The sequence below is a fragment of the Notothenia coriiceps genome, unplaced genomic scaffold (genome assembly GCF_000735185.1).
Source record: "Notothenia coriiceps isolate Sejong01 unplaced genomic scaffold, NC01 NC01_scaffold00012941, whole genome shotgun sequence".
NCBI lineage: Eukaryota > Metazoa > Chordata > Actinopteri > Perciformes > Nototheniidae > Notothenia > Notothenia coriiceps.
In genome coordinates this window covers 299,157-360,528 of record NW_011345642.1, presented here as the reverse complement: position 1 = coordinate 360,528, position 61,372 = coordinate 299,157, and the positions used below count along the sequence as shown (strand labels likewise).

General features: G+C 42.4%; 4 protein-coding genes and 1 long non-coding RNA gene across 8 annotated transcripts in view; 3 read left to right on the top strand and 2 right to left on the bottom strand.

The window, feature by feature from the left end:
• The first annotated feature begins 685 nt into the window (after positions 1-685).
• sun1b (Sad1 and UNC84 domain containing 1b) lies at positions 686-10,186 on the top strand. Its single transcript, XM_010773780.1, has 15 exons — positions 686-869; positions 1,004-1,135; positions 1,244-1,337; positions 2,009-2,067; positions 2,594-2,796; positions 3,078-3,353; positions 3,455-3,547; positions 4,184-4,278; positions 4,388-4,532; positions 4,662-5,000; positions 5,121-5,205; positions 7,297-7,412; positions 7,878-8,045; positions 8,124-8,216; positions 8,304-10,186. The coding sequence occupies exons 1-15, from the start codon at positions 743-745 to the stop codon at positions 8,418-8,420; spliced, it is 2,142 nt and encodes a 713-aa protein (XP_010772082.1). The 5' UTR covers positions 686-742; the 3' UTR covers positions 8,421-10,186.
• Positions 10,187-11,263: 1,077 nt separating this feature from the next.
• Positions 11,264-24,037, top strand: iqck (IQ motif containing K). The gene is made up of 9 exons (XM_010773778.1): positions 11,264-11,350; positions 11,870-11,994; positions 12,086-12,236; positions 12,572-12,669; positions 13,007-13,059; positions 13,179-13,256; positions 13,517-13,601; positions 18,477-18,588; positions 22,143-24,037. Exons 1-9 carry the CDS (start codon positions 11,299-11,301, stop codon positions 22,391-22,393), a joined length of 1,005 nt encoding a protein of 334 aa, XP_010772080.1. The 5' UTR covers positions 11,264-11,298; the 3' UTR covers positions 22,394-24,037.
• A 530-nt stretch (positions 24,038-24,567) lies between these two features.
• gprc5ba (G protein-coupled receptor, class C, group 5, member Ba) lies at positions 24,568-38,592 on the bottom strand. Of its 3 annotated transcripts, none has more exons than XM_010773775.1 (4): positions 37,787-38,592; positions 29,537-30,568; positions 29,159-29,304; positions 24,568-27,929 (listed from the first exon to the last, which is right to left on the bottom strand). In XM_010773775.1, exons 2-4 carry the CDS (start codon positions 30,564-30,566, stop codon positions 27,885-27,887), a joined length of 1,221 nt encoding a protein of 406 aa, XP_010772077.1. In that variant the 5' UTR covers positions 30,567-30,568; positions 37,787-38,592; the 3' UTR covers positions 24,568-27,884. The 3 variants fall into 3 exon arrangements, with proteins under 3 accessions (XP_010772077.1, XP_010772079.1, XP_010772078.1); XM_010773777.1 differs by having other exon boundaries at positions 29,183-29,304; positions 37,787-38,591; XM_010773776.1 differs by lacking the exon at positions 37,787-38,592 and adding an exon at positions 33,434-33,839.
• A 13,475-nt stretch (positions 38,593-52,067) lies between these two features.
• Positions 52,068-57,891, bottom strand: proza (protein Z, vitamin K-dependent plasma glycoprotein a). Of its 2 annotated transcripts, none has more exons than XM_010773773.1 (9): positions 57,770-57,891; positions 56,590-56,727; positions 55,153-55,310; positions 54,471-54,495; positions 54,268-54,381; positions 54,042-54,173; positions 53,481-53,596; positions 53,169-53,286; positions 52,068-53,061 (listed from the first exon to the last, which is right to left on the bottom strand). In XM_010773773.1, the coding sequence occupies exons 2-9, from the start codon at positions 56,666-56,668 to the stop codon at positions 52,526-52,528; spliced, it is 1,278 nt and encodes a 425-aa protein (XP_010772075.1). In that variant the 5' UTR covers positions 56,669-56,727; positions 57,770-57,891; the 3' UTR covers positions 52,068-52,525. The 2 variants fall into 2 exon arrangements, with proteins under 2 accessions (XP_010772075.1, XP_010772076.1); XM_010773774.1 differs by lacking the exon at positions 57,770-57,891 and adding an exon at positions 57,670-57,763.
• Positions 57,892-61,325: 3,434 nt separating this feature from the next.
• Positions 61,326-61,372, top strand: part of LOC104947703 (uncharacterized) — a 19,570-nt gene continuing 19,523 nt past the window's right edge. Inside the window, exon 1 of the long non-coding RNA XR_798591.1 lies at positions 61,326-61,372. This exon is cut by the window's right edge and continues 127 nt beyond it. This is a non-coding gene — a long non-coding RNA (uncharacterized lncRNA).

Below are 61,372 nucleotides of genomic sequence, written 5' to 3'. Positions count from 1 at the left end.
CACACACCCACACACACACACACACACACACACACACACACACACACACACACGCGCACACACACGACCTCTTTCTCTCTATACTTGGAACGTTTGTGTGGTAGCTTTGAGTGACTTAGTTAATGATATGCGTGACCTGTGTTAGGACCACCAGGCAGAGGTTGTGTGAACTGCTTTAACAAGTCAGCAGCCTGTTGACCGTTATAACCAGCAGATACTTTCCTTTCAATGAAGTTAGTCCTTCAAACCTGTTTTTTAAGAGTCCAATTTAACATCAAAACGTACCTTCATAAATGATGATACACTTTGGACTAGCAGCTTGCTTGTCTTCAAACTAGTTTGTTTTTATCTTACACAAATAGTATAATAACAGATGTTTAACATAAGTGAATGAAGAGGTCAAGGGGTGGACGTTTCCCTAAATTGAGAAATAATCAAACAAATGTAAAAAAACAAACTTCCATTAAGGAAACACAGCTGAGGAATGATCACGGGCATGTTCTCATACATCTAGCTGTCCATGTTGTCATCACATATAGTATATTGCATATTGTTCATCATGCCTGCACGTGGCCCGCTTGAACGTTCTTTTTATTTCAAACCTAAATCAATACATTTGAATGTCTGTTCCTTCGCCTAATTACGAATTGCATAACTTTGTTTTTACTTGTAATCCATCTTAATGCCATCCATTCACACATCCTTTGTTTTTTGTGTGTTTTCTGTTTGCCTGCCATCCATCATGTCGGCGTACACAGGCGATGACTGTAAAGGGAAGCAGCATTCAGAGACACACACCGTCCTCCTCACACAGTCCTCCAGGCCTCGACGCCTGGTGGGGGCGCTGTGGAGCGTCCTAGCTTATGCAGGTTAACCAGCAATTTACTTGCGTTGATAACATCCTGTGTATATACTGTTAGAAGAATGTGTTTAGTACTCATATGTTTTGTAGATGTGAACACGCTGTAATTGATCAACTGAACTCTTTCCCCTTGTCTTCTAGGTCACTGTCTCCTGCAGCCAGGCTACTGTGTGGCGGGAGCCGGCAAAGCGTTGGGGTCAGGGGTCGGGACAGTGGTTCGGACAGTGGTGCAGAGGCTGCTCTCCGTCTTCTGGATGCTCCTGGCTGCTCCAGGTCAGTGGAGTCATCTTGTTACGATGATGTGTCGTCTCTGCTTCTTCCTTTAACAGCTTCTGATCTCATTCTCTGTGTGTGTGTCTTATATTTATTCCATCGTCCCAGTGAAGGCAGGCAGAGGACTCTTGTGGTTTCTTGCAACAGGATGGTACCAGCTGGTGTCTCTTGTGTCTCTTCTCAATGTCTTCTTTCTGACACGGTAAGCCCTATTTTTCTGAACCTTCCGGTGTTGCAATGCACAAAAGGGAAAACAATGAACAGCTTATATATTAACTGTTGTCAAAACGTTTAAAGAAAATATATTTTTGTAAAAACAATTTATAAAATAAAAATGTAAAATTCATCTTCAATGTAAAAACTCATCTCTTTCGAATCCACTTCGAGCAATAAAATGACTATCAAAGAACTTATATACTAATAAAGGGCGTGCTTATCTAAAGCCAGTTGAGTAGCACTTGAGTGTTTTGTCTCTATGAAACCTGATGTACTTATGATTCTGTTTTTCTTCAAGTTTGTATTTTGTTGGTCGAATGCACTTATTGTAAGTCGCTTTGGATAAAAGCGTCAGCTAAATGTAATGTAATGTCAAATGCATGGCTCGTAGTGATGAAATTCAATCTGCAGCCCCGAAAGGCTAAACAGAACTCGCCTTCCCCTATTACTATTACAAAAAACGTCAACACTAACTTTTTAGCTCCAAACAGACGCAGTAAACAACTTGCTGATGAATATAGGACAGCATTAAGTGGCTAAAGAGAGGACATATTGGACTTGCGTTCACTCCAAGTGAATACTATCTTTGCTCCACAACTGCTAGATGAATCAACAGCATGTACTTGTTTATCTGACCAGTGTATCTCTGTGTTTCAGATGCCTTCCTAAACTCTGGAGGCTCCTGCTTTTCCTTTTGCCCCTTTTGCTCCTCCTTGGTGAGTTGATCAGAAATGCTCTTTTCCTTTATCACATGGGTAACCTATTTACTGAGCAGGCACGAAAGAAAATCCGTCTGTACCGAGGCACTAGATGTCCTCACAAGCACACATCCCCAGAGTACGATGCAAATCTAGAACCAGATTCAGGTCAGCCTTGCTGGGCTTCTTGTGAGTTACTTCACTCAGTTTCCTTTTTCCACTTACCTTGAGAGCTACTCCTTTTGGTTGACGTACTTTCCTCTCGTTTCTGAGATATTATGTTTTATTTTAATATTAAATATGGATGCGCTTGTTCCAACACTTTATTGCATCTAGTGTCTATGACGTTTAGGTTAATGGAAAGATGCCAACGTTTAAATAAAATGTAAATATAGTTTGAATAACAGTGTGTGCCGCTGTTATATTGGACAGAATGTAAAATACATTTCTGAAGGGACCAAGTGTCACCACACACCAGATTGAGATTACAATGAGTGGCCAAAGAGTGTGCTAACAATCTTTACTTCCTGTTGTCTATATGCAGCGTTTTGGTTTTGGGGTCCGTCCGCTGCTGCCATACTTGCCTACCTCCCAGCCATAAACCTAACAGAGTGGCGTCCGGCGTCTCCCATCACCCTCCTGTCTAACTTGGTGCCAGCTGTAGCTCCGGCCCCTGCCTCTGTCCCCGTCCTTCCATCAGGGGCTCCAGTGGTGCAGACCCCCGCCACCCCGCTCTCACAGGCACCGGTAAGATGAAACCACGAGCAGCGCTAAAACACTGTTGGTAGCCACTGAGTAATATGAGTGTGTGTATGAACTATTACATTAAGTATGTTGCAGTTAAAGCACTTTCTAACAGACATTTGAAACGCCCAAAGTGCTTTGCCCTGTACTTCAGTGCACACAGACACAGTTTATAAATAAGATAAGTAATGCTTTTGTGCTTCTGGTCATATGCAGGGCCGTCTTAGAGCCACCACACATTGTGACCTTTTTTCTGTATTTCTTCCAAATCTTCTCCTCCTCAGCCACTCCTCCCCCCTGTGGCAGTCTCTAGCATTGACTTGGAGCGCCTGGAACGTGTGGAGGGCAAATTAACCCTGCTGTGGGATCGAGTCCAGCAGGGTGAACATAAGCAGGATCAGAGTCACAGGGACGTGTTGGCTCTCTACAGCTCCCTGAAAGAGCATCTCCACACTGAGACAGACAGAGAGGCCCTGGGACTGTGGGTGTCCTCCCTGCTGGAGAACAGACTGGGCGTGTTGCGGGGAGAGCTGGAGCAGGAGAGTACACACAGAGCCCAGGTGAAGAGATTAGGATAAGTCCTGAGCTACAAGAGCAATGTTTGGCTCTAAAAGCTCACTTGTATCTCACTTTTCTTTCTCTTGATCCCTTCTCCATGCAGAGTGCTGAGCAGCAGAAGAAGCACCAAGAGGGGCAGGCAACACGGCTGGCTGACTTAGAGTTGTGGCTCACTGCTCTGGCTGCCAAGACTGGGGTGCGTTTAGCGGAAACACTGCTCTTCTACTGAAAACCTCTTAACTATGTGTCTGCAAGATAGCTTATTTATAACACGATCATTCAAACTGAATACAAACCTTTTATATACATCTTCAAATAAACAGTAAAGGCAAGCAAGAAACATCTTATTAACCATGATTAAATTAAATAATCCACATTTCATTAAAGAGTAGAGGTCTAATTGTAAACGGTAACAAAGAATACACTGCAGGCAGTCATACAAAGCCTGAAGTCTAAATATTAACGTTCAAGGTTTTTATTTGTCATACGAACATAGCTACAGTGTTGTTATGACGATGACAATCTTAGGTCACAGGCTCCTCCAACAGTGCAACCCAATAACACAGATAAACAGAAAAATATAATGCAAGTGAATACAAAAAGAAAAATAGTTTACAAAGTGAAATAGTGCAATAAGAGTCTATATGCAAGTTATTGGACAAACACAACTATTATTAAAGCATAAGCTAAGATATGGTTGTTTTAGGTCTGTTTACAAAGGAACAGTGTCGTGGTATTGAAAACATAATGTTCTTCCTAGAGAATTCAAACTGCCATTGTAGTCTATGTTTTTTCGGCTTTCTTCAGTTTCTCTTCTTGATATTTATCGTAGGAGGTGCAACAGCGGCAGCAGCAGTATGAGCACGAGAAGCAGGAAAAGGAGGAGGAGGACGTTGTCCCTTCAGCAGCAGACACGGTTCCTGTCAGGTACAGACACCAGAAGAAATGCATTTCTTATTATGCGCTATTCACATTTTGTGAGCAAATTCTTCAAGATTATGGCAGCTCACATGTAGATGCTGTGTCTTCCTCTTAGTGTGGGAGTGAAGCAGGAGGAACATGATGCTCTGCTAGCGGAGGTGAAGAGACTTGAGCTGGAGCTGGGCAAAATCAGAAAGGATCTGCAGGGCGTTGTGGGATGCAAGGGCAAGTGTGAGCAGCTGGAAACACTGCAAGAGACGGTACGCAACACAACTATTAACACCTGTTTGGGCTATATTCCGCCCTCACTGTGATGCAGTTTCCTGAATATTTAGTTCCTGGCATCCATTTGTTTTAATTATTGGTTCTCTGTGTATCTTTTCCCCCAGATATCAGCCCAGGTGTCCTCCCAGGTGTCCTCCCAGGTATCCTCCCAGGTGCGTAAGGAGCTGCAGGCTCTGTTCTTCGGCAGTGGCGGGTCAGGAGCGGAGCAGGGAGAGGTGCCTGAGTCCCTGATCCTCTGGTTGTCTCAGCGCTACGTCAGCACCCCCGACCTGCAGGTCTCCCTCTCCTCACTGGAGCACAGCATCCTGAAAGACGTGTCCCTGCAGCTGGAGCTAAGCCGGGCTCAAACCCTAGGTGAGGCTGAGTTCCAAGCCAAGACCATCGTTCAGACCGTGAGCGGGAGCGTCCAGCACACTGCTGCTGCTGAGGGACTGACGAAAGAGGTAATGAACATAAACTGGAAACATCTTTATTGCAGGGGAAGCTCTTTAAAAAATGTTATTGGCCATGTGTTTGAGGCTCTTCTTTAATTTGTAAGTCTTGTGTTGTTGTCTACTCTCAAGCAAGTGGCGCTGATTGTCCAAAACGCTTTGAGGCTCTACTCCCAGGACCGAACCGGCCAGGTGGACTATGCCCTGGAGTCTGGAGGTAAGAAGCAAGACTGACTTCACTATCAGCCTGTCTGTCAAAGTCAAGTTAGGCTGCATCCACAAAATGGTTCTTGTACAGGGGTGTGTGTGGGTGTCAATAAATGGCTCATTTGTGTGATGTCATGTTTTCAACTTTGATCCCCAATGTAGGACAAGTATATATTTTTTCTAAACTGAACTGCGCTAATGCATGTCTCTTACATAATGAGGGTGCATGGATTAGTCAGGCTGGAGGACCACAGAGTATTAACAGCAAAAGCTCTGACTCTATTGTCAGGTGTGTTACTGAGCAGTCTGTTGACCTACATGAGAGGCACAGTAAGTATTCAGATATACTCCATATAATCACAACCACCTGTTGCATTTCCGGTCTGTCTCTACGATAGTGCAACTTGGGCTTGGGATTCAAAACCACTATATGTTAGCAGACTTAGGTTGGCCTCTCACGATAAATAATCGCCATAAGCCAGGGCTCGACAGTAACGGTTGCCAGGTTGCCATTGGCAACCATTCAGAAAAAATGTCAACCACTTCTTGGCCTTTGGTTGCCATCAGTGGCAACCACTTTTTAACATGAAGAAATAAGGACAGCAAACAGCTAAATGTGTTCCCCAAAATAGATAAACGTTAATTATTTGTTGTATTAAGAGTGATATTTAATTATTGTTGTGACCAGTCGGAACCTGATACTTAAGTTGCACGTGCATTGGTGTGATTAATGATCCAGAAAGCGATGCACGTTTACTCGCGTGCGCTGTGCGCCGTGCGTTTGTTTTACAAAACATGGCGAAGCAAATTAACTTGTTTGACTGTGGGGTAAAAAGTTCGGCCAACCCATCAACATCTCAAACTAATGTTCAAAGTGATTCAACTGATAAAGCGCAAGGTGTACCCGAACGAAAAGCAAAGAGGACATGTGTAAAGTCTTAGGAGGCGAAATATATGTACATTCTGCTATCTTGTGCATTCACTTCCGGTAAAAGTTCCTTCAAAATAAGAGTCCCGATCTTATTACTACCAAAATAAAAGTGCAAAACGAAACTTTACCATAGGAAAATATTGGCATACAAATATAATCACTTCTATAAAAAGGTAACACATTTTAAATATAGTTAGACATATTAAAGGTAATTTACAGCATTAATAATTAATATCTAATTCTTGTCTGTGAATGGTTTTCATTTATTTAAGATTAGAAATGTATTAGTCTGGCCAATCCAAGACTTCAATGCTGAAGGGCTAATGGATCTATGGTGGGGGTCAGCACAAAGGTCAAGAGAACCCACATTTGAAAGGGAGACAACGGATGACGAAACTAGTGACTTGCTCAATTCCTTTGTGAGGGATCTGTGAAGAACATGACAACAGCTGCACTACTGGTATTTTGTATACCAGCAATTGAGGGTGGACAAGTTTACTACCACTTTAGTTTCAAATAATTGTGTTAATTACTTATTGTAAAGCATTTGAACATTCTTTTGTCACATTTTCATTATTAAGTTAATTAAGTTTATTAAGTAACTGTATAGTATCTTAATTATTTAAAATATAAGGTGACTAAAAATGGCAACTGTATTTTCAGTTTTGGCAACCAAAAGCTGATGCCTGGTTGCCAGCCTGGCAACCACTTTTAAAAGTTAGCGTTGAGCCCTGCATAAGCAATATTGTTTTCGTTTTGAGACCATTTTTTGAAAGTGACATATTGATAATATAACAGCACGCTGATATTGTACACACTTTGAAAGGGCAATGAGTATTCTAAAAAGGAGCTCTTTATTTCAGGCAGGGCAACGTGATGTTTGGGCGTATGCTTTCCCGTTAAGCTACTAACAGTTAGTTTGTTGTATGAGTCTCTCTCCTTTATGAGAAGTAAAAGCCAGGGGTTGAAGCCCATAATAAAGGAGAACTGTGCAGTCATGTAAGGACATGTTGACAGATGGCTTTAAGGATAAAGATGCTGGCGCAGTTGGAACCATACACCCAAGCGGAGTGTGCAGTATGATGGACTATCAACTTCCACTATGTATAACTACACAATAAAGTTCTACATTCAAATTGACACTTCCTCCCGTCTCCTGTGTGTTTTCAGGTGGCAGCATCCTCAGCACTCGCTGCTCTGAGACGTATGAGACCAAGACGGCCCTCATGAGTCTTTTCGGCCTGCCTCTCTGGTACTTCTCCCAGTCTCCACGGGTCGTCATCCAGGTGAGTGCCACCAGGACTCCATGGGAGTAATGTTTATTTCACTAATGCAGTTTTTCACTGTTTTCTTAAAACAATGGCAAGGTGCTCATGTGAACTTTGAAAGCTTTCCTTAAAGCCTTTTATGCTGTCATTTCTCCTTCCTGCTTTTAGCAAGGAAAGAGTTTTGCTTTGACTTACACAGACTGCTTAAGCACCATATTGGCTTTTGTCTCACATAAGATACACTCAAAGCACACAGTAGGGGTATTCTAATGGCCACTCTTTAGAGAGAAAGAATAATTGCAGCGAGCAAAACCCTTTTACAAGTTCCTATCATTTAATCCTGTAATGAAATGTTTGCGATCATAGAGAGGTTCCTCTTTGGTTGATGAATAAATTGCTTAGTAGAAACACTCATTCACAAGTCCTTGTTGCCGTTATGATGAAACCTATTTCAGCATTTCTACTCTCACTTCCTCTCCTCAGCCCGATGTGTACCCCGGTAACTGCTGGGCGTTCAAAGGCTCTCAGGGTTATCTGGTGATCCGGCTGTCCCTCAGGATCCTGCCCACATCCTTCTGTGTGGAGCACATCCCTAAGGCCCTGTCTCCAACTGGAAACATCACCAGCGCGCCACGCAACTTCACTGTCTTTGTAAGAAACATAACATAAAGCCTTACAACTAGACACGCCGATACATTCCTATTTTGACTGATGTCTGTTTGTCTACAGGGTCTTGATGATGAGTACCAGGAAGAAGGGAAGCTGCTGGGGCAATACGTGTATGAGGAAGATGGAGAGTCACTGCAAACCTTTCCTGTTATGGTAACTTAAGACACGCCTCCTATTATTAATCAAAAATGAAATCATTGTCTGCCAGGATGTTCTGAATATCCCCCCCCTCTCTTTCAGGAGCAGAATGACGGGGCCTTTCAGATCATAGAGGTGCGCGTGCTGTCTAACTGGGGTCACCCAGAATACACCTGCATGTACCGCTTCAGAGTACATGGAGAACCTCGGCCTCAGTGATCCAGCCACTACCATCCACACTCATAAATGACATATCACAATATCTGTACATAGCTCTCGCCAACTTCTTTTTAAACAAAGGGGACGGGACTCGGCAGAACTCTGTGGACGTTTTTATATGAAAGACATGAAGACAATGAAGTTGTGGATTGTAAGGAATGTTTCCTGGCTGAATCGTGAACATGTGTTTTACAATACTAAAGAATGGCAGGATAGCCTGTATGTGGACCGAGTGATTTCAGAAGAAGAAGAGAAACTCAGAAAAAGCTAAAACTCCTAGTCCTCTTTTCGTCAAAATGCCTCTTGCACTGAATCAGCCCGTTAGGGGCGACCGGCTCCACGGAGCGGACACATCCATCCCTCTCTTGGCACCTTCCACTCCTACAGGGAGTTGGACGCTTAGAATGGGGTTTATGGAATTATAGACACATGTCCACCATTTCCTCGTCGGCCGCATCTCAGACTGATTTTGGTTTCTGTACTTAATCATCTATATTTAACTCTGATTTCCTGTCACTCTACTATTTTCAGGATCAAAGCCACTTTTGCCTGTGACACTGTGCAGGCATGTCACTCCTTTTGTTGCTGTCAAGTCTCTGAAATGACTTTACCTGAGCTGTTTGGGCAACCTTCAAAACTGCACACCACTCACAGTGGATATATAAAGTTCACTACATTCAAGGCCCCATGCATCCACCTAACCTTTTTTCTTTGGGAACTGAACATGTTGCCTATGGACAGGCTCTGAATGTCTCCTCAAGTGAATGCTTGATGCAAATCATCCTTTAACTTCACACCAACAGAAGCAATCAACACTGACCTGAGCTTTGAGCTGTTTTAGGAGGATCCTCACTTTGTAATTTAGACAAGATATGTGTATGGTTATGGATGGACTCCAGGATGAACCCTTGCATGATGTGACTCTTCCCAAACCATTCTCCTAACTTGTAAAGTAAATGCATCCTGGATTTACATGAGGTATGAAGGCGTTGGGTCCTGTGCCTGGATCTCAAAATACTAATGACAGATGTCGAAAGCTAACTAAAGACTGTAATTTAGCTTTAAACATCTTGCTGTCGAACGCTAAATGATTGAATTACTCCTGTAGACAAGAGTGTGATTTTTCTTTCCTGATTCTCTAAAGAGGTGACTGTGTCTCCCTCTAGCTCAGTTTTAAACGTCCTCCTCACATGGGCTCCTCTATTCTGAAACCCTGAAGGAATGTATTCTGTATATTTTACTGTTGATAGTCGGTCCTTTATAATATCTGCTTTTATCAGTGTTGCTTTATAAAAAAATCATCCTTTCATAATTATTACAATTATTATGTATTACTACCATGATTTCTACTGTTACTCATCGTGTTGTTTTCCTTTATTTTGTTTAGTTTTTTGGGGGGGGGTTGGATGTCGAAGGATGCACTGCCATGACTTGTGAGAGAAATGCTTGTGGCACAGGTCTTCAGAATTTGTTTTTTTAAATTGAGGGTGTATGTATTCATTAATTTTGGTTCCAAACATGGGGAAGTATAAATTGTTATGTATAAAAAAATGTTATGTTCACAATATTATTTATTAACAAGTCAATTAGTGAAGGCAAGATGTGACTTACTGCGATGTATATTTTGTCAAAAGCTGTTCAGTGCATTTTGGAAGCATCTTGGGACTTTTTTTTTTTTTTTTTTAAAGATAAATGGCTATTTTTGTTCAGTCATGAGATGACTTAACTGCTTTGGAATGTATTCCAATAAAGATTTTAATTTTGAAGAACTTCTCTGAGTAATATAATAATGACTAAAGAAAGACTAATATTGCTATGCTCTTTCAGCAAAGGATATGTCTTGCATTTTGATCATCGTGAAATACGTGTTTTGCATTGCAATATTATTTTTTTTGGTCAATGATTTGTTTAAAGCTGATAGTTAAAGATGTGACATCATTTAGGACTGAACTTTTGCTACAATAGCACAAAATGATGGCCCATCAGTAATATAATATGGCTAAACTAAAAGAAACAACTAAATACAAAATGACAAAGTGGTATGAAACAAAAATCCCTTATAAAATAACAATTACAGTTTTAACTATTAGCTTATGGTGTTTGATGAGTTGCGCTGTGAAGCCAAAGATCTACTAATTTAAAATGGTTAAATACTTGATTAAAAACTGGCTTCTCGATTATTTTAAATGAATGTGTAATCTAGTAATTCAAGGAGTGTTTCCATGTTTCTTACAGGCACAAGAGGGTTAATAACTATAAATGTATGGTTAAGCAATATCACTCACACATAACAGAGAGAATTTACACAAAACGCTGACATCAGACAATTAACTAGTGAAGGATACAGGTAATTAAAAACTAATTTATTATTAGTAGTTTATATTAAACCAAATGTAAAAATAATTATTTTGTTTCTTCGTAAGGTAAAGCCTTTTGTCAATCAATTTCTATATGTATGCTGCCCTCTAGCGGCGAACACCGGAACAATGTATTTAAAATACACACATTGTTTTCCATGAATTGCTCCGTTCCGGTACATTTTAATCTACAGTTTACAACTACGTCAGCCTAATGTATTACACATTGTGCACGAGAAGTGTCAATATCCCGTAGGTATTGAAAACACTAGTTCATTTAGAGACTAAAGGTTGACGCATTTGAATCAATGTTCGGTGAGACATCGTGTGTTTATACCAGGAACTGTTTACAGGTATTGCTTTAGTTATTACTATGTTTGTTTACAGCTTTGAGCACCTGTTTGTTGAACATTATCTTCCAGCCCTACTGCTCTTATTTTATGAACGGAAGTCATCAGCATGACGACTTCCTTAGCAACCTAGCGTGTCCATAGCAACAGTTGGAGCTAACAGGCGGAATAATGGCAGATGTTATCTGTTCCAAAAAATCACTTTGGCAACAAGTTTGTGAAGGTAAGCCAACCGTGTTTTATTTGTTCAAACCTCCTGTCGTGTTCTGGTCAAATCTAACCGATTTACTCCTTTCATCAATCAACTATTGTGTTTTATATGTTGTTGCTTCAAGACCTCATGATATTCTCCACAGCAGGCATTTGAACATATTTGCTGATCACCACATGTCTTTTTTAGTGTTTTAGTCAACTCTGTGACACCTTCGATGTTCCTAGTCATAGGAAATGATTGGACATATCCCTAGATTATTTTTCATCCATCAGACAGATACACACCAACAAATCGACAACCATGTTCATTTTGCAACACATTTTAAGTGTTTATTCTTTGTATATTTACTGCAGTTATTCATGTAAACCAGTAGTCTGAGACATTGTTCACAGCTTAAAAGGGTGTTCGAAAAAAAATTAGGTGCTAGATTGAACCAGGAACACCGGAGTAAGGGGGGAGAATCAAAGCTTTTTTTTTTTTTTTAAGTAAATGGTGTCAAATGATGGCATATGTTTTGTGTTTTTGTAGAGTTTGAAGCGGAGCATCCCAGTCCTCCCAGTGCTTTGTGGACAGAAAGCAGTTCAGGGACAAACCTCTCCCAGTACAGCGCCAGTAAACCCTCCCCGGTCTTCTGTGGACTCCCCGCAGCCAAGGTCAGCTCACCCTTTAGTTTCTTCATCTCTGTGGCTGACTAGTTTCCATCCTGTCACACTGGCATCCTCTGAACTGAATTGTTTTCAATAGGTGTGTGTGGACGATGACCCTCTCAGAGACTTTGACTCTCTGCTTTGCCACCCTGCTCTTCCTGGCTACTCTGTGTTAGGAAAACCTTGTCTTTCAAAAATGAAGCGTCCCCCTGCAGCTGAAGCTATGATGCCTCCACAACTACATAAAAGTAAGATGATGATCATATTAAACTTGTTTTGTTAAGCATTTTTCAAAACAGTTACAAAGATATACATACAAGAAGAAAAAACACCCCAATAAAACCGTAAGGTAAAAGGAGGTAAAGGAGAAGTTATGAAAGAGGGATTAAAACCAGACTGCACAGGGAGAAAAACACTGTGCAACAGACATTTAATTTTGTGTGTGTGTGTGTGTGTGTGTGTGTGTGTGTGTGTGTGTGTGTGTGTGTGTGTGTGTGTGTGTGTGTGTGTGTGTGTGTGTGTGTGTGTGTGTGTGTGTGTGTGTGTGTGTGTGTGTGTGTGTGTGTGTGTGTGTGTGTGTCAGGTCCTGTCTCTCATTTTTTGGAGCAGAGAGTGTTTCCGGTGTTATTGCCTGGACTGGAAGCTTTGCTGACAGAAGCACGGAAGCGTGGCTGCCTGGAGGTCTGTATTTATTTTTGATAAATGTTTTACCACAAATTAGTCTAATTAAAACTTGGGTAACAAATTATGAATATGTTTGATTGCATTGTCTCTTAGAATAGATATGGTAAAATGGACATCATTTCCTCAAGCACTAAGTGCAGTTTTTAAGAACCTGTACTTTATTTGGCTGTTTTAAATGTTCTGCTAGTTTATTCTTGGCAATGTTGCAGTTTTTACTTCACCACATTTATTTCACAGCTGTAGTTGGTATTTTATTTGCTAATTAAAAACAAAGTAGTCCTAAATACTACTTCTGCATGGTGCATGGCATCTATCACTTTCTTTTGTGTTGCAGAGGGAAAGAACAGCATTTAACCCGTGTGACTTCCTGACTGAGTGGCTCTACAAGTAAGAGACAACATACACACACCCTCAATGTTTATATTATTTTCACTCATGTATTTCATCATTTTGATTGGGTTTCATGTTTGTTTTGTGGTCCTTTGCCTCTCCTCCTTTATCCTCAGTCAAAACCCCCGCAGGCGAGAACAGGTTCCAGTGAACTTCCATGACATCCCCTTTGTGAAGGACTGGATTCAAAAAAAGTGAGTGTCTTCCAAACCACACGCACACATACACTACAGTTGTAACCTCCAAATGTATTGTTTTTTCAAGAAATTATAGACATTATTCTTTGGCCTTTTTTTTTTGTTCCATTGTTACCGGTTTGATACATGGCTAAAGTATAAAGCAAACAATAATTTCAAGATAAATAATTATGTGAACACTAAGGTAAGACAAACATGCTCATTCAACGATGATACATACTATATGTTCTAATGATTTTCAATTGTTTTATCATCAGTCCCAGGCCTCCTGTCCCTCTGTTTCTCCTGCTGAGCGAGGATCAGGCTGCTCTGCTCATCCAGGCTTTCTGGAGGGGATACAAGGTACACTATAAAATAACTTGATATAGCAATGCACTCAAAAGCCTGGGAAAAATATCCTATAACTTGACATATTTATACTCAACCTCAGTAGTTCCTGTTTTCAGTTACCAAATCTAATTAATAAAAAAAACTTTTAAAAACAAAGGACATTTTAATTTAGAAGTAGAAAGCTTGAAGCCTGCAATAACTCCATACACCACAGCAAGTCTGCTGCTTGCAAGTGTGTGGGTCTGATCTCCTGACAAACAATAGGCACTATACTGCATGTGCATTGGCCAACAGTGCGTTCTTGTTGTATAATCCCATCCTGCTGAAAGGCTCCGCTTGCACAGGGACTGCAATTTCATTCAGCAGCTTGATTATGTCATCAGCTATGCTGGGATTTATTTCCTTCCTGTGTGGGTGTCATGATCTGAGTACTCAGTGCTGTGATATAAATAGACACAAACAGAAACTAAACAAACAGCAGCAGTTTCTTCATACTCGTACACAAATAAACCAAGTATTGTGTGCTGTAGGGATGAAAGCAGGGGTCATGTTTCTCTATATGAAGCTTATTTTTCATGTTCTACCCTTCGTGCTTGTTGGAGGATTGAACTTTAGCGTTTCTGCACAAACCATTGAGAGGAAAAGATGCCAGCTGTGCTGTCACATATTATTACATTCTGTTTGAGTGATCTGAACAGTTTTGCATGGTGTGTTTGAGGGTATGCGCACGAAAGATGTAGTGTTTGTGCATGCGTCCATGTTTGGGTACTTGCACACCAGTAGGGGGCAACACTTCCTCTTCTGTTTCTGTAACAGAAAAAAAGCTAAATAAATCGTACTGGTCTCCGCTCACATTAGGTGGCAGCAGTGCGCCGGCCCCCTTTCCCTGCTCACTGTGTTTACCCTAAACCAAAGAGAGGTTCAGTGGGGCCGCTGATAACACTGCAGCTCAGCACCCCAAGGGATTTAGAGGGAGAGAGACAGCCAGGAGGAGAGAAAAGTGAGAGAATGGGAGGATATATCCAAAAGGATGAAGCTCAGGCTATATTAGGAACATTTTCAGATGGACAACAAAAGAGAGAAGAGAGGCAAGATGATGTTTCAGAGTGGCTTCGGATTAGGAATGGGTTATGGATGAGGGAAATGCAGCTTTAGCTAAATCTGTGGCGGCTAAAAGTAGGCAGAGAGATGGAGCCTCTGGGAAGCGCAGGGAGGCTGTGAACGCAGCACATTCAGGGTCTGAAATGAGGGTTTGCTCCTTCAGATCATGACTTATTCAAAGTACACAGGGTGGAGATATTTTGGGTAGGCACTGGGGCGAAGTCCTGACAAGCGTTTTAGTGTTACATTGCTGCTGTTACCTTGGCTTGAGAAAACAGCCGTTTACAGCTCAGTGGGCAGCAGAGCAGAGGACATCAGCACAAAAAGTCATCTGTGAAACACCGGTGTAAAAGTTATTAGTTCCTTTTTTTTCGAACACCTTTTGTGTGTGTCTGCTAGTGTGAGAATGTGTACTGTATGTGTATTGCAAATAGCGTGTGATATCATTTATTATCCAAACCTAATCCGTCTAAACAATTCTGATCATATCAAAATATTGTCTCACAGATTGGATTTGAAGTGATCATAATCTCTCCTACTTTGTAAGGTCTTGAGATATTTTGAGGTTTTAATAGGAGTGTAATAGGACTATGAGATTTTGAACACTAAAAAACATGACTCAATCATTCATAAGTTTTCTGTGTGTTTTTTAAATATTACACAAAATATTGTAACATAAAGATATTTAATGTTATGATTAGCACATCTCTACTTCCATTAAAATACCCTTCTCCACCCCATCCCCTCCACACACCCTCTTATTTCCCCCCACTCTTACACTCTCTGCCGTTATATAACCTGCCTGACGCAAGGCTGACTGCAGAGGGTGTGTGTGCGTGTGAATCCATGGGAGTGTGCGTGTGTATTCATGGGAAGAGCAGCGATAGAGATAGTGTACACACACACACACACACACACACACACACACACACACACACACACACACACACACACAGCACTAAATCACGTGTCTGACCTAGACAATATGACTGTCTCTTGTTTCTCCCATGTACATCTATGAAGAGCTGCTGGATCTAAACATATTACATAATCTTCTTCACACCGTGTGCATTAGCTCAACACTAATCCATTCATCCTTGCCTGCTACTGCACACATATGCACACACACTCAAAACACACACACACACACACACACACACACACACACACACACACACACACACACACACACACACACACACAAACACACACACGGACAAACACACAAAGCCAGAACTAGGTCTTCGATTCCAGCTGAATGATCCCAGAGCAGTGATGAATGGTTTGAATTGAGGTCCAGTGTTAAGTCAGTGCTTGGCCACGTGCAGTGACACAGAAAAGATGTCATTCTAGTAGCTGGTTGTTCTGTTTGTCCTTACCTCCCCCTCCTGCAGAAGGGCTGTAGGGGCCCGCTGCCCCTGAATATGATGGACTGGTCATAACACGAAAGGCCAATTCCTATTCCTGTAATATCCACTATCATCCGTAATACATAACGTTGTTTAGGTCTTGTTCTTACAAACGGTTGATTTACAGTGCAACCACTTCCTTTGCCTGAATCATGAATCATTCCTCCGCTGGGTAAACCTTGATGGAAGCCTCATCGTCAAACAAAAAAGATGATGGATCGGTGGGTGGATGGGGGGGGGGTGAGGTGTAGATGTAGATGGCTGTGGTGGCTGTGTCCGTCTTTATGCAGCCTGTCAGTGTGTCTGGTGATGTGACTGCAGCCAGTTCCTCTGAACAGAAGCCATTGTGCTGCTGCAGAGTGTGAGACTGGGAGAGGAGCTCGCTCTCACAGGCACATTTGCACAAAAAGGGAATGCAGCTTGAAAGGCTGTGCAGCGGTATTGAAGTGTGTGAGAAAAAGGGCATAGGGTGCACCGTTTGTGACACTGCATGGTTCAACGCAGTTTTATGGTTATGTGTTGAGCGTGGGCTGCTGGCTTTGGGAGATAGGAGAAGATGGAGTCCCTATTTTTAGCGTTTTTTGCTTTTGTGTCCTCAACACGTGTGTTTTTGTGTGGTTATGCAGGCAGGCTTGCAATGCTTTACAATTTGTTCAAATCACTCTGATCCCAAACCATACAAGCATCAGTGTTGTGTGCAGCGATGTTGATCATCATAGCAACACGATACTGTATTATGGTAGATTAATGAATGCTTCAAACCAGGAAGAATACATTAGAAAATAAATACATTTGGTGTAATCAGCTGTACTGATGCATGCGTAGGCTTCAAACGCTCAAGCACTCAGTTTTTTGTCTCGTGCCATCACAAGGAAACTGGCAAACTTGTGTAGAAAGCATGTATTTGAAAAGTCAGCGTTCTAAGAACGTTGACTTTTTAAATGTTGTCTTTGTTTGTGTGGCACATTGCAAATCTTTATGTCCTGGGGACTCTCGCTGTGAAAATGTTCCATTGTTCAGTAGCTGACAGCAACAGAAGAAGAAATGGAGGTACATGGTTTCTGCAGGGCACAGAGGAAGACTGACAGAGTAGAAATGGCCACACAGAAACAAACACGACAGACTCCAACCCCCACCCGTCCTGACCCTCACCCTTCATTTCCATGTCTATGGTTCGCTCCCATCAGCAGAGGGGCTGCTGCGGCACTGTGACACCCGGTGAATGAACTGTTGGAGCCCACTCGTCTTACCCATTCCTGAACCCATCGACAGGCTTATATAACAGGCCCACTTTCATACTCACTGCTAATAGCATCAACATTGTGGCCATTCAAGCAGCAAAATGGAAAGATAGGAGTAATTGAGAAAACAAGATGGGAGAGAAAAACAGAGGGGAGAGGAGAGAGATATAACTGAAATGTGCTGGAGAATCAGAGGAAAATAAGGTGTTGGTTTGAGAGAGAGTGTCACGTTGAGTATATGGAGACGAAGAAGTCCACCTGGGTACTGAAGAGGAGAGGGAAGAAGCAGAGTTACTGGGAGGAATGGTTGTAAGTAGAGGAGATAAAGAAAGGAAAGCAAACTCTTCTGGGAAATCTAACGCAGTAAGTCTGTTTAAGCCAGCAGTGTCCAAACAAACACAATAACTACAGGGGTTTACCCAAAGCATGGGAGCTCCCATTGGAGAATTCGGATTAAAACATTTTACAAATAGAATTATGAAAAGCAGGCAAACAAAAGTATAAATACAAAAGATTAAAAACCACAAGATAAAAAGACAATTATACATATTGTAGAAAACAAGACATAAGTCTGTATAAAAGCTTCTTTAAAAAGATGATTTTTGAAAAGGAATTTAAAGTTGCTTCTGATTCTGTTTCCTGATATAAGCTGACAACTGAAATGATGGCTGAGCATATCATGTTTACGTTTTTTACCCCTACTATTTTTTGTGAACAGTAGGATCTGAAGTTAGGGTTAGTTAGGGTCTGCTGCACAGATGTGACCTGAAAATAGCAAAGTACATAGTAGTGCCGTCCCAATATCAGATTTACAACACAAATATATAATTATATCTTTTACATTCACCCTTCACTTTGCTTTGTGTGAACTGAAAGAAACCAACATGATTTAAGAGTTGCTCGTTTGTGTTGTAGTTGTCATTACCATGTGTATTTTTGAACATGATGGAGGGTGGAGGTTGTGGTGTCCACATTCACAGTAAATGAGCCACATTAACTTCCATACAGGAACAGAAGGATTTATCAACTAACTAACTCTTCGAATGGAAAACACTGTCAGCTTACTGACACTGATTAGCCTAATTAACTTATTGGCAAAGTTTGCTTATGTCAATTTGTTGTTTTGTTTGTTATAGATTAGGTCACGCCCAGATGTGCAGGAGCTGCGCCAGTGGCAGAAAGAACTGAGAGAGAACCGTGACATCGCCAAAACTGTCGCGCAGTTCTGGGCCCAACGAGAGAGCCGAGGTAAGAGCGAACACACACACACAAACTCACACTCACACGGTATCACTGAATGCCAGGCTCTCAGGCAACACAATACTATTGATCTTTTATTTTCTCATGGTGCCAAAGGGCTGGTGATAGGCAGGCAGGATGCCAGAACACGTCAGAATCCACACAGACAGGCTTTAAAGCCATGGATATTACCCCATACAGCACTATACACACTATACACAGTATACACACTATACACACTATACACAAACACATATATCAGCTGGTGCACAGTACAGTCTCAAGCACTCACACGTATAAACTGCAGATACAGTATTCATCCACACGAGAATTTGGAGTTAAAGCAGAGCGATAAGGAGAGCATGACACAGAGAGAGAGAATGAGGGCAGAGAATAAGAAGGAGACGGGGAGAGTGAGTCGCAGAAAGACTGAGAAGATTGAAAGTGAAGTAGAGAAAAGCAAATGTCTGCAGGGCGCAGGGTGTGTGTGAGTGATGGAGAGATAGAGGATACAGTACATTTGAAGAATTAGAGGAGATACAGACAGAGCAAAGAGGGATAAAGATGAAGACAGAGGTGTGTGTGTGTGTGTGTGTGTGTGTGTGTGTGTGTGTGTGTGTGTGTGTGTGTGTGTGTGTGCTGTATGCACACATGAAGGACAAAGCAGAGCAGCTGAGAATGCAGGCCCATGTCCAGTTTGAGGAGTGATTTATCTTTAACCTTGAATACACACACACACACACACACACACACACACACACACACACACACACACACACACACACACACACACACACACACACACACACACACACACACACACACACACACACACACACACACACACACCCACTTTGGTACTCTGTGCACATGATTGCCATCAGAAAGTCCTCCTCCTGATTCTTGAGGTTAACAGATACTGTTTTGATGCTGATTTTAGCTCGAAGGATGGCATTGTGGGTCAAACACTTGGAAATATCTCAACAACTATTGGATGGATTGTGATTAAATGTTTTGCCTCAAGCGCCACAATGAGGTTTGATTTATGACTAACACCTGCAAAAGGAATGACATTTCCCTCAGTTGTGGTTTGTGCTAATTAGCAAATGGTCGCGTTATACCTCTTAAACATGAATATACTGTATAAGCATATAATGCTAGCTTTAGCATTGCTAACATGTTTTCCACACATGTCATCTATTGTAACAATGTAACGCCATGTGTTCTAAAAGTGCATGAAAACTAGTTAGCAAGTGGACTTCTCCAGCCGAGCAATTACACTATGAGAGGGAGCAGAGTGACTCAAACAGCAAAGTTGTGGGCCATACAAACCAACACACATATTGAAAAACAACAAACTTCATGTAGAGTTGTAAACTTGTTTTATCTTACCTTTGTTACATGACATAGAAACTTAATTAATTTCCGATAGGTAAGTTATGTTCCAAACATACTTGTTTAAACCCAAACCCTGATCTTTTTGTTTATCTGATCAAGTAGTATTGCTGCCAAAACTCTGCACTGCACTGCAACGCTCGAGAATGGGAATGCACAAAAAATAACAATATAAGGTAATAGTTGTAAGATATCACACGACCAGTTGTATGAGGAATTGTAATGTAAACCGAGTGGGACTGTACTCTGGTGTTAATACTTTGAGAGTTTGCCACTACCAGAAACAACGTTCACACTAAAGTTGTTATATGACTCCAAAAATATTTATTAAGGGTGCTTCAAATGAATGTGCGTACAGTATAGACGATGATGAACAGACACTCCAACCTGCACACTAACGCCATGTGTCGCTATCAGCACCTCTGTTTTTGTCACCCACAAACAATGACACCACCATAAACACAGGTTTCTTCCACGCTGACACATTCCTCACAACAAAGGCTATCTCTGCTCTGCCGCGCTGTGCTGCTGCCGCTTACTGAGCTATGTCCTGCTGCACCACTACTGCTGACCTTACATTTTTGCAGGGGGCCTGGGGATGTTTGTGTTTGTAAGAGAATGTATGAGTTGAAAAGAGAGTCTGCCCAGACCGTCGTGAACAGAACTGATCCCTTCAACAGAATCTGAAATGGATGAGAGAAAGAAATAGAAATGTGTGAGCTAGCGGAGGAGTTTGGTGCTGAAGTTGCAGTTGGTTTGCTGGTTTCGCCTGCTGTTGTTTGTAATGATGCAAGCACTACCCCTCAGCACTGACAGATGATATGACCCATGAGTGGGACGGAGGCTGTGGTACATGGGGGGTGAGTGAGTGAGAGAATTATTTAGGGGAGCCCCCCCTACTGTATAGATGCTCTTTAAGTCGATATAGCTACAACAGCTGCACTCGTCTCATTTGACCCGAGGAGACCAGCAAGCGATACCTCTTCTGTCATTTCACATTTCACAGCCTGTAATCAGAATTAGTCAGAGACGGAGAGGAAAACAAAAGGGGGGAAAGAGCAAAGTAACCCAGAGAGCAGACACATGGTGAGACCTCAAGGTCGGAGGTCACGGCTCATTGGGCAGGTGCAGCTCTCAACATCTCATGAATCAATGAATGACTGTCCTTGACTTGAAGCCTGACGTACCATCAGTCCAAGCTAACATAATTGTTAGCTAGCAGAGTATTTAGCCAGCCTCTGAAATCCCCTTTTTACCTCTTGGTAAAAGTAATAATTTAAAGGTCCCCTATTAAAGTATTTTTCATCAATATATTAGAAGTCTCAGATATATACAACACATGTCTCTGAAGTGTTTTGCTCAAAATACCAAACAGATCATTGTAGCATCCCATAATCCCCTCTGTTTCAGCCCTGTTTCAAAAGTGCTGATTCTGGGTCTGTTACTTGAAAATAAGGTGCCACTCCCCACGCCCCTCTGAGAGATATTTGGTTTAACAAAACACAATGGTGCTCTAGGAGGACATTCCGGTGATATGGCGGGGGGGTGTTACCTTGTTGGTGATTGGCTAATGGTTACATAAGACAAAAAACCTTTATGACATCATAAAGTGGCTAAAATCTGATCAGCTCATTTCCAGACAGGTTTTTATATAAATGGATCAGGACAAAAAGTGAGAGAATCTTTTTCCCTGAAACTTTCAGAATCTCTTTACACAGTGGGGACACATGTTTATGTATTCAAGACATGAAAAAATGGATTTTGTATAATAGGTGACCTTTAATGTTAATAATAATAAAATTACAGTTATATTAATGTTCCAATTACATTTTACTAATATGTGTTATGCCTTCACACACCAGAGTATTGTACTTAATAAAGAAAAGAGGCTTACAGTAGAATTAGATTTCTAAAAATAGTGGTGTTAACAATTCATGATGCTATTAAGCCGTGGCCATTAGCGCGACCAGTTGGGAACTTGGAGAGACTCGCATGCACTCTTCTTATGGGCTGCACACTCACAACGTCAATGTAAACAAAGCACAAGAACTCAAAATACCCCACACACAGGTAGCCATTGCTCCACTGTGTCTTTACATTGCAAATATGATGTTTGTCTGAGTTATGTTTATGGAACCTTTAAGGATGCATTTCTTCTTTGTCTCCAGTTGGCTCTGCAATGACAAATCTTCCGGGAAGACCCCAGCCCGGCGACTCAGATGTGTCCATCCAGGTGGTTTCCCCCACCCCGCAGAGCACCGTGGTCCACACCCCCACCCCCCAGATGACCCCTGACGGTATCGAGTGGCTGACCCCCAGCCTGCGCGGTGCGGAGAAGATGGCCTCCTCAACAGTGACCGATTTCCTGGCTGTATCCATGCATGGTGAAAAATCCCTGACTGCACCTCCCTTTAACTAGAAACATGAACAACGTGGACTGGTGGCATTGTTAACTGAAATGATTAGCTCCGTGAACAAGGCTTTCCTGGTGATTAAAAGCTATAAACCTCTGTTAGGCTGACGTCAAACCGAGCAAAGTGATCATTGAAACAAGCCATTAAAAAACGACTGTAACCAATTGGACACGCTGTGCAGGGATTTATGGTCAGAGGTAGCCTATGTATCTAATTAGTTGATTGCTTTCATTGCCTTTTCGATGGATCACTTCCACTCACAAGTTGTTTTAACAGATTAACCACATGTAGTACGGTTCACATATTAGGCTATTACGGTCGGGAGAGAAGTCTCTCGTAACAGACTTCATATTGTGTCACCTCTAGCTGATAGCTCACTGGAAGATAATCACATTTATTTCCTTGACTTGTCATTTCCTTTTTCATTTGCAATAAATATAACTGCACAAAAGAAGTTATAGCGTTTCCATTCAAGCCAGGAATTGAGGCCAGAGTGAAAGGTGAGTCAGCGTTTAGAGCAGCACTTTTCTATCCTGTTTATCAGGAAAGGAAATGACCCTGTCAGGGAAACAGAGAATAAAAAAGGAGGGTGGGCGATTGACAGTTATCGTACAGTTACTGTTTCACAAGCAATAATTGCCCTGTTTTTTTAATCTCCTGACACACCTCTAACACCTCTCGTTGTAATTAGTTTAGTTTATTTGTTTTTCTAGATGTAGCTAAAGGTTAAACGTTTAGCATTTCGCCACTGATGACGCCATCACCTTTAGCAGACCTTTTTTTTTATCCCTGGTAGCATTCAAACGCCATCTTAAATGTCACATATGAGCCATGGAAAGTTCATGAAATCCGATTCGAATAAAGATTCAGGATGAAAAAGACTGCGTGTCTCCTTCATGGCAACTTAAAAGGCATTTTTTGACACATCAGGAGGAGACGTTATAATCTGATGAGTGAACAAAGTGCACTCCTGGCATATTTCCATCACGCACCTGAGAGGATACTTGTGGCTTCCCCTCCAGTGTCTCTGCAGAGCAGCGAGGCGGCGACTTCCTGATGGACGGATTTCCTGACCATCCCAGTCACTGATGCACACCGCCTCACACCGAGGCATGAAGAGGGTCATGTATCTCCCTCTGCAGGTATGTGGATGCCTGGGAGACAGCTGCCTCTGGGTAAAGTGATAAAACAGTCCATTTCATTCTGGGGATATCTGATAGTGCAGCCAGCTCCAAAGAGTCTGGCAGCACTTTGCCCGACTGAAACTGGATCACACAGCAGCAGGAGGGATCGGGCACCAGGCTGTCAGAGCCTGGAAACAACTGGCTCCGGGCTGCCATTTCTGGCTTTAGGTGGAAGCGTAAAATGAAACGTAATTACACACAGTGTATTCCTGAGTGGCCTTAAATGTATACACTGATTAGAGCTGCAAAGATTATTCAACTAATCAGTTGTTGGATGACAGAAGAAAATATGACTGCTTTGACAATCGATACCTGCTTTTTCTCTATTATTATAAACTAAAAACATTAAATTTGTGCCCCAGGCAGCTAAACAACGAACTAGACCTCACTGTTAAGCCGAGGAGAGCTGCAGATTCAGGCGATGATTCTCTCTCCTCTCACATTTCAACTGACTCATATGAAACATATTTATTATGGCAGCTTCAAAGAAAATGTGTTTATTACTTACTGTATACTGAGAGTCAGTGATATTTTATTACTTATATTATTGAATTTTGATAGCATTCGAATTGTTGACAGTGGTTTCAACTTTCTCATTTAAGCTCTAACTGTTAGTAAAAGTAAAAGTATTTCATAAATACATGACTTATCCCTTCAATATTAAACGATGACATTTTTTTTTTAATCTTAAAAGGACTTTTGTTTGGATGTTTCATTAATGTATGGGGGTTTTGATTTAAAAATAAATAAATCAATAAAATGTTTTTTTTATCCAACATGGAGCACTGCCAAATTCATTGACCATCTAGTTCTTTTTATAACATAAATAACACATCTTTAGCAAAAAAATGCATTTGGATTTCTTTAGAAAAAACAAATATGTGACGATTTGTCTACTGTATCACTCTCATTATAGCTCTTTTTCCACACTGTTCATAATTATCATATGGCAACACATAAACACCTGGAAAAGAAAAAAAAAACACAACAGCCAGTTAAAAGTTAACTACAAACATGACACTTTTATTGAACTTATTTTTTTCCTGATTCAATTACAGAAACAAGAGTTAACTGTTTTTTTTCTTCTAATTAGAGGAATCAAGTTCTATACATAGGCATGCTGCGTCACCGCACAGTCACAGCTGTGAAAACCAATATCACCCCTGTCAGCTGCCTCGCTGGAACAGTCTGAAGGCAAGACAAATCAGGAGAGGACAGGCAAGGACAAGTCAAACCCAGGATGAGTGTTCAGTGGGCTGCCCAGGGATGACAAACTTAACATAGAGGTTTTGTGCAAATTTCACCACAGTCTATTTGATTTTAAACACAGAGACGATACCAGTCAGAAGATTCTCTTTTTTCCCCCCTCTAGACTTCAAACTAACAAGGAAGTTATTATTAGGTCCAGTAGAGATGGCATTTTGTTCCTTTTTGGGGAATCATACTATTTTGGACCATTTCCCCTGACTTTAATCTTTTTGCTTCTCAAGAGCCAGCTCTCTTTAGTGTTTAAGAAAGCACAGACATTAAATGTGTCATCTGATATACACTGAAATTATGATTGCTGTCACATGACCTTTACATAAATAGAGTTAGTATTCAAAAGTACGTCTGAGAAAGGTCTTACATGTAGAAATGGTGATAAGCATGCACAGATAGGTAGTCGACAAGTGCAAAATCTACAAAGTCACATGGTATTATTGTTTTTTTTTGTTTTTTTGTACTTCACATTGAGTGAAAACAACAAGAACTAACACCTCCCCCCTCCGCTCTTAATGTTGAGAGTTTTATCTTGTTACTGCTGACCATCCAAAACCCTGAGGATAGTTCTTCTTCATGAGCTAAGACGCAGGGTGGGCCCGAACAGAGCCTGAAGGAGCAGGACACGCTCTCTTTGGGCATGGAGCTGGCCTGCTGGGACCAATCCCATTTTAGAATAGCCAGTGGGTAAGACCTAGCCTACAGCAGCAGTCTGGGGTGTACCCTTTGGCTTTTCCTAGTCGAGGGTTGATCTACTGTGACACCAAGGGTCACCAAATGTTCAGCACCCTTTTTTTTATTGATTATCCTCAACATATTCATATTGCAGAATAAGTCATGGTTTACTGCATGAAGTGCCAAAAATATTCACAGCCATAGTCATTTTTCTAAAAAAAATAAAAAGAAGTATGTTTATATCCCTGTAACTGTTACAGTGAAGAGAGGACTTGACTGAGAATATTGCAGGAGGTACAACTGACATAAATCCCTTTATAAGACAACTCATCATTTCCATGAACATTAATTAAACAAAAAATAAAGCATATCTATTTTATGGCAAAACATTTCCAAAATGCTAGCTTTTAAAAAGACACCAGCAAGAGAGAAACCAAAGCATAGTGAAACAACAACCAAATGTATGAACAACTAAGCAAAGCAGTTTTAAAAAAAATACCTCAGATAAAAAAAGTTTGCAGTCGTCAGTTCTCAAGGGGTCGTACGACACTGGTGTCTAAACTTAGGCTACAGTTATAATGTCATGAAAAGAAAAAGTAAACAAGCAAGCAAAGCTTTGCAGCACTACTATGTACACAGCCTCTCTGGTGAAGAGAGAGAGAGCCGGTGTCGTGATGAAGGAAAGGGCGTGAAACGAAGACTCCGGTGAAACCAGAGTCCTTCTTGGCACGGGGCTACACTCGAACTATAGCCGACCACAGGGAGGGAGGAGGAGGAGGAGGAGGAGGAGACGCTTCACCAGATAAAGAAGACTACCACATAGAGCAGAGCAGCATGGTCGCCCGCACTTCACACACAAACACACACAGTCAGACCAGGGAGCCATTTTCTCACACAGATCTTGCACTGTCGCATAAACTCCCCTCGGACCGCCCTTGCTATCTCCTTCCTCCTCGCTCCCATCCCCCTTCTTCCTCCTCTTATATTTGATATCTCTCTCTTTCTACCTTGAACTGTACATCTGATCTTTCTAAGGCTCTAGGATATCTCCACACACCAGCTCCATGTATCCCCAGTCACTGAAATGTTTGACATCTGCACCAGTGTTGTTCTTCCTGTACTTTTGTGCCACACTGGGATGTTGTGTGGAGGGATATTTAGCACCAGAAAGCAACCTTGACTTCTTGAAATCCCCCCCTGCCAAACCCGGACAATCATAAAATCACACATACGCACACATCAACACAGATAGAGGAGATTAAGTACAGGGCAACGCTTCACTTCCTCGCTCCGTTTCCTGCTAATATAAAGTGACAGTTTCTCCTGGCTAGTTCAAAAGCGCCAGTGGCCACCGGAGATGTGGGAGAGCAGCACACAGCAGTCTGACCTAGATTCAGGAAGCAGGGCCTCCCCACCAATGACTGACGCCCTCCTCGCCCAATCAGAATCCACGCTACTCCATGTAACACAGTTCAGAAGCGGCTTGCGTCCCCCTCTGTTCAGGTGCTTCGGGCAGCTTTAGCCGTGAGCTTGTGTTCGGGATTTACAGTTTGTTTCACATTTGGCAAAGTGTCCATGCAGGTGGGAGGATGAGGCAAGGTTAGAAGAGTTACGTGTTGTATTCACAGACAGTGCAGTGAGACCGGAAACGGAGATAGAGAAGGAGGAAGAAGAAGAAGTGTTCCCTAAAGGATAACAGCCTGGAGAGGGGAGGTTTGTCAGAGCGGTGGAGTTGAGATGTAGGGAATACACACACTCTTGTTCCTCTCGTATACTCCACACACACACCCACAGAGGCCAAATTATTTGAAAGCGGGTGGTGCTCGAGCTGTACATTTGCCCATGTGCTCTGTCTTAACCTACACTGTGGATGAATGGAGGACAGAGCCAAATGTTTCCACGTCAGCATTTTGAGGAGCAGCAGAAAGGACATCCTGACTGACAGGGAGAGAGAGAGAGAGAGAGAGAGAGAGCAGGAAAAGGTGCTAGATTTCACAGTTTTTCAAGGATGCTTACAGTGCTGTATAGTCTCAGTAGAGCAAATCAAAGAAAAATAATACTGCAGGTTGATATTTTCAAATCTTAGTCAGCGTGCGTTTTGCTACTTGCTGCCACATTTCAAGTTTCTGAACCCTTCTATGGAGATTTGTGTGCTAGAAGAGCTTTGGCTCTGTCCTCCATACCCTGCTATTTCTCAGTCTCACACACACTCATACAACAGTAAAATGGCACGCAGTCAGTGTTTAAGTCAGAGGGAAAGGGCCCTGTAGGAATCCAATTCAACCAGTCGGGGCCCCTCATCCAGGACCCCTCCCTCCTCACCCTCTCCATCCTCCTCTTCATTTTCTACCAAACATCTTCTTTCGGATCCTCTCACTCACCACAGCTGCCTCCCCGTGTAGGTAGGAGGGGCAGAGGGCACCTGTGGAGGGAAACATTCAGCTTGTAAATGAAACAATATTTGGATTACCTATTCACAATCACATATGCATCTTAACCCACACATGCACGCACATTTTACTCATGCTTCCACACATACTTTCCTACAAACTCGGTTTAGGCTAATTAATAGATAAGAAGACCCACACCTCTCTTCATGTTAGTATGCTGAATATAAACAGCTGGTTAGCTTAGCTTAGCTCAGCACAAAGACCAGAAACTGTGTGTGCTAGGTGTTTATTGTTACTTGTGGACACAGCTGGGCTTGCTGTTTAAAGCTACTTTTGTGCCAAGCTAGGTATTTATCTCGTCATCTAACCCTCTGCTATAAAGCAAATAAGCATATTTCTCCGAACTGTTCAGTTAACTCAATGTAACAAGATTAGACTTTTATTCACCGTGCACTTGGATCCTACACTCTCTTCCATTTTATTATGTGCTTCAATCTTTTAAATGTCTATTAGACTTTTAAATTGCTACTTTAAAAGCTGGATTTCTCATTAAATATATGTTATGCCTTATGCAGAGCACTTCCCTTTTAGTAGAAAGCATGCTGCTATAGAGTTAAATAGACTTTAGAATGAATGAACAAAATGATATTTTATGCAAAGCATCTCGAGGAAAAGTCTTTGTGCTCCCTTTTGATGCTTAAATGCAATCTCTATAAATAGTGGCTTCAAATGACCTTTGAGTCAAGAGAGAGTGTTGCTTCAGCATTGTTATCTATCAGTGGTGTGTTCTGCTGTTGTCCTTCATTTATTATACCGTGACTAGAAATAAGTTCATCTGTGCCAGACATAGCGCCCATTCATCCTGCATACCGAAGAGTGTGACAGGCCGGCTGACAGTCGCATCACTCCGTGGACAGACAGCAATGTGGCTTGTTGACACACAAATGGAACCTCTCTCACACTCACCCACACACAATTCAATGTCAGACGAGTGACCATGTGTGACGAAACCGTCCATGCTTGTGCTCACAAAATCCATCAAACGCAGGTGCATGGCCATGCATCCGACATTCTGATAATGCACACACACACACACACACACACACACACACACACACACACACACACACACACACACACACACACATACTCACACCTCTCCCTCATTCCTGTGCAATGAAGTACGGTCTGGAACGCACAAATGTGCATGCAGTCGTGTCGGCGTGGTCGAATGAGAGAGCGGCGTGTAAGCGGCGTGTACCTGAGACTGGGAGGATGTACTCACCGCTCCCCCGTTCAGGATCATGGTCATCTCGGTGGGCTGGTAGACATTGCTGCGGAAAGGAGCGCTGGGCCTGGGTCCCGTGTTGCTGTTGTGTGGACCTGCGGGACCTCCAGTCCTCAAGCCTGGCATGGAACAGAGGGAGAGGTGAACAGAGATAACTTACTGCGACTCACTTGAAAAAAGAGACACTTGCTGTGTAACCCTGCCCCACAAACTCTTCCTCCTGTATCTTTTCTAGCCACGCATGCAGAAATGTTCTGGTGTTCTATTACTCATGTTGGCCTACATTCAACCTACAGCCTGTCTGCACATATTAGACCTGTCCTCTCTCAGATATATTGGATTGTACTGTACCTGCAGCGTTCTCATCGCTGTATCCGTAGCCTTGGTTCTCCACAAACTGCCTGTGAGAGAGCGGGATGTCTTCGTCGAAGCTGGTCTCTCTCATTCGTGTTGAGTTCTGGGAGGTGTCAAAGTAATCTGGTGCAGTGGGCTGTGGAGGGGATCTCAGGCAGATGTGGGCTTCAGGAATGGCGTGGAAGATGAGCAGCAGCCAGCCCTGAGCAACCAGAGCAATGGCCAGGGCCGGGTCATTCCACTCTGGGGACCTACCCAGCCATTCAATGCCGTGCAGATAGAAGCCCACCCAGGCCACCCACAGCAGCAGCGACAGCAGGCAGGTCACCACCAGCCAGATGGCATTGCAGCGCCACTGACTTGTCTTCCCACACAGGGCCAGGCAGGCTGCAGTGAGCGCGGCCAGAAGAAGGGCTAACACGTAGCTGCAGGCTAAAGAGAAGTCCATCGGCAGGTACTCACAGGCAGGTCGTCCCTCCCTTAGCACCGTGAGAAGTAGCCACTCGGCGGCGATGATGCCCTGCACGGCGCTCAAACCCAGAGCGAGGCCTGTTAGGGCGCAGCCGCCAGGGCTCCGACGCTCAAGGCCAATCCTGCGCAAGCGGACACCCTGCACTAGCAAGCAGGAGAAGCAGAGGGCGAACAGGACACCCCACAGGGCCCTTTGGAGCAAACATAAAGACTCGTCCTGCTCGATCAGGTAAGCAAAGCTCAGGCCGAACAAGCCCAGGATGCCGAGCAGCAGCAGGAGGATGGGCCCGACGCCGCTGCGCTTCTCAGCTTCACCGATGGTGTGTAAGCGGCACAGCAGGATCAGGGCTAGCAAGAAGGCCGTCAGCACCCCCCCAGCAGCCACTGCCTCCACCGCCACACCCCACATGGAGTCCAGGTCACAGAGGAGGGTGTATGGACGAACAAGGCCCCAGCCGCAGCCTGTTGGGAGAGCCTCAGAGTCCTCCGAGTCCTGACCGATGGCACGCTGGGCGACAGTCAGAAGAAGCAGGAGGAGGACCGGGAGGAACGCCATCTCTGAGAGACCAGAAGATAGAGGGAGACCAAGAAGGAGAGAGGAGAAACAAGAGGGGAAAGTGAAAGACAATGAGTCATTCTGGTTATAAATGTGACAGAGCTGAGCAGTCAGTCATTCCCACAGTAATTATCTGCATGTGAGTGACAATGCAGACAATCACACACACACACACACACACACACACACACACACACACACACACACACACACACACACACACACACACACACACACACACACATCCTGAGTTGTATCTGATCATCCTGTCATTTGAAAGCTTTCAACTTTTTTTGTTGAAATAAACAATGTCAGAAATGAAGCCTAGATAAGATGCCTTCAGTTCCTTCACAGAGAAGTGAGGTTGTGTCCGAGCACCTGAAGTGCTTCTGAAGAGAGTTGCAGATGTATTATTTGTCCAGCTCGGGCACTGACAGGGAAGTAGCAGCATCATGCATATTTGTATGAACAGAAAACAAGATACAGAGGAGGGAAGTGGTGTGTACAAGCAGTTCTACTCACTATCAGAGATCTCAGGGCTTGCAGCAAGGCGTGAGACAGCGCATAATACACTGCACTCAAATACACAGCGCCTCAAGCACAAGAAAAAAACACTTCGGTACTTTTTTTGTGTCCCGGTGCAAAAAAACAGCAGCACTCGGTGAGCGAAATCAATGCTGTCTCAGTCTGCTTATTCCTTTATTCATCACAACTGTCAGACAGAAGCAGCCACACAACTACACATTCCCTATTTTCATTGAGGTCTGTGCTGGGATGATCAGTGCTGCTGTTTCACCTGACAAGCTGTGTTTTTTGAGAGGTTGAGCAGTGCTTGAAGCCCCGATTGGAGCCGCACACACATCATTTTGCCAGGTTACTGTCAACTGTCTCGCCACTACATCGCTAAGCTTTCAGAAATACTTTCCAAGTTGACTCATACATAAGTACGTCAAACAATCTGCTCTTACAAAGAACACATACACTTTTCTAGTTGATTTATGTTTGGAGCTCTACTTTGGATTGTTTATTTCAGGTCTAGTTTTGACATTAAAAATCTCCTGGGGTCCACAAATAGACTGTACCACAATATTTATTTGTGGTACAGTATTTAAATACCACATTAAGGACACTGGAAATCCCAGGCGTCACTCTCCCTCTCCCAGTAAGTCAGGGAGAGTTACATGGTCGAGACGGCAGGGGATAGGTAGATTTAAATACACACCAGCCAGAGATACAGGTCACACAGTCCTTCCAGCATGTAGTTAACTAAATGGGCCAGACAGTGAGAAAGCAACAGGCCCCTAGACACTCTGATTTATTTCATCATGAGGAAAATAGGGACACATGTGAAAAGGAATTCTGGTGACTTTGCAGCAAGTGTACTAAGACCACCTGCTTTTGATTGTATGATTTGTCAGTTTTTCTACTGTTAACAGAAACAGCTACAAGTCTCTTTAACAATCAAGGTTGAGCATACATTGTCATCGATGAAACTGCCCAACAGTTAAGAATGTAAAGATGAAGGGAAACAAAAGAAACAACTTACTTGAAAAAATGTATCGTTTGTAAGTCATTTAAAACAAAATGTATTAAAGTCCTAGTTCTCCAACTTTTCAAAGGGAATGATTTATTGCATTGTGTGTCTTAAGGGATAAAAGTCTGAAAAATGTTGAGGTTTTTGACAGTTGGTTAGACAAAAAAAGCATTTTAAAAAGGTACCACTTGACGCTAATGGCAATTATAGATTTTCTGAAGTTACACAAACCAGACAATTAATGACTAAATCGTGAAAAGTATCTGGATACGGATCCATAACTTCAATACAAATGTGTTGCAGCCCTGTATTCTTTAAAATAAGCTCAACCAACTCAAACTGTAATAATATGGTGATTATATAACTGTCACACTCTGCATCGAGTAAAAGAGCTGGACCATCGGCCTCTCTTGTTTTTAAATAACTTAATATAACATGATAAGCGAGTTAACTCTTATCTTTTATATTACATTCCATAGCATTTAGCTGAGGCTTTTAACCAAAGTGGTTTATTACAATAGTGCAATAAACCATAAAGATATCTTGGATAATATATGTTCACAGATGGGCTACGGCAATTTTCTATCCCAATTTCCTGCATCGCTGGAACTCTTTTTATTTACACGCTTTTGATGCATCTGTCCTAATATTCAAATTAAACATATATTTTTAGGGCAGCGATTGTTTTCAACTTGGGAAGAATCATTATTCATATCTGTGAGACTCCAGGGGGCATAACAGTGAGATGAATGTGTGTATGTATCTGTGTTTTTTGCATATTCATGTGTTTTGAGCTTTCATGTATCCTTCAGGGATTAACAAACTCTTCCACCTCAAACCTCATTACAAAAATTATTCGCTCCTTCGTTTCCTTCCGTTGTTTCAGCCTGTTCTTTCCAGTCATCTGCTTTCCGCCTTTTTACATCAGCCCACTGCCACTGGTTATTATTGGTCCACATTAACATCAATCAGCTCTTATAGAGGGATGAGTCACCAAAACACACGCACACACAAAAACACAGAGCTTTTTAAAAACCTTTACTCTTACTTTCAGAACAGCACAAGAGCCCAAAAGCAGACACACTCATCCTGATAAATGTCATGTTGTTTTTCTCGTGATTGCCATAGTTGCGCCCTATCTCTAAATAACAGGAAAACAACAAAAGGGAAAGGAGACAAAGACTCTCTCAACCTCAACAAGTCGTGCAGACTGCTCCTCCTCTGCCTGTTTTTGTGGCACTTCTCTTTTTGTCTTCTTTGTTACACTTCCCAATGACAGGAGACACAGAGACAGGAGATTGTGTCCTGCTCACCACCTTTTTCATTCACTCACCCTCTCATCCAGTCACTCCCTCTTGGTTGTTCTTTGAGTGGGACTTGGCAGACTGGTGAGCTGAAGGATGCACACAGAGGGCCACATGCACACTAACACATCTTAAAGACATGCATGACACACAGTACATAACACACCTACAGTACACATGCCATACACACTTGAATCCTCTTCCCTATTAATATGAGTCATCTGGAAAGAGAGCGAGAGAAACAGCCCCTGGCCTTCCGCTTTGTGCAGCACAGAGGATGCGGCCGCCGTCTCATCCTGCCTCCCATCTTTCTAGACATGTTTCTCTCTCCGTCAGTCCCTCTCCATGCAGCCATTTCTGTCCTCCCCTCCATTTAAAATCTTCTATTCTGGCCGGATTTCAATGCCACCTCTCCTCTGGAGCAGCCATCGCGGTCTCATCTCTCTGCTACATTTCAAGATTTGCTGTGAAAGATGTGCCTCACACGCCTCCTATTTCCACATTTTCCCTCTTCTTTCACCCCACCACCGTTTAAAACGCAAAACACACCCTCTTCCTTCCATTTTGGCTTCTCCTTCTTCCCTCCTTGCGCCCCTTCCTCCTCCCTCCCTCCCTCACTCACCCTTGCCTCTATTCTTGCTGTGTATCTTATGTAAGTGGGGAAGGATCCAGCTCCTGCCAGCTCTGCTGCATGGCTGCTGTTTCTCAGGCATCATCTTCCTCAGTGCCAAGCAGCCTGCTGGCACCCAGAAGTCCATCTTAGTTTGGTACTCTTCTGCAAGTAGCGGGGTTGCATGCACTCGTGCTGCACGTGTCACATACACAGGCTGGGATAATGCCTATGTGTGCTGGCTCAATTTGCATGTAAATATAACATTCTGCTAGGTTGCATGTATGCATCTGTGTGTGAAGCCACCCCATTCTCACACAAGGCAGAATGTGACAAGTATGCAGCATGCGTTCCTGTTACACACACAACAGGAATACAGGCGTGAGAGTGCAAATGTGCAGCACTGCAGTCCTTCAAATCTGCTCCAGGCTGGATAGGTAGGGATGGGGGGGGGGGTTTAGTGAGCCATCCTGTACAATTACCTCCTATAATTATCAGACATAGCACACAAGCAGATGCTTTCTAATTACCATGGTGATAATTGGGAGGATTATTGCATTCTGACGACTCGCTTTAATTCACCTTTTTCTTCTACTGTTGTTTAATTCAGACTACAGATGAAGAGAGTGTGTGTGCTTAGTCGGCACGAGTGTGTAGGAGTGTGGCTGGGAACACAGCTGTTGAGGTGAGCAGGTCAATTTCAGGACCTGTGCTGGCATCTGCTTGCTAGTGACGCCATTAGAGACTCTGCATCCTCTTCTCTAACACTAACAGACCTTTCCCTTTCTGAGAGCACATACATTTACATTTGACATCAGCGGCTGGGATTACATAAGGCGTCAGATATCAGTCATGTTAAATTAACCCAGGCCGTCTGGATGTTTTGATTCACTGTATGAGATTTACTTATAATAAGGACATGCCTGTTTTATATCTGAGATCCTTGATGTAACTTATGCTTGTCTTTCTTCTTCACTGTTTCATATCTCTTTAACCAGATGGTTAGCAGGCAAATCTCTCCCTTGCTACCTTTAAAGCGTGTTTCTGACGTCACCAAGTTAGCATCTAAAACGTACCCTCCCTGGAGTTTTAGAGAAGCTCTGTTTGAAAAAGAGACATACTCTTAGCTAGGATGCTCATCCATAACAGATAGGCTTTCTGTTGCTACCTTGAGTACACTGATAGGACACATGGTTTTTGTAATCGCTGAACTTGTGACTTTCCAGAAATGGCCTTCGCTAGGAGCTTCACATTGAGTGGGATCTTTCGAGCGGAAAATGTCAAAATATAGTCCAAATACATCAACGTTGGAATATTGAGAAAGATATATGGTTCAAGTTTGCGGAAATAAACTGACCTGACATCACAGCTTCAGAGCAATACAAGGTTCCTGTGTATAAATACTTCATAACACACATGCAGCAACTTTGATATGTTATTCTAGAACAAATAAATGACTGCATTTAGCTTAACACCGGAGACTCGTCCGATGTAATTCTACACATTAAATGCATTAACCATGTATGACATCGCATTATCTGATCCGACTTTGTTTCCTCCCCACATCTGTCATCCTCCAGAGAAACATCACCAATCCCAGATAAAAGGCAGGAAAAAAGTTTATGCAGAAGAAGAAGGAGGGGGGGGCGAAACTGTAGACGTCAAAGTATGACGTATGAGTGTGTTAAAATATTGAAAAGGAGTTAGGGAGGAGAAGTTTTAGGAATAAAAATACTTTTGGATGACAGTAGGGCTAAGAGAAAGGCATGTTGAATGGTAAGACTGAAGAAGGGGTATTCCATTGACTGCACTGGCCCCTTGGGTATCAGCATGAACAAACTGGCAATGGAAGTATTTCCCCCAGCCTCTTCAGACACTCCCGGCCATCCTAATTAGGGCTCATTACCATGTGACTGGGCCCACAGCAAGACCATATGCAAATTGACTTAACAATTAACAGCGGCAGCGCCTTACACCCCTCCCTCTGCCCCCTTTTCTGCTTCCTACATCAACAACCAATGGTTTGATGTGAAGGCATCCCATACCTAAAAAGGCCCCCTGAAAAAGAGCCACAAACCCACAGCATCATGTGTTCTGCTTTTATGTGACGGTAATAGGCATGTTCTATTTTAGATAAAGTGATGGGTTGAATTAGGGGGGTTGATCACAGGAGCCCAGAGAGATCCGAGTTGGTTAGAGAGCGAGATAGTAATCAGAGGAGCAGGAGAAACAAGGAACAGGCGGATTTGCAAAGGGTGAATTGGAGCAAGCCTTGTGTCTGGAGCGCGCGCGCGTGTGAGTGCGTATCCCTGTGTGTGTGTGTGTGTGTGTGTGTGTGTGTGTGTGTGTGTGTGTGTGTGTGTGTGTGTGTGTGTGTGTGTGTGTGTGTGTGAGTGTGTGTGAGGGGAGGAGGGGTGAATGCATGAACACAAATGCTCATATGAAAGGAGAAGCAGAGGTTTCCATGTATGAACATCCAGCTCATACTCAGTTGTGTCCTGGGAAGAGGCTACACACACACACACACACACACACACACACACACACACACACACACACACACACACACACACACACACACACACACACACACACACACACACACACCCCTCCAAACAAGGTACATATGGCGTCAGCCCCGAGGAGATACTGTGTGTGGCATCCTCTTTTCCCATGAGGACGCTAACTAACTTATGTAAGCTGAGCCTGAAAATAAAAAGCTCCACTCCACTGAATATTGATTAATGATGGTAAACAGAACGCTCCAAAATAGGCCTGCGAGCTTTCAGAGTACACAAATACTGAAACACTGACAGTGCTCCAGGCTCATGTATCATCTATCTATTGACCCACAGAGTCAATCCATGCATTGACTTCAATTTCCAAACAAACTTCCTTAGTCTAATTGGACTCAAGTGGCCATTTAAGTGTCAATTTCTTCCCAGTTAGACAACAAGCTGTTTGTTTATGACGCCATTGTGGGAGGGACACGTCTAATAAAGAGGACACCCTTGGTTTTAGCTGACCTAAGGAACAGCCCAATACAAACACACATTTGGAGAATGCTCTTTTTTCTTTTCTCATCTTTCAGCACACCCCCCTCTCTTAACAATACTGGCCCCATGTGAGGGTCACTGGGGGTTCCAGAAGAGTGTGTTTGTTTGAGGGAGCCTCAGTAAGACCATTGTTACTGAGGTGTGTGGGATCCAAATATAAAGAATGACATCTAACCTCTAAAATAAAGAATGCACAAGTGATTGACACTCCCCAAATATCCCAATTCATTGTGGTGTGACAATGGAGGCACAGCTCTCAAAAGAGACAAACGTTTTTATCCTCGTGAGAAAGATGTACCACAGCCAGCCAGGCCTTAAACATCACACAGGTCAAAGTCATCCATGTCTTTAGTAAAGCTTAACATGGCTTTGCCCTTTGAGGTCAGCACCATATGTTCCATGCCCTTTCTGTACATTTACATTTCTGCAGCATGCCCTTTGCGTGGATTTACATTTATGTCTACAATACTGCGTTTTATGCATTTGGTGCATCGACATCGCCTTTCTCCCCAGGCAGTGATTCAACTTCGACCTCAGAGGTAATAAGCCTCGAAACAGGCTTATTGCAACACAAACCGGCACTCAAATACACCGAGATCCCCCGTGGGTTCAGACAAAATAGCCCTGAATATAACACGCACACGCATCTCCACAAGGATGTCACTCGCACACCCCCCATTCTCATTAGTCAATGTCCTATGGTGAACAGCACGTACCTTAATCGATGTAAACAAATCCGATCGGGAACGAAGGCAGATGCACGGTTGTCAGGTTTGATGGGAGACTGGGAGGGTAAAAATGTCACATTTCGGAATGAGCTCCGCTCGCTGTGTTTGCGTATTCTGCCATCCACATGGACTCGTTCGCGGTCAGCCCAGATGATTCCTCCTGCTTCAGCCTTGAAAGCAGATCAACCCCACTATTTAGCCCGTATCTGTTGTTCTCAGAGGCACCCTCGTGTCAGGATTAAACTGTCACAGAGATTTTCGATCGTTTTCCCCTAAATCCTTTGTTCAGCGGTGCGCATCTTTGACGTTGACTCTGCACCAACAGAGCATTCATCAAAAAAAGAAATAAAACACAAAATGAGTCGAAATCCTGTGATTTGCAGAGACGGTGGTCCTGAACCGGCTGGATCCCCTTCCCCTGCTACTGTGGGTAATCTGCCGCTGAATGTCCGGATTGACGCTCAGTGCTCCCCGACGCAAGTCTCCCGACTGAATGCATCACCAAAACTGCGCTCCGCATCACGCGCGTACTGGTAATCCCTCTCCACACACACACATGCACACACACACACACAGATAAAGTGACAGCTCTCCTCAGCCGGCAAGGACTGCTCTGTGTCCTCTCTCCTTTTAACTGTTATATTTCCCGATAAATAATTGGCGCTTGACAGGGGGACCACCTTAATAAATGCTTTCTACACACACACCTCCAAAATCTATGGAGTAAATGTCACTATCACAGGCCATACAGACAGTTTACATGCGACTCCTGTTTAACTCCAGTCTACGTCTCTACGATACTGTTTTTTCCCTCGTTCACTGTGTTAACATAGAAAATAAACCAGGCTGTGTCAAGGTAAAATATCGAAACTCCATTTCCGGTTGTGTCTTTCAGAATAAAATGATTTCAATAAATTCACAGCCTGTTATTTTTAAATAATCAAACCAGTTTATTTTGAATATATTATACTAAAAGAATCTCATTTATGTAGTACTTTACAGCAAGAAACGAACCCATGATAAAAGTAACATATCATCACATAGGAACACATTAAAGGTCCCATGACATGGTCATTTCTACTGATCATAATTCCATTGTTGAGGTATATTAGAATAGATTGACATTGTTCAATGTTCCAAAATCACATTAGTTTCTCATACAGCATCTCTGTATATAGTATGTGTATTCACTCTGTCCTAAACGGCTTGTTGGAGCTCCTGCCCCCCCCCCCCCCCGTGCTATAGGGCCATGGGAGGCCGGGGAAGGGGGCGCGGGAACCCACGCCGGCGCCGCGCCGGAGAGGGAGGGGCGGTGGATGGCCGCACTCCGACCCAGGAGCCACCACGGGCGAGGAACAACAGCCGCCGGGGCAGTGGGCGGACGACGGAGGAACACACGCGGGGTGCTAGTCGCACACGCGCCCCCAAGACCACAAGAGGATGGCCCGAGGCCGCAAGAGAACAGGGGGGGCGCAAGGAGGGCAGATGCGAACAGAACAGAGCCGGAACCCAATAACACGACCCGCTAACCAAAAGCGCTAACCCGGCCCGTCCAGTGGGTCGGGACGGACACACCACACGCCACCACAATGCCGAAGCCGGAGCCCCACCGTAGCGATACAGGACCACTCCCACGAGGGCGCCCCACACCCGGGTAAGGCCGCAAAAAACAGGCACCAACACAGCCTCCACACGTGGGCGACACTACACCCCATGTAAAGTAGGGTGCACCNCTTCGATCCTGCAGAAGGCCCCAAATGTAGTGGCAACGCACTGCATGTTCAATCGGGAGGCACTTGTACCGGTACACATCATTTAAAAAATTGCAAAAGGGGGGTCCCCGCCAGAGGATAATGCTATATGGGGGTCCTTGGCATGGCAAAGTTTGGGAACCCCTGCATTAGGGTACATTAAGGTACCGGGCGCTACAGTGGAATTTTCTACACACACACACACACACACACACACACACACACACACACACACACACACACACGCACACGCACACGCACACGCACACGCACACACACAAACTGGATCTCTGGCCAACTCGTGGTTTTCTGGTTATCCGGGCAGCAGGAGTACACCTGCGACAGTTACAATGGAGGCTCGATAATCAGCTCACGGCATATAGGTATAAGCAGGGGTAACCTAGGGGAGTCTGGGGGAATTTTTCTTTTTAAATATTGAAGTTAAAAGCATCAATCTGGTGCACTTTGAGAGCAGAATTAAGAGATACATCTTTCAACACCCATATGAAACAGAACTGGCGCAATTGGTGGCTCTGGGGTTGTTGTGTGAGCCACCACTTTCTTTTTTAAGACTTATGTCCATCTTCAAAAACTCTGAGTCTGACTGACAGTTTAAACTTTGTCACAGGATAGGTACCTGTCAGCCAATAAGACGTTTATTTCCATGCAACTCTCTGGTGATTGGTCTGGTGGCTTGCCTCTGTTACATTCACTGAACACGGGAAATTACACTCCTGCCGTCCTCTCTAGTGTCATGATGAGGTTCAGGTAAAGCACGGTTAATGTATTATATTATTGCCCCGGATGCCAAGGCCAGGCGACGCGCCTGGTTGCGGGGCTCGCTGCTGCGCCCTTTGAGGCTCGGCGGAGCAGACAGTGTGAGCTGGCTTACTGGTGTCATTTCCTGGTTGCTGCGTGGGGTCTGCGAGACAGCGCAAAACTTAGCCTGAACTCAGCCTGAGCACACACAAACACTCACAGCCGAAGTAAAAACAATAAGTGTGGCTTGATATTGAGTAAGAAAAAGGTTGATAAACGCTGTGAGAATGGGTCTGCGGAGAGCATTTCTCCACTATCCCAACTCGTCTATTACCAACGTTTACTGCGTTTGATAGTGACGCCAAGGGATCCTGGTGTGTGAGGAGCTCCACGGATTGGTCCATTTGGACCAATGGGTCCATTTGGGTATGGTCACGTCACTGTACCCAGCAAGATCTCCAACGAGGCGTTCTGGGGCAGCATAGACAGGTCTTTTCTGTGTTAGAGTTGTACTCGCTACAGGGTGTACATTGAGGGTTTGTGACTTTGCAGACCGTTTACATGCATAAAAAGCTACATAACACACAAAGGGATGGGTAATAACCGGAAAAGCATGACATGGGACCTAACCAGTTTAGCCATGAGCCTGTTTTTCAGGTCTCAGACTCGAAAATGACATTCCCAGAACAAATGACCATATCTTCCCTTCTAAAAGGGTTAAATTAATAATCTTTTTTCTCAAAGTAATGATAAACCTGTGAGTTGGATGTAGAAAAGTCCGAATCAATATAGATGTTTTTTATTTTAAAGAAAATTCAGATTGAACATGGTAAAAAACTGTAAATTATAGTGTCCGTCCAAAAGATATTTTGTACTTATAGTGAAAACTAACCTTGGATGATGGGTTAGTAGACTAAAAGCTTTACGAATCCAAAGTACAACATATAATAAGTACCCTGTATCAAGATTGATGCAAAACAAGTGATATTTGACCTTTTTAGACAGATTTAGCAAAAACAACCTCTTCTGGGGCCATTTGGGTGGATTTTCCTTATCTCTGGCCCCGCTTCTTCGATTTTGACATGTGACATCTCTTTCTGACCGTTAGAGCCAATAGAATCGAAGGGAAATCGTCCCGCACACACTCATGTTAATTAAAAAAAAGATGGCGTCTTCGTGCACACAGTTTTGCTCCAGAGTGAAGCTGTCTCTAGGTCTGACATCTTAAAACCGAAAAGCAGATTTATTGCTCATGGATTATCAGAAATCATTCAAAGTGAAACAGGCACATTGGATTAACCTATGGATTAACTTCAGCATCGTTTTTATTGTTTTAATGCCATTGAAGACCACTTTTGACCAGACAACCACACAGGTGAGCCATTTTGCCGTTTTTTGCTAACTAGCTCCATATGTTTTGATGTGTGTTCTTGTTATTATCTCCAAGAGTTTGTATAATTGAGTGATAACGAGGGTACCCCTCGATTCTGTGTCCTCTCACGATGTGAAACGATGGGTTGAGATGTGCAGCAAAGATAAATAATAAGGTTTTGTGAGTGAATTTCGGTGCAGTCATCTGTTAGCATTTTTCGCTCGTTGCTAATTCAGAGGCTCAGCGTTAGCATTGTGGTTTTAAAAATGATCAGTTAGATGAGTTTCTTTCCGTTACATGGATATAAAACATTCATAGTTCATGAATTCAAGATATTGCAGGAGGCCCCCTGGAACCGGGGTCTCTCAGGCTTAACAGGTTAAAGTCAGATCCACTCGTGTCTTAGACTAGGCAGTGATATCATAAACCTATTAATGTACGCATTCAAACACTTTTTCTTTTAAGAGCTGTATTCACCTTCACTGTAAAACCTGACAAGTTAATAGAACTCAAACGGTTTTTTTAAACTGATGACATAGACATTTTTGAGTACAGATGTAGCACCTCATTTCAGACTCCAGCTTACAGCTTCCTGCCTACGACCTGCCTAAGACCAGTATAGAGGAATGTTAAGCCCTCCCACTATTTTCCAAGAGGGCGTTGCCAGATTTTCAATTTCAGGTTTTAACCAGGAGATGGCGCTTCATTCACAAATACAGAAAGACAAGTTTCATGGACTTTCAGTTGTGTTTTGAAGAGCATTTGAACACATCAATATTTTAGATCAACTAAAGTATATCTAATCTTGTAATTCAATAATATAATATATGAACACTTTAAAACAAAAATAATGCTTCCCAGTGTAAATGAGCCGGATTTTAGCTTTGAGCTAATTTCCATCTGTAGCCCCGTCACATACAGCATATAAGAACATGACATTATATATATACAGCAAAAAATAAATACATGATATGCAGAAAGAGCATGAGCAGCATACAAGCATTTACCACATGGCAGTACAATGTAGCAGCTATGATATATAAAAGTGCAAGATAAGATAAAAGCGCTACATAAAGTGCAGGACGAGATACCCCTGTGTTAAAGTGCATTTATTTAGCGGTGATTACACGTCTGTTTGTTGCTCAACCATTCNCAAAAACAACGACTCCAGTCTATAATGTTCTACCAGAAGTTACCGGTAATTTTACTATTTTTTTTGCTACGAACTTCAATTAGGTATCAAATTAGGTTACACTGACCACGTGAAACTTAAAACTAAAGACTATTAGGTACTCGTTATTTAGACGAAAAGCCAAAACTCCACACCAGCTCCCTTGTGGAGAACATCTGCTCGAAGTGAGACCTTCGCATGTACTATTTACGACTTTGCACCAGTCCCTTAGAGGAGATGGTCTAATACCATAAAAATCACCGGATCCACCACTACCACACACTCTAAGGGAGGAGCTAAGATAACTCAGGGGATCTTGGCAGTTCATCCCTTACAGTGTCCCATGCGCGATATCTCTAAAACAGCCTAGACTCACACTCTATTCGAATTACCCAGGGCCCTATGTATGCGTGTTAACAAGATCAGATCTAGTGGAGGGCACACTTTCTCAACCAAAACAACGAGATATTGCGAACCGTAGATTTTACGCAGACGCACAAACAGTGAGAAGAAAACGATAAGTCACATAGCCCTTGATGTCCCTCTTCCTACAACAAGTCCACTGTTAGTCCTACCATAACACACGACATGCAACATCAGGCACATTTTAGCACAAACAGGATGGAATGGTTAGTAGGTTCCCAATCAAAACGTTTTTTAGGTAAGCGTTCACAACAAGCCATGATACAAGTTAGACTTAAAAGCAAACATTTTATTTTTTTGTACGCAATGATACTTAATAAGCCTGAGGACACGAGGTATGTGCTGATCGCTTGGACGTCGTCCCCACTAGCATGTTGAACTAACATTACCTCTAATAACCACAATCTAGCGATTACATCTACACTCTTACCACATTCTATAAACCCAGTAAACAAGAACCTTACAAGTAAAAGCTCAGACTCTGGACTTTTTGTCCCGAGTACCGATTTGACCAATCCAGGGATACAGCGAAAAGGCCAATATGGGAGGGAAACACAATATACATTCGAATAAATACGTACATTTGCCAGACGTTTCAAGTGTTTGAGTTACATGTGGGACATCGCTCATGTTGAGATTTGTCTTTTCTGACAGAGTCGACGGGCTTGCGGAGCAACCTCGAGAACGACCTGTCACTTCGCACTGGTATGGGTCTTACCTGGGTAACGGTTTACCTGGTTAGGCACCTCGAGGAGTGTGTGTCCTAGGGACCCCAGATAGTTTGCGCGACACTCAATTCTGCAAATCCCAGTTATCTGAAACTCAAAAAAACAAACAATCATCAACACTCTATATAAACGAAGAGGCGTCTGGGTAAACGAGTGTGCAAAATAAGTTAAGGACCCATCGCCAGCTTACATCGTCTCTCGGCTCCGTCCGCATAACAAAATGAAGCGACACTCACAAACAACACACGACGTTCCCGACTCCAAGTCGACCTATCACCACGCGCTAACCGAGCGTCTGGGGTCCGCGCCGGTCGTGTCTTCTACTGCTGGTCCATTCGGCTCGAGTGCTCGACAGCACGAGGCCGCTCGGACGTCTCCCCGCGCTCGTCGCTTCGGGGCGTCTCGGTCCCCGCCCCAAGCGGACCGCGCACCCGTAGGCCGTTTTATTTATGGTAATTGGCACCCTACACACCCACAGAAAAACGACTAGCCTTAGCACTTAAGGCGATACGATACGCGATACCACTGTGATCTCTCTTCACCCATCACATACAACACCCACAATATCAATGAGCAGTAACACATAGCACACCTCTCATGTGCATCTCTCGTATCACGAGTCGGTCTGGTCCCACCCAGTAGGCTCCTCAAACGTACCCTATATTTCGCAGAAACCGACTCGTCCATGCGCCCCATACGACAATGTCTTCAAATTGACAGTCATCTCGAGCCCCAACACTTCTAACCTGCATTCCAGACAATTTTTTATTCCCTCCACCCAGCACGGTCGCTGCTTGTTGGGTCTGGTGGCTCTAAGCGCACAGACCAAAGTAGCACCCACCACCTTTCTACTCCGGTCATAACCGAACTTAAGACGAGAGCTCTTCAGTGGTCTAACTACGACAATTGACAGTTATACTTCTTTACTTTTTAGGGGGTCCTGAGGGGACCAATGGGGACGAATACCAGACTACAACAGAGGTGAGCCATGTTAGCGTTTCTAGCTACCTAGCTCCATATGTTTTGATGTGTGTTCTTGTTATTATCTCAGAGAGTTCGTATAATTGAGAGTGATAATGAAGGGTACCCCTCGATTCTGTGTCCCCTCACGATGTGAAACGATGGGTTGAGATGTGCAGCAAAGATAAATAATAAGGTTTTGTGAGTGAATTTCGGTGCAGTCATCTGTTAGCATTTTTCGTTCATTGCTAATTCAGAGGCTCAGTGTTAGCATTGTGGGGGTTTTTTTGAAAAAAAAATTAAAATGATCAGTTAGATGAGTTTCTTTCCGTTACATGGATATAAAACATTCATAGTTTATTAAAAACATGCCCTCAGACACTGTTTCCTGCAAGATGTTGCAGGAGGCCCCCCGTACTGGGGTCTCTCGGGCTTAACAGGTAGACGGTTTTCAACAGACCCTATTTTTAAATTGCAGAATTACTTCTTAATATTATGTTTATGGGAAGAATGTTTTCAAAATAGGAAGGTAACAAAAAGAACAGGCAAACAACTGTATTTAGCACTTGAATTCAAAACTATTTAAATGTGCCTCTCATTTACAGACACACTGATGACAGTCTAACCATGTGTTACTTACTCAACAGAAGTCAGTAGGAGCCAGGGATTGAACCACATACCCAATCAAAGGAGGGCCTATGCCTACTGCTGAGCTGCAGGAGGAACAGGCTTATAGGATGAGGTTTTCACAACGACCCGTATTGTTTTCCTACTTGGGCAACAATCTGTGTAAGTCTACTCACAAATCCATTACCCCTTTTCATTTTATGAAACAACACTCTTATTTTGAAAGTAACTGAGCCCCTTTTTCGGGTTCGCTCTGGTTATGCCTGACTGATTGACACAGCCACAAACTGCTGTGGTGCTTATTATTTCTCCCTCTAGTCACATGCTTGTCGCCTCAGCTGCTCCAATCCATCTCCCAGGGAGGCTTTCAATGGTGAAACCCCCACTACCCCAACCCCCAACCGGGCTTCCATATTGCCTTCATGGTAGTGCCTGATGTGATCCAGTGAAAGTAATCTGTAGAATAGTTTTCAATAGGTTATAGGTCCATAAATGCAACCAATTTAGTGTTGGAAAAGGATGGCAGCCATGACACCTCTGACCAGGTGGCTATAATGATGCTAGTCGAAAAATATTATCAGACAATGTAGATGCAACCCCCCCCCCCCTTTTTCCATTCTGATTTCCTTTTGTGTGATTGCAAATAATCCAGTGATTATTGGTACTTTACTGTGTACATTTGAATTGTGAGAAGCTACATGCTGCTGTAATGTTTGGGGGACGCTGGAAACCAAAAACTGAAATTCTCACTCTTGAGGGGTTGCCCCCTCTTTGCCCCCTTATTGCCTCTTTTTCCCCCACTTTCCCTTTCACACAAATAAATACATGCAAAGTGAGATGACATGCTGGCTCTGGGCTGTAAGGAGGCGTATCATATAGAGTGGCAGCTGAGGATGTGAGACTAATCTGACAGGTGCAGGCTGAGAGAGTGACAGCATGGGAAGAGGAGGAGGGGTCTCTATACTCCACACAGGAACATTTAAGAGATTAACGGCTCTCATTTATCAGCAGACAGCTCAGGAAATATATCATCAATACCATCAATTTTCATATCATCTGTGTTATCAGCAGTGAGAGATCGATACACAATCACACAAGTAATCCCAGTAAAGAGATTAGGAAGAACACCTTGTGAGTAGAGGTAAAAAATGTTACTGAATTTGAAGAAAGTGGACCTTTTGTGACTTTGAAACCATTCAAGATTTGGGGGAATGAGCTTTTTTCTTTCTTGCCGGTAAGATAAGTAGATTGATACTGTCCTCATTTCTGTTAAGGAAATATTTAGCTGGAGCCAGAAATCAGTTAGCTTAGCAAATAGACTGTAAGGAGAGGGAAACAGCTAGTTTGTTCAATCCAAAGGTTCACAAAATAAGCCTACCACCAGGTCTAAATGCCACTTATTAAAATGGTATACCCCTGTTGATTAATCCATACAAAAAACAGTAATTTGCATATATTGGCAGGGCACAGCAACTTGTGGTCTCTATCGGGTTGCCTGGCAGCCAGCTGAAACTCAAGATTTGACATCATTCAGTAGAAATCTGTAAATTAAACAAACCAGATGTAACATGTATTATTGAGCGCTAGAGGTGCTGGGTGGCCGTTTCCACTCTTCATGCTAAATTAAGCTGCTCTCCCGCACAAATGGGAGATTGGTGTCAATCTTCTCATCCAACTAAAAGAAAAAGCATATTTCCCAAATTGTCAAACTATTCCGTGCACATACAGTATATATCACAATCCTACTACTATTGATTTTTTTCTCAGTAGAGTTCAGATCTAATAATAATGACACTAGATCACAACTTTGTTGAAGTTTGATTACCAACACTGAACGATTACTTTCCTGGGTCCCTTTTAGCTTTACTTGATATATAATTGATGATTTCTGTGATTGTAATTAACGTGACTGTGTGTGATGAACTGTTATGTGGTTATGTGTCGTTAGTTTTATCTCTCTTGAAAAAGAGATCTTTGTCTCAATAAGACTTCCTTAAGAAATCACCAAGCATAACATTAGTGTCCCAACCTTAGCAGTTATTCAGCCTGTAAGCTGAAACATGTGGAAACATATGATGTGTGCTGAAACATGTCTTTGTTTTTTTAATTCAGTATTTCCATTTCAATATTACTTTGGAAAATATTATCCGTGTCTATCAAGCTCTGTGGTGGAGCAGAACACTTGTAACAGATCGCTTCACTGCACGTTTCCTGTCATGTCTATGTTGATATCATCAGATAAATGCAGCAAGAGGAGAACTCCTGCTTCAGTGTTTATAGAGCGTGACAAGTCACCTTTGTTTCAGTTTGATGATCATGTGTGGGGCTTGGTCTCTGACTCACATAGCGTTAAAGAGAAGACAGGCAGCAGACTAACTTTGGCTCTGCCTGGTTAGTAATGGTCTTTTAATGAGTAGAGCACATTCTCTTAAGGTGTCATGTGTCTACTACATAATACAACAACAGCGTCACAGCCACTCACTGTCTGTCATGTTTCCTTTGGTTTATGCACAACACACAGTATGATGTACTGTATGCAAAGACCATGTTTCTTTTTTAAACGTCTGTCTCCTTCCTTCAGTTTCGTTTCATGGTATTGTCTCTGTTTTTGTTCTTTCTTTTTTCTTATCCTTCACCCATTATAACCCCCTGTTCTGCCCGGAGTTTGCCTCATCCCATTAGGACCTCGCTGGGCTCGGACACAATGAAACACAGAAGTGACGGCAGAGTGGCCGCACAGGCTGCATCTGTTTCCAGTGACAGGCTTCAGGGTGAGAGCCTATGACCTCACAGGAAGTATTAACTATGACAGGATGCAGGTGTCCAGAATTAGCAGGAAGAGAGTCTAATTATAAAGAGCACTTAGTATCCAGACACTCATCCCATTTAAAGCTCACTGCAATGTATCTTACAGAGGTTGAGGATGTGAGGCATTTTGGAGAAAAGTATTTAGTGTATCAATATTGAGAAATACTAGTGGGCTGTGCTGACTTGGTCATTGAGGTATGGCAAGGTGTTTAGTGAGATAATCCTAACCTAATCTGTTCATAACGCTTCCTTTTGCCTATCACTGGCCACCCTAAATACTGAAAACCTGAGGTCATGACCTCTTGAAGTAACATAGCCCGGAAGGAGCGTAGATATCAAAGGTCATCTTAATGTGACCTTGTGAGGCCAATTTAAAATAACCTACATTTAGATTTGCATGCTCTATACGTGGAAGAAAAAGACAAATGCACAGAAGCACTCTTATCTATCCACTTCAAAGACCAACACATGGACCGTAGCACACTTGTTCTCATTCAGTGGGCGTTAGAGACCTCTCTGTCAGCTCCTCAGGTTTCTCAGTGGCTCTAAACAGGATTTAACCCCTGGGAGGTCAGAGTGAGGTCAGTGGAATAAAGGCAGCTCCAGGATTTACCTACCTACTCTGTCATCCAGTCACTGTGTCTGCGTGCTTAAAGTGACATATTGTTTTTTAAAGCCACACTCAAGGACAGAGGTGAATAGAGAATGACATTTTTTAAAGTTATGTCAAGGGAATGCTGAACTGTCCACCTCTTAAGTATTATGTTTGAATATCACAAAAACTATTACATGCATAATTGCCCTGCACACACACTCATGGTCTCCAGAGGATAACTTTTACTAACCTGAGTGATCCTCTGACTTTCCCTCTAAAATTATTTTCAGGATATTATCTCATATTTATTTTTAACATGATGTCAATCATTTTTCTTTAAATATCACAACACCCACCACTGCAAAAATAATATCTTTCCCATCAGCTTCGCTCTACTCTCTGCTTCTGCTGCCATCATGCTGTGTTGCCAGAAGGAGAGGGACAGATAATTCTCTCGATATGCCAACACAGCTGGGTTTATTCCAATGATATTCTAAATTAGCATTAGTGTTGGGTATATTTGTATTTCTTAGTAACGGTTTGTTTAAGTTAGACTAGATAAAAGCACACAACACCCTTCTTAACCCTATAACGGCAAGTGTATTAGAAGATGAACAATTGATGTTGTTTTGGATTTAAATTTCAATGCAAATGGCGTATTAAACATGCTGACATTAACATGTAGCGAGTAACGCCTCACAACTAATAAGAGGTGAACCTTTGTCCGTAGCTGAGTTATATAAAAGTCCACAGCCTGTCTCTCTCTTTCTCTTGCCGCCACTTCAGCCACATCCAGGCCCTAACCTCTCGAGGTCCTGCGTTACCTCCACCCTCCTGCACAATTACCCAACCAAGTGGAAGCTGCTCTGTCTGGCGGGGACTGAAGATGGGGTGGGTGGGGGGACTGCATCGGCCCTGTGTCAATGGAGCACTGAAAGGAGAAAAGATTGGGGATATGGATTTTGGGTGAAGAGGGGATTATTGGACAAGATCATAGACGTGCCTTCACAGATACTGGAGCGCTCATTACACACATCGCACGAGACTGTCACTCCGTCAATCTGCCTTCCACAATCAGACATACCGCTCACCCCCTGCGTGGAACCAGACACCACACAGACAGTTAATCCCCCCAGAAGTCTGCCATTTGATGTTACCCCGACATACACAGACACAAATAAGCATGTATTTGCTATGCATAAGCACTTACACACACACACACTCACACACAGGATGGGGAGGATTTGCAGTCACAGCAGGCAACAATTTTGAGGGGTTTTGGGGGGAGTAAAGGATTATTGATTAAATAGGACACTAGCCAGATGTACCCACATGCCAGACACATTGTGGTTAAATGTATCTATTTGCAGCAATCTGGTCCAGCAATAGTATCAATTGATTTGTGTGGAGTGAAAGGTTGTGCATTGAGTGCTTTCACTTTCCGCCTTTGGTAATGGCCTCGCTAATGTTTCTCTCCAGGGCTTTTTCATTCATGTCTAATACACTGTAAGTCCATCAATCCGTCCACACAATGACTTACTTCTTTGTCAACATCACAAATCCCAGTGGTCTGGCTCTGTCTCTGCTCTTCATCTATGAGCCATTCTCCATCTCTCAACTTTCTTAACCTGTCAAATATCTCTTCCTCAGCATTTACGACACATCCTTGACTCCCTATTTGTTGGTTGGATTTATCAAACGAATGCAGTTGCTCTTTGATATTTTAGTGACACGTTAAACTGATCCTGAAATCTGCTGAAGTTTACCACTCAGAGCACTAAGTGCTATCTTTCTCCCTGTGTGTTTTATGTGTGTCTGTGTATATATAAAGCATGAGCACATAAATGGAGCTGGAAGAACCAGACCAGGAAGGAAAGAGCTCCACTCAAATTAATCTCCGCTGGACGGCCCAGTAAAGGAGCAGATCCATTTTTGGGAGCAAGGAGCCATCTCCTAGGTGAGTACCATGGCAACAGCCAACGTGGGCCCCAGCTTTCAGGGGCTGGCCTTTTCAAACGCCCGATCAGAAGTGGCAGGCCAGGTTTTTTCGTTATGTGGCGTCTCTTACTCTCTCTCTCTCTCTCTTTTTTTCTCTTTCTCTCTCTCTCTCTCTCTCTCTCTAGCCCATTCTTCTGCCTCTCCTTTTCTCTCCCTGCATGACACGGTCCTGGCCTTGTTCACCAGGGAGTGTGTGAGAAGACTGCAGAGGGCGAGTGTCTGTGGGAAAATGTTGCCAGACAACACAGGGGTATGTGACAGGAACAGCAAGCTAAAATGGGACAACAAAGGCGAGTTAAGATAGATGGTAAGAGCTATATATGAACCAGATGTATGAACCCTATGGAAACAGCAGGTTTGGGGCCTTCATCTTGTTTGCACGAATGTTTGCAACATGTATAAACAGAAAAAGAGCCTTTGGATTTAACTGACTAAAAGATTTAAACAAAGTCATTCGGTTTGTCCATTCCTTTGAATTGATTGCCATGAAACGTAGGCATTCATGGTCCCCAGAGGAGGGATCAAACTGAGTGTCACAATGAAGTGGATATTTGTGTTTTGAGGGGAATGTCTCAACAATGGAATCTCATAGAAAATTGGTAACCATTCAAATTCACCTGAGAATAGTTTGTTACCATTCTGACATATTTTAAAAACTTCAATTTTTACAGCAAATAGCTATACAATCAATGATATTCCCATGAAGCTTAAATATGTTGTGCTTGGTGCTAATTAGCAAATATGCTGAACATTATGAATATGAAACCATTGGCAATAGTTCAAACAATGCTTTACATAACCTACCTTTTGAAGTTTCTAGGTTTCATTTCACTATTGCTGTTTTACTTAGTGTGACAGTTCACTCATTTTAGATTTTTAGATTTCACTGTTGTTGTTTTTTTTTAATCTTTTAGAGTCTGCTAATGTGTCCACATTGTTTTTGTGTTTACCATAAAAACCTCAAGAGGTTAAATAACTCATATAGCAGGTATTTGGAGCCCTATAACAATGACTTATGAAATCTAATGATATTCCCAAATGCTCAGATATGGACATCTTGAAGAAATGACAGACAGGTGTGTTGTTTGGGTTTTATTACATGTATAACATTCATAGAACAGTGATTACTTTGAGTGTTGCAAGGTGCATGTCAGTTGCTAAAAATAACATTACATAAAGATTAGTAGAAGGTATTTGCACATCACAAAACACATGCTGAATAATTCATTGCTTTTCTTGCTGCTTTAGACGATACAGAAGCTAGAGAAAGTGCTTCTCTGTTTATTTGACCAAGGCGCCACCTTGTGGATAAATGAGGACGTCAGCAGCGACACAGGGAAGCAATAGCCTAGATTTAGACGATATGGTTGCTTTAGTTTTTACTTTAAGAAGTATTTCATATTAAAAGACAAAACAAAGGTTGTTCTTCAAGCACTAAATTAAACAAGTCTGATTTCCTGTTTAAAGTATATAATCCCCTGCATTATAATATATTTTCATCACCAGTCACCTCCCTGTTTCCCTGACTACGCTACCTAGTTTGAACCCATGATCTTCCGCAGCCAGCCTTGGTGACGCGACACTTTCTGGAAGATGAAGCCTTGGTTGCAGTCGGCCCCTGGCGGCAGGCTGACCACCCCAGTGAGGAAGAACACGTCCCTATAGAGGGTGAGCAGGGGGCTGCCGGAGCTCATGGTGCAGTCAGCATTGGCCTGGGCAGTGGTGCAGCCCAGTTTATTGGTCATCATTTGGGGGTACGTCTCCAGACACTTAGGCAGTCTGCCGTACGCCAGCTGGTTGAAGGTGAGCGGGCCCTGGAAGGCAGTTTCCTCTTTGGGTTCTTTCCAGCCGCTGACTATGGCCTGATACTCTCCCGCCAACAGGACATTCTCTGCAAAGTCTCTTTCTGGCAGACAGGCTGCAGTCACCTCCTTCTTAAAGGTGATGCGGCTTTGTAGCTCAATAACAGTCAGGTCATTTTCAGGGCGACCCTCCACATAGCGTGGGTGATGGTGAAGTTCTTTCAAATACAGGGTCTGCTCTCCAGATTCATAGGTGGTGCTTCGCTTGCCTGAGGAGGGGCAGGTAAGACATTAATGAGGATTATTATTGTTTGTCTTTTACGCAGTAGTAGTTCACCAGAAGCAGTAATAGTGGTAACTAAATGAGTCTACTCACCAACAACCACCTGGAAGGAGCTGTACTTTTTGGCACAATGAGCCGTAGTCAAGACCATGTTCTCCTTCAGAATGACTCCGCTGCAGAAACCTGCAGAATCTGGGCTGACCAGAAGAGCCTGCAAAAAACAAAACAGTGACGCACAACAATAAGCCCCTGGTCTATCGTGTGTGTGTGTGTGTGTGTGTGTGTGTGTGTGTGTGTGTGTGTGTGTGTGTGTGTGTGTGTGTGTGTGTGTGTGTGTGTGTGTGTGTGTGTGTGTGTGTGTGTGTGTGTGTGTGTGTGCGCGCGCGTGCGCGTGTGCGTGTGTACCTGCCACGGGCACTCTGTGGGACTACAGCTGAGTCCTTCAAAGTCGCTGCGAGTGTTGGCGGACAGTCTGCTATCCCAGAGGTTCAGATTGTTCACCTTACCACAGGGGAATTTGCCTGAAAGAGGAATGTGAGATAGTTATAACTACTTTCTTTTATTACACTATGTATCTAACAACTGAAGCCATATCCTTTTTTGCAGTCAAAAATAATGTTTCAAAAAAAGGTTTTATTGATTCACTATTATTCCCTTTTTTTTTACACTACAGAAAATTGCCTGACTTTAGTTTATATATATTATTCCTTTATTTGAGCTTCAGCACTATTTTATGTCTTAGGTTTTCATTTTTATTTTATGATTTTTTTTCTCACAAATACTTTATAAGTACACAATAATTGGAGAGAGTTTGTGATCTAAGATTTATATTGCCAACTACTGATACTGTCACTGGTGTGATTATGACAGTAAATAACGAGAAACGGAACACATATTTATACTCTAGTGGAAAATAAATGCATTTCAATTTCACTCGGACACTGGAGGAAGACATAACAAACGTACCTGCAGGGTCACACTTGTTCCTGTCACTGTTGAGCTTCCACCCGCGGGCGCAGGAGCACTCGTAGGACGTGTAGCCTGGTTTACAGAACTGGGAGCAGCCTTTGTTCTTCTCCAGGGTGCACACAGTCTGGTCTGCATCGTGGAAACAGAAGAGGAAGGTTGCAGCGCTCACACACTAACTGAAAAGAGAACTAGCTACGACGATCAGGCACAACATCCTCCTCACCGTTTTCGCAGTGGACTCCTGTGAAACCCGACTTGCAGACGCAGTCGTAGCCCCCCACGCTGTCCGAACACATGGCTCCATTCTTGCAGGGGTTCTCTGCACACTGGTCTCCATCTAAACACAAGACAACATGCCTATGAGAAGATGTAATGTACTGCTAATGACTGTGCGGTGAGGGAAAATCATTTGAACGCAGCACTTACCAATGTAGACAGCCCAGAAGATGTCCTGCAGGAGAGAATACGCATGATAAGTGCACAGTGGAAGCTACACAAAGCACTTACACAGTGCACTAGACTAAGGCAGACTTACATATAGACCAGGGATGTCCAAACTACGGCTCGGGGAGCATTTTGAATTGGCCCTCATCAAATTCAAAAGGTATAATGAAGTATGGCCCACAAATGAAATGTGTGCTTGTCTTATATTGTACTTCTTAAATATAAATGTAAACATATATTACACAGTAGTATTCATGTGTTAATAAGACCACTTTTCAATTACATTCAGTCAATTAAAGTTGGAAACATTTTCTAACAAATCTTAGTCGATAAAAGAAAAGCCCAATGACTTATTTCCATAACAAGCTTGAAAACTTCCTATTTCTCCTTATTATAATCAATCTGAGGCTTCTGTTTTAAGGGATGAGCTGCCAACACTCACAAGCATCATTTACCTACATTTGATTGATTTTCACTTATAACTGAACTTATGAGGCGATATACCTCTAGTGAGCGGCCCAGCCCTTCGTTTATTTTTCTGTATGTGGCCCTCGGTGAAAAAGGTTTGGACACCCCTGATATAGACAAAGCAAAGAGCAGACGCTGAGGTAGTTTGATGAGAAAGAAATGAGGAGGAAGTAAACAGCGAAGTCCTGAAACTCACCGTTCGGTACGAGTCCTGGAAGATCTTTCTGGCCTCCTCGTAGTTGCACACCTTCTCCATGCAAGCCTGCTCCAGGCTGGCGGGCTGATCCGGGCTGCCGCCGACGTTCCTCTTTTGACGGGAAATCATGGTGCTCGCCTGCTGCTTGTCCAAAAACACTGTAGGGAACAGTTATTGTCTCAGTTGGTTCCTCCAAACAGACCGAAATACACTTTGAGGATATGCCAGTAAAAGAGGCTGTGTAAAGCTGTGCAGGTTTTTCCGATTGTAAGAGAATCATAACTTGGTGTTTACGGTTTGTTTATTTATTTATTTGGTTTCTTATTTTATATTTTCTTGATGACGATTTACCTCTTTTATGTATTTGTTTATTTATCTGTTTATGTATTTGTTGTTTGATGTTTTTGTTTAGTTTGTTTGTTTTTCAATAACAAATATATATATATATGTTAATAATTTAGTTTTTGGGAGAAGGGGTGGGATTAAATAAGTGTAAACTTCTTCCCACCCCTTTTCGGATGTGTAATTAAGTAGATCATTTGTTTATATATCATTTAGAATCAGTCATATTTTTGTTTATCAATTTGACACTTCTTAAGTTTGTATAGTATAATAATTCTCATGTTTAATTTCAATATTATTATTATTTATTTTTTGTATTATTGTTTTACACATTCAAAATCAATCACATCAAATCAAGGGATCAAAGATAGGAGCATTGAAACATGGATGTTTTAGGCTATATAACCATTTGGCTGATTCCAAAACACAAACATGTGACAGCCTCTTTCTATTTCATAGCATTACAGAGTACACGTTTTTACCTTGGTGACCAGTTTTCTTGGTATCTGGAGCTTTCGATGGGCATCAAGTATATTTACATGTGTTTTTTTTTTTTAAATCTGCCATTAAGATGAAAGAGACAGAAAAAGAATCGAAATCTGTTAAGATTAATGAATTTCCTGCTTCCTGTTCAGAAATCATTTCCTGCTGGAGGGGATTTGGACCGTTGTGATATTAAACTAACCTAATAACCTATGAATCAAGAGAATCACCAGCAGATAAACTGATAAGATAATAACAAGTGGCTGTCCTAATGATTCAATAAACAAGACAATAATCATAGAAGAGATCAAACCTTTACTACTTAATAACATAATGTTATTGTATATGAAAACAGGGTAGCGATAAATACATTTAGAAATTGAAATTAGAAATCAATAGACTTAAACTAAAGCAAATACACAGCATCTCATCCAATGAGGCTCAAAGTTGTATTTGAAAAAGTCAGAAGCTGAGATAATGACATGTCATACACTCAGCATGCTGCCATCTTGACCTCCTTTTAATTCTTCACTTGTCTCTCCTCTCTCTAGAGCTCAGACTATAACGTTACGAAACTCTGCGACACATCTGGCTCCAGGTTGGCCCTCTCACCTGCGTGGGGGTCCTGAACGGCAGCCATGGCCCCCGCCAGCAGGCAGAGCAGAGCGGCAGATGTGGTCGAGGAGCGCATGATGTCGCTGAAGAGAGATCTGAGTCGAGTTGTCGGTGCTGCAGGGTCAACGTCTTCTTCTACAAACAAGAAACGAAAAGCACATGGTGATTAAAAGAGAATATAATAATTATGGTAATTATAGACTTAGAAATACCCAGGGTTCATTTAACTTTTACTGGAAGATGATGCCCACTACTCAGGCACTGGAATAATATTCACAAATATGCTCCAATCATTCATTAACAACATATTTTAATTTGATGACTGGGTTCATCAGCAAGGACAATAATACCAGAGCTAAATATATTTCAGTCAAATCAACTAATAATCATACAATGGAGGATACTTATAACCGATTCAAGATTTCATAAGGGATTTACATTATATAATGTTTAGGATCCCCTCAAATTTCACAGCTTTGCTTATTTATCAAGTTCATTTCTTATTTATTTTTTTTCACTTATATATCACAGTATATAGGCTAATGGTATGATTATCTATTAAGTGAATGTGTCTTGGTTTTGTAGAATGACGTTGTTCATAAAGCAACCAATACAAAAAAGATACATTGAAATTCAAACCCTAAGGAAATGTTGTTCTTGAGACTAAATCATATTATTATATAATGCATTGACGAATAATGAGTAATGCTAAGAAATGACCTCATGCTGTTTACATCCGTGATTGTGCATTTTTTTTATGCAGCACCATTATCACTTGAACTGCTGTCAAATTGATGGGCTTTATAGGCTATATTATTACACATTGTAAACAATAATATAAAAAAAGAACCTTTAGGAACCCTGTTTACATTTACGGCAGAGTGCGTTTATATCACGTTACACAGCCTGTGCTTGCTATCTGCGTAGCTGTCTGCCATTCTGATAGCATGTAGCTTGTGTGATGATGAACACAAAGAAGACTAGAAGATGTATCTCGCATCTCGTATGCTGCATTAACGGACAATGGTACTCTTTCTAGAAGCTGCTGAAATGTAACAAAAACATGCAAATATTTACATGACCGTCTCTGTTTTCAGGGCCCGTCCAACATGGGTCTGCGTAACGGTCCGAAACAACAACAATACCAACAACAGCAGCAGGGATACTCGGTACCTACAGCCAGACTGGATCAAAGTACCGGGGCTGTCTGGTTCCTCTCCGGTCCTGAAACACACCACACCCTCCTTAGAAGGATCGGTCCTATCGATCCAAAATAACAAATGATGACCAGATCCGAGCCTGCTTACTGGTTCAATGACCGTAGGGAGTGCAGTGACAAAGATGAGCCACCAGAGGGCGCTGTGAGACAGAGACGATTTTCACTGTACGGTAAGACAAATAAAAAATACTAATACTACTTCAAATAATAATGATAATAATAATAATAATAATAATAATAATAATAATAATAATAGTAATACAACTAATAACAATAATAATAATAATAATAATAATACAAATAATCATGGTCATAATAAGACGACTTTCACTGGTACAGTAAGTACAACAAATAATACAAAATAATATAAAAAGACTACTACTACTACAACTTATAATAATAATGATAAAAATAATCATAATCATGGTCATAATAATAAGAGTAAGAATCATTCAAAAATAAATGAATAATGACAATAATGGGAGGCTGTGGCTCAGTGGGGGTGTGCTGGACTTGGAATCTGGTGGTATCATGTTCGAGTCCCACTGCAGTCAGCATGTCGTTGTGTCCCTGGGCAAGACACTTCACCCCAAATTGCTCCACAGTAGCCTACTGAATGTATGTAATTCGCTTTGGATAAAAGTGTCTAACAAGTGACATGTATTGTAATAATAATCTCAGTGTTACAAAACATAAAATATCATTAAAAAACAATATCAACATTCATTGTTATGTTTTGTTTTTTAAAAAGTATGTTTTAATACACTAAATATGTATTTTAATATCACTATTATTAATGACAATATAATAATTATAACAAACTTTCTGTATTAGTTCTATACAACAGATGTAGCTCAAAATACTATACAAGAAAATACAATAATTCAAATGAAAAGTGATAAAAAAAAAACATCAAATCATTCAAGTAAAAACAAATACATAACGCTTACACCAAATTAAAAAGGAAAAGGAATTACAATACCTATAATACAAAGAAACAAAACCAAAAGGCTGTTTGTTTGCAGCTGTCATTTTAAATGTTCAAAGAGCCCACATCTCATATTGATCTTTGCAGGGTGTAATTGGTAGGGCATTATTTTTTAAACATAGTATTAAAAATAGATAGGCTAACTGTTTTCTTTATGCTTTAATTGTGTGTTTGTAAAGCCCTAGAAGGAGCAGATCACACAAGTCTGCAATTTAGACCGGTCCCAAACCATTAAGAGTTTAAAAAAAAGGAAACACACCAGAAAGTCTGTTATAAGATATATTGGGAGCCGGCATCGCACAAGGAACAGATAATATAAGATGAGATAGAATAGAATCTAATAAAAAATGATGAGATAAGATCGGATCGGATAAGATAAGTTAAAGCAGCAACGAGAGCATTTCTTTGCCCAAGATGCTGGATGCAGTTTTTCCAATTTTTCTGACTAATCTGAAGTTATTTATTTTTCCTTGTGAAATAGCACATGTTACCTCCTCAGGCATATATCAGTATTAGTTCTTGTTAATCTGTGGTTTGTGGGTAAAAATATGCGTAATTGGCTGGAAAACCAGTGCTAAATGATACTACCAGGCATATGCACAGATGCATGAAAAATATTTAGCACTATCACTGCTTTTTTCCTCAGCGGTGTGATCAGAATCAGGAATCCCTATGATGCGCACCCTGATCAAACAAAAGTGGATGCTACCTGCTGTGATCAATAGGAGAAGCCTAACTGCAAACTAACACTCGAGTCTAGAAAAAATCAAACATTGGATGACAAAATTTGGGCTCTATGCCTGTTGAGAAACTGGAAGCAGAAAGGCAATTTTATGGCACAGAGTTTATGCATATTTATTGTCCAACTTTTTGATTAGCAATTCTTGATTAGCAAAGATCAAACCCACAACCGAAGAGCTGCTGAAACGTTGCCATCAAGGCTACGCTTTCTGAACTCAGAGTCCCTCCTCAGTGGCTTTATTTCAATAGGACTGTTTGTAAGAGCAATGCAATTTGCAGACAGAGCCGTGGGGCTTTAGTCTCAGCTGCAGCCGTGTTAAATGTTTCCATTTCCCATGTCTAATAACAACAGAGGTTTTATCGGAGCCTGCTCGGACCAGCTGGTCCCCGGTGCTGGACCGGGGCAGAGCTGGACGGCCCGGTCCAGGGAGACTCCCCCACGTGTAGGAAGAGCGAAGGGAGAGCCTGCCCCGACATGGGCTGCAGCTACATGTGTAAATGATTAACACAGTGGTGATTTCCCTAGTGATTGTGGTCTGAGGTGAAATCCAAAGTTGTTGTTGCACGTGTTCATACATGTCATGTGCAACATTACATGTTGACTGTAAGAGCATGCACTGTTTGCATGCAGGGGAGAGGAAAGCCCTGCATATCTCGACCAATCATCCATCGATCTCTTTCTACCAGTTATGTTTTATTCAACATCTTCGTCTTTTACCGTCGCCCTCTCTCCTCCTCCCATTTCTTCCCAATCCTCTCATTATTCTTTGAGTGTCGGCTTCAAATTAGAGGGGGAGCAGGAAAGTGGCACAGCGCTCACGTGTGACCTTGCTGACCCATTCTTCATTTCCAAAGCATGCTAAACAAACAGGCATCACAGAAGGCATCTATAATTAATGTCCCCTGACAATTTCCTCATACATATAACAAGCTGGTGACGTAATCTCCGGGACTCCCTGCATGTAGGCCTCTCAGTTATTCTCATTGCATCTCTTTACCTGCTATGCTTTTCATCACTTGTTACTATACATTGTTTACTACCATGTTAACAGCATGGCTCGAGAGATTGCAATGTCCCTTGTTTGGCGAGCACTCTAGACTGATACATCAAGTAGTAAATATCCATAACAATTATTGGATGCATTACCATGAACATACATTAGTTGTGCCTAGATGATGAATTGTTCTGACTCGGGGGAACCCCTGATCTGATGCTGCCGTTACGTCTCATATAAATACGACCAAACACCAAACCAGTCACCAGCCTCAGCTGTATTGGGCCTAACAAAGATAGAGAACATGATGAAGATGATACCTTTTGAGCATCAGCATGTAAGCGTTGTCTTGGTTAGCATGTTAGCATGCCGAAGTTAGCTATAAGCTTTAAACACTCAAAGCTGCTACCAGTCTGCAGTCTCATAGTAAGTCTCACTTTTAGGATTCACGTCACAATATTGCTTTTTCTCAGATATTAGGCTTAATTCAGGAAATAAAATGTATAATAAATATAATAAGCATTATACCTGCTAAACATCAGTGTGTTAGCTTTGCCATTGTATGCATTAGCAGGTACATCCTCATAAAACTATGGCTGGAGACTCTTTGTCTTTGTCTCTTTGTATCCCTATAGGAGGAGTACGTTCAGCCACAGACTCATCCCTCCACGACACAGCACCAAGCGCCTCGGACAGTCCTTTGTGCCTGTAGCCATCAGGCTGCACAACAAGGGGTGAATAATGTAAAATAAAAATTATATAAAATCACTGGACATAAATATACACTGTTTCCACAACCCATGTTAATATATTAGTAGTAGACCAAATATGTAGATA

What these genes read in the sequence shown, in the direction of transcription:
- sun1b (XM_010773780.1), top strand. Translation starts at nt 743, where the DNA reads ATGTCGGCGTACACAGGCGATGACTGTAAAGGGAAGCAGCATTCAGAG. An exon ending in GCCCCTTTTGCTCCTCCTTG is followed by an intron (nt 2,068 to 2,593) that starts GTGAGTTGATCA and finishes GTCTATATGCAG; the next exon opens with CGTTTTGGTTTTGGGGTCCG. An exon ending in CTCTGGCTGCCAAGACTGGG is followed by an intron (nt 3,548 to 4,183) that starts GTGCGTTTAGCG and finishes TATTTATCGTAG; the next exon opens with GAGGTGCAACAGCGGCAGCA.
- gprc5ba (XM_010773775.1), bottom strand. Translation starts at nt 30,566, where the DNA reads ATGGCGTTCCTCCCGGTCCTCCTCCTGCTTCTTCTGACTGTCGCCCAG. An exon ending in CAGCGATGAGAACGCTGCAG is followed by an intron (nt 29,305 to 29,536) that starts GTACAGTACAAT and finishes GTTCCATGCCAG; the next exon opens with GCTTGAGGACTGGAGGTCCC. An exon ending in GTACATCCTCCCAGTCTCAG is followed by an intron (nt 27,930 to 29,158) that starts GTACACGCCGCT and finishes TTCCCTCCACAG; the next exon opens with GTGCCCTCTGCCCCTCCTAC.
- proza (XM_010773773.1), bottom strand. Translation starts at nt 56,668, where the DNA reads ATGCGCTCCTCGACCACATCTGCCGCTCTGCTCTGCCTGCTGGCGGGG. An exon ending in GAACAAGTGTGACCCTGCAG is followed by an intron (nt 53,597 to 54,041) that starts GTACGTTTGTTA and finishes TTCCTCTTTCAG; the next exon opens with GCAAATTCCCCTGTGGTAAG. An exon ending in CTCCTTCCAGGTGGTTGTTG is followed by an intron (nt 53,062 to 53,168) that starts GTGAGTAGACTC and finishes GCCCCTCCTCAG; the next exon opens with GCAAGCGAAGCACCACCTAT.
- iqck (XM_010773778.1), top strand. Translation starts at nt 11,299, where the DNA reads ATGGCAGATGTTATCTGTTCCAAAAAATCACTTTGGCAACAAGTTTGT. An exon ending in GGAAGCGTGGCTGCCTGGAG is followed by an intron (nt 12,670 to 13,006) that starts GTCTGTATTTAT and finishes TTTGTGTTGCAG; the next exon opens with AGGGAAAGAACAGCATTTAA. An exon ending in AAGGACTGGATTCAAAAAAA is followed by an intron (nt 13,257 to 13,516) that starts GTGAGTGTCTTC and finishes TTTTATCATCAG; the next exon opens with TCCCAGGCCTCCTGTCCCTC.